Source organism: Carassius auratus, unplaced genomic scaffold, assembly GCF_003368295.1.
Source record: "Carassius auratus strain Wakin unplaced genomic scaffold, ASM336829v1 scaf_tig00215186, whole genome shotgun sequence".
Taxonomy (NCBI): domain Eukaryota; kingdom Metazoa; phylum Chordata; class Actinopteri; order Cypriniformes; family Cyprinidae; genus Carassius; species Carassius auratus.
Genome location: NW_020527971.1, coordinates 29,029 through 92,565, shown reverse-complemented (window position 1 = coordinate 92,565; position 63,537 = coordinate 29,029). Strand labels below are relative to the sequence as shown.

Below are 63,537 nucleotides of genomic sequence, written 5' to 3'. Positions count from 1 at the left end.
TTTAAAGTGAAAGATTTTTATTAAGCAGAAACACTTCTTAAAACTACATAACGTTACTGTTATAAATAAACAAATAACAAACAAACAAACATAACGAATCATTTATTTTTTGCGAAAAATATCAAAAGTGGTACCAAAAGTAGTTCAAATGATAATGAGTTCCAGTCGCAGTCCTCTATATGGAGGTAATAGTTTTTATAGGGTACAGAGCATAATTTAATTTATTAATCCATGAAATTATGTATCTGTCTTCTTCCGTGAAGGCGCACTGGCGCAGTATTCAAATGTCATAAAACTGAAACACAACATGTCGCAATCTGTGACGAATTGGATGAGGACCAATGAGTGTTCGATTCAGTGCCGTAAATCATGTCGTAACGTGGCGCACTGGCACTATTTTCAAATTCATAACGAGCGCGAGCTCAGCTTTGACTGTGACGGACGCTGTTGCTGAGAACGAATATGAAGATCCATTGATAAAGGCTGAATTTGGATATGTTCCTTGCAAACATCTGGATTCTAAAGATATGCAGTACAGCAAACAAATAAAATGGATGTGATTTGTAATTGTATGCTGTGCTTTTGTGTGTATCTATGGTTTGCAGCATGCACAGAAATGTTAGTTCCTATTAATAGACGAGTAAACTGCTTTCAATAAATTGAATAAAAACATGTATTTGTACGTTTTACTGCTATAAATACGTATAAATTGTACGTTTCTATGTGCATGAAAACGTATGTAAATATACGTGTGATAGAACCATATTTAACGTAAAAATACACACGTATTCTCATGAGATCACATTGAACACTCAAGTCATGGATTTCACAAGTAATTTACAATAAAAATTATCTGACACATACTGTACAGCCATATATTTCTGTGAGGAACTAGTGATATTCTACCAGACACATTGTAATCTGGAAGATGTTGTTTTGTGCTTAACACTATAAATGCAGTCAATGTTTTCATGAAGGATGCAAATATGTTTTGATAAGAGAACATCATTATTTATTGTCACTTCCTGAAGAGAAGCCCTCCCCAGCATGATATCACTAACGTTAAGTTATTAGAGTTGAGACATTGAACTTAGTGGAGCTCATTAAATATATCATATGGATAGGCTATATATATATATACGTTTCCATAAAGAAGCTAATTGTTCACTTTATAGACGTATGTTGTGATTAGTAATTAATTGGTTATTCTTCATTAGTTGGCCATAGTTCCAAAGTAGTTCTCAATGACGATATTTTTCTTTAGTAATTATCAATAATAATAGGAACTACCTTGTCCTAAATGAGCTATTACTTACTGCTTAGTTAATCTTGCTTCTATATTAGTTAATAGTATTAAGTTAAGTGTTATGTAGTACTACTATTACTCCTGCGTAGCTACTTATTACAACGGACCATTATTTTAAAGCGTTACCACCCATGGGAACACTTTCCTTTTATATCCGAATAAACTGTTGAGCAGGGGTCACAAAAATTGTCCCTTTAAGACACTCGATTGCATTTTTATGTCACATTCGATTTTGTTCATACTATCGGCTAGATTTAGGTGTAGTGTAGAAGGTATGTTATTTAAACCATCATGAAGCATTAGATTTAGTGCCATATACAGGTCCACTCAGTAAATTAGAATACCGTTGAAAAGTTCATTTATTTCATAACTCTAATTGTGAAACTTGTGTATTAAATAAATTCAATGCACACAGACTGAAGTAGTTTAAGTCTTTGGTTCTTTTAATTGTGATGATTTTGGCTCACATTTAACAAAAAAACCCAATTCGCTATCTCAACAAATTAGAATATGTTGACATGCCAATCAGCTAATCAACTCAAACACCCTGCAAGGTTTCCCCGAGCCTTCAAAATGGTCTCTCAGTCTCTGATCTGACAGTTGAACAGAAGATAATCATCGACACCATTCACAAGGAGGGTAGCCACAAGCATTCATCACCAAGGAAGCTTGGTTTTCACAGAGTGCTGTATCCAAGCATGTTTACAGAAAGATGAGTGGAAGAAAAAAGTGTGGAAGAAAATGCACAACCAACCAAGAGAACCGCAGCCTCATGAGGATTGTCAAGCAAAATTGATTCAAGAATTTGAGTGAACTTCACGAGGAATGGACTGAGGCTGGGGTCAAGCTATACAGACGTGTCAAGGAATTTGTCTACAGTTGTCGTATTCCTGTGCCCGAACCACAGACCATGTAAGAGGCATCTTACCTGGGCTAAGGAGAAGAAGAACTGGACTGTTGCCCAGTGGTATAATGTCTTGTTTTTTCCGATGAGAGAAAGTTTTGTATTTTATTAGAAAACCACGGACCTAGAGTCTAGAGGAAGGGTGGAGAAGTCCATTGTTAAGTTTCCACAGTGTGTGTTGATTTGGGGTGCAATATCATCTGCCGGTGTTGGTCAATGTTTTTTTTTTTTTTAAACCAAAGTCACCGCACCCGTTTACCAAGAAATCTTGGAGCACTTCATGCTTCCTTCTGCTGGCTAGCTTTTTCAAGATGCTGGTTTCATTTTTCAGCAGAATTTGGCACCTGCCCACACTGCCAAAAGCACCAAGCATTGGTTAAATGACCATGGTGTTGGTGTGCTTGACTGGCCAGCAAACTCACCAGACCTGAACCCCAGAGAGAATCTATGGGGTATTGTCAAGAGGAAAATGAGAAACAAGAGACCAAAAAAATGAGCTGATGAGCTGAAGGCCAGAATCAAAGAAACCTGGGCTTACATACCACCTCAGCAGTGCCACAAAACTGATCACCTCCATGCCAGGCTGAATTGAGGCAGTAATTAAAGCAAAAGGAGCTCCTACCAAGTATTGAGTGCATGAACAGCAAATTAACATACTTTACAGAAGGCCAACAATTCACTAAATTTTTTTGTATTATTGTTATTGGTCTTATGAAGTATTCTAATTTGTTGAGATAGTGAATTGGTGGGTTTTTGTTAAATGTGAGCCAAAAACATCACAATTAAAAGAACAAAAGTATTGAACTACTTCAGTGTGTGTGCAGTGAATTCATTTAATACAAGAGTTTCACAATTTGAGTTGAATTACTGAAATAAATGAATTTTCCCTGACCTTCTAATTTATTGAGATGCACATCTATAATGTGTTTCTCATAACTGCTTGCCTTTAATGAAATTGCCTTTGGAGAGCATCTTGCATTCTTTGCATCTCTTGCAATACAGCTCACAAACAGTGTTGGTTTGTTTGGATATTTTGTTTTGCTGGTATATCCAAAGGGACAAGCACTTCAATAAAAACGTTGAAACTGGCGTATTTTCCTCATGTGTTGTTACCTAGCTACAGTAAACGTCTGCCTTCAGGGAAATACTGTTGGAGGTGACGTAATTATACCATCATCCAGACCCACAGAAACAATGTGTAGAAACAAGAACCAAGCAATTCAACCAAATGTGAAAATAGCCTGAGAGGAAAAGCACATGCTGGCTTTTGACATGTGTAAACTGTTATCATTTCAGACAATTAGTATTGTCATATTATTAAAAAAAAAAAAAAAAATCCACTTATGCATGTGGTTTGGTGTTAATTATTAGATCATTAGAATGTGACAGATGGCTTAGGCAGATACGCAGTATTTTATAAATGATCTCCAAACTGGTTCCTGTGATTTGTTTATTTCTTATGTGTGATTGATACTAGAGTGTTAATAGCAACATGTCAGCAAGTTAAATTTATTTGTCTTATGTGCAGTGCCATTTAGGTCTGATTTATTTACTGTGACTTTTAGAAATTATTGGGGAACTTTTTACATTAGCAAGGGGGTAGAGTTTATTTTTATTTTTAAACATTAAATGTAGGCAACTCTAAAAATAGTGAAGCTCACTCTTAATGTGACCCGGTAATACAAGTAGCAAATCACTACTACCGTTGTGGTTACAAATGTGGTTGAAGTGGACAGTTAACCTAATGACTCTGTCATTAATTATCTGAAGGTAACCTTGAACATCCCAGTTCGCTCAAGTATCAGTGTTGTTTGCTAATGCTCACAAGCCTCTCATGTAGAAATTCAATAAAGCTGGAAATTGTGAATGAAGATGCCCTTCTCTCTTTTCCCTCTGTATTAAATGCGAATGCTGTCACATACATCAGAAGGCCTCCTGTTTATATTTGAAATGTACACTGTGGTTAACAAATAGTAACCATATTTCCTGCAATAACTTCCTTATCAGTCCACATTGTATGAAAAATCCATTAAGTACAAAGCACAAACAACATCCAGTATCAGACAAGAATGCATTTAATGGCAGAAAGGCCAGAAAAAAAATATTTCTTATAATTATTATTATGTTTAGTGGTCATATTATATATGAATCATATATCAAGGTTCATTCTGAGTCATTCCAGAGTTTTCCAACAATGTGAATCCATAAAGAAGACTGGCAACGGATGTAGCAAGCCTGCGTTTCAAATAGGGGAGGTGTGTTGGGCGAGGTTTGCAGGCTTGAGCCTGTTTTTCTGGCACGGGCACAGAGATAAGCAGTGACCCCATTAGCTTTCCCTCAACTCAGCCTGCTTCAATCATCATGAGTAATTCAGCTTATAGTACGAAGCTTTGTCCTGCTCTGCAAAAGCCAATCTCTTGTCAAAGCCAAAGGTTTAATTCACCGTAGCCCCACCCTTCCTGTACCTCCACCTCAGATTACGGCCAAAATTTTGCTCCGCCACACATTTAGACCAATCAGAAAACTAGTTGCTTGAGTGACAGATGGCACACGTGTAAGATAAAGCAAGAGGCCTGGGTTTCATAGCCATGATTTCATTTATGTAGTTCAGTTGCATAATTGATTCCAGGAAGATAATCTATTCACCGAGCCACAAAAGTCTTCGGAGCTGAATGAATGAGCTGTTACTCTGAACTAAATGCTCTCTCAGCTTTTGCAGGAATGTGAGTTTAAAATAACATGAATGAATAACAATGCAGAGCAATTATACTCCTTCCTTGGTATGCTATGTATATATATATATATATATATATAGCAAGTTTGTTTTAATTTTGGACAGACTGGACAAATGACTTGAAAGTCTTTGGAAAACAAAGAGAGAAAGCCGGAAATTTGATGCTTCATGGTAATCTCAATTAAAATCTCACCAATTATCCATCTTCTAGATATCCAAATCATTGTGTAATTCTATTTAAACCAAGACCAATTACTGATAGATTTACTGATTACTGATTTATTTTGCCACCATTTGTCTTTATAGACATTGTAATTCGTGAACAATTTAAAAGCATCAAAGTATACAGTATAACTTACTACAACTTTCATTGTATGGAAAGAGCAACTCATTATGTAAATGCTCAATTCTCATGAGTAAACGCTGACCAAGTTTTCATTTTTGGTTCAGCTATTACTTTTGAGCGTCTGGCTTAGAATTTGTTACACTTTTTGTTTTATTTTTCATCCTGTGACACTGTTGTATTTCATCCTTAGAGGCAAAATGACAGCTAACATTAAAATTTCCCATTTGTCTCTTTAATGGTGGAATACGGCATCCTTTAACCTTTAGAAATAGACTCGTTGAGAGACTGCCGTACTCTGCCTGGTCTGAATGAATGAATCATTTAACTCAGACTGACAAATATTTCAGGGACCAACATTTTGAAAGAATATTTAGACTTTGCTATGGCAATATGGCATAGGAAGCATCTATATCATACTTTTAAAGAAAGAAAGGAGCAGATAGTTATAATTTTCTTTAGAAGATAATCAGCATCAGATGTATTTGGGGTGTGTAAGCCATCCAATATCCAGTATGTGGACGTCTTTGGCCAGGACACTATTGATTTACTGTGCTGTGAATGTATTGTAAGTTTTGTTTTTCTCTCTGTTCTTTTTCCAGCAGGACGGGATCTCAGAGAGCTTACGGATCAAAGGTATGTACAAACCCTACTTCTCTCTCATTTCCTTTCACACAAACAAATATTAATAAACAAAAAGGTCCAATCAGGGTCTTATTGGGATGTTCCATGCTAGTGTTGTGGTATTTTTAAGTATTTTCTTTAGAGGATTTTTTTGAATTGATAATATTTCATGTAAACATGAGATATTTATTAACAATGTTAACAATATATGTTTGATGAACTCAGAATGTATGAGGCATAATGAACACATACTGGCTTTTATATTTTGCAAGATTGAGGAAGAACTGCGATTTTGTTGGTATTTTGAACCAGAGATTGTATATTAATTCACTCTAAATGAAAAAAAAATTTACTATTAGACTGTTCCTTATATAAAAAATATTACTCTTATTTTAATGAAATAATCTCGAATAGGGTGCCAAATGACTGCCACTGGTGCCTTTGAACAAAAGAAATGGTGCATGGTGGCAGTATTTATATTGAATGCATGTTTATTTTTGTGGAGCAATATTGCATACTCAAGCGGGACATATCTAGCCACATTAATTATCATGCTAGCAAACCGTCTGTGGTTTAAGGTGTAAATCACATGTTGGCTATTGCCCAGCAGTCATCTGTAATTAAGATGACACAAGATTTACCCAGATGATGCCAAGAACCTACAGAGAGCCCTGAGATGTGAAAAATCCATCTCTCTCCTCAGACTCCATGTGAGGTGATATCCTACCATAAATTTTTATCTCAGGTCAGCTCAAAGGTGCTTGTGTTAGCAGCTACTTTGGCTACAGGTAACATAATCAGACTTTAATAGAGAAACAGACTGTATTACTGCAGAAGGTCAAAGCTGAGCTGGCAATGTGATATAAAACAGGATCTTACTTTTCTACAACTGTTCAATCATGCTCTCTGTTTTTGTCTTCTTTGACTTTTAAATTAAAAATAAAACTGATCCCTTTTACTCTATTAAAGCATGTTTTTTGATATTATTGTGAGCGTTAATCTCTGCTTGTTATTTAAAATGTTCTTCATAATTTGAATCAAGTCTCTCTTCCTCTAAAACAACGTTAGGCCACTGTTGGATAATTGTCACTTGCCATGATTAATTTATTTGTAAACTTTACAGCAGCAGTATTGGGTATAGTTACTTTGGAAAGTAGTTAGTTAGGTTACAACGTTACCATCACTTAAAAGTAATCAGTTATGATACAGCGTTACCTATTCATAAAAGTAACGCGTTAGAGTACTCATGCGTTACCAAAAATTAAAAGCAGTTCTTAGCGGCTCACACATGACAGACACAGCCCCCGGCCCCTTTAAATGCACCTAAAAGTCGTGACTCCCGACAATGAATAACGTCAGTCATCCGACTAAATTAACACTGCAGGATAACAATAACAGGAAAGACAGTCAGCAATCGGCTATTCCACATGGCGTTTTATTTATTTATTATCACAGAACATATTATTAATCAAAATTCGCACCTACCCAGCCCGGGTAGCCTAGGCTACTGTATATTATGAGCACCACAAGATAACTCCTGATTTTTCTTTAACTTTAAATAATGCAGTTATCAAAGTACAAGTATGCTTACTTGTAAACACAACCTTAAACAGGATTGCAGATTTAAATCCATTTAGAAATGATGAACAACCAGCCAGCCAACGATCTAACAGAAATTAACAGCTGCCTGTCAAACAAAAATCATAACAAACCGACCGAATTAAATCCTTCACTGCCACACAGGCAAATAACAAATAGCTTAATTGCCGAACTAATTATTATTAAAGTGTCACTCACAGAGTGTGCATTTTACCGTTATGTTCTTTTCTTTTTCGTTGACAAATTGAAAATAATGTGCGTACTTCCATAAACCAAACGCTGTCCTCTCTGCCATCTAGACGGGAGTTCGAAAAAAAAAAAAAAACCCACACACACACACACAAGGTCAGGCGCAGGGCACAGACGCATCACAGCCATTGACTTTACGATCACAGAGCTTCGGCTCCGCTGATACTGTACATCCGCAGGTGGCACAGTAGACCTAGGCCTACTGTCTGACAAAAAGCAGGCTGCAGTCGGGATTTTCCTTTCCTTAAAATAACGGATTACTTTTTTTTTAAAAATAACGAAGTTACTGATTTCTTCCGCACGAAACTAACGCGTTAAGTTACACATTTCAGGAAAAAAGTAATTAGAGTACTCTACGCGTTACCCACAACACTGTACAGCAGTTTCTGAATTTACTAGAATTTTTTGAGTATAATTGTAAATGCTGCACCAATTTATTTTCCAATGTACATACGCTTTGGACTCATTAAAAATCTTCATAATCCAAACAAAAAGGGATTCTCATAATCCTAACAAAATGCACCAAATAGTCTTTTCTTTTTCACATTACTCAATTAAGAAAAGCAGTGTGGAAATGCTTGGGTGTCTTGTTCCGCACTCTACTTAAGATTCTGTCTGGAAATTATTTTTTGAAGGGCTGTTTCAATTATTTATTAATCATTTTAATTATTCAGTCTAATTACTCCACGTTTAAGTGGATTAAATTCTGACTTAGGTATATTACCTTAATGGAGGTTTTGGAAGATTCCTCCTTCTACTGCCTGAAAGGCATTTGATGAAGCTGATTCATTTTTTTTCTGATGAAGCTCATCTATTTAATAATTGTTTCACCTTTTGAAGTATATTAAGCCTTTGTGGTGAATACATTCAGTACATTCAAGACAAACCGCTTTCAGCTTAATTTGTGACATGGCAAATGTTGCCTGCTTTGTAAATTCAAAGTGCAGACAGCACATGAAATATAGCTGGAAAGAATGCGAAGCCAGCTGAAATTGGCTCTCAGAATTTGGAAAAGAGTAAAACTAAGACAGCATGTACAAGCGCATAGCAGAATGCCCTGTAATTGGAATCTTAAATGAAGTGGCTGGCATATCCACAGTTCCACTGTGTAGCTGAACACAAAATATCTTACTACTGAAGGTAAAATTACATCTTTTTTGGGTTGAAGAATAGCTTTTTGTGTAATAGTATGAAAATTGGAGGTAATGTGTTAGGACCACCAGCCACTCTACACTATTTCTCATGCCCAGCTCTCATAGCATGCAGGCAAGTTCTATACCTTATACACAAAAGCTTTCAAAGGCAAAAGCTTTCCAGATTTTTTTAAAATACGAACATGACAGGGTTTGCCCGTTGAGCTCTTAGCATGCACAAAAGCAAGCCGGTCCCCCGATTCTAGCTTTCTTTATACTGTTTCAACTTTGTCATTACGATTCAATTTAATAATGTGCACACAGGGATGCCTCTTTGGCCTGCAGTTGATGAAACATTTTGAAATGCTAAAGGCTTTAACTCTAAATTGTATGTTAATCCTGAAATCTCTTTAGCGTCTTTGGGATTCCTTTTCACTTTTTGAAAGGGAACATTGCATTGTGTCTGGTGAGAATAGAGACTGGTGCTAGACTTACTGCCTGGCTGCAGTAATTTTTCTTAGACAGATTTACTTTTGGGCAACTGCCCACCATTCGACTAGCTACTGAACATCCCCTGTCTATTTATTCATGTGCGATCACTAAATATAATTGAATTCTATTTATTTTAAATTTTTTCTAAATGCTGTTTTGTTTAATATGCCTAAAGGAGAGAGAAAGAATGTATTATCTAATTGAATGCATGATGGAAGATTCAGGAAAATTCTAAGCTCAGTACAAGTTAAGCTCAGTCAATAACATTTCTGTCAGGACCACTATCGTCAAAAATGATTGACACTTAGCTTGCAGTTTGGATTGGCAGTATGGTTCTGTTTTGGGCAAAAACTCCCTTCCCGTCCATGCAGGCTGTCATAAATGAGCAGGGAGAGCAATAAGCCCTCTAGGCTGAAGAGAATTGAACCAAATGTCGCAGATATCATTAATTTGGGGAACTGGGGAAAAGCAGAAAGCCAAGTACTGACTGTCATGAAAGGAGGAGCTGGGGATGGAGGAGGGTAATTTGTTCCTGAGCAAGCGATAAAGCAGATGAATAATACTGAACAGACCTTACATAGGAATGCCATGATAGGCATTGTATTATTGATAGGCGTGGATCAGCTGAGAGTCAGCTGATGCAAGCTTGACTCATGTGACCAGCCTGAACTAATGCTACGCTTGATCAGGGTCAGTATGTTAAAATACTTACTGTTAAATAACAGTACCTCTCATATAAAGAAGTTTTAATCAAAGAGTTACTAAGTACTTTTATAAATTAAGCTTTTTACCAGAATGTGATCTCATTCACTTCCATTGTAAGCTCCACACTGTAACCTCACATTTTGCTTCTTTTAAGAAAATAGAAATGAGTCAAAACTATATTTTGAGGCAAGTAATCTTCATTATGGCACAAATGCTGTTAAAAACTGCAGACAGTGTGGTAAAAGTCTGAGCACTACTACTTCTCAAATTGGTCTTTGACCATTAAGACCTTTAATTTAATTCCAGAATAGGCTCTCAACCCAGTAGGAAAAGTTAATATTGAATTTCATGAATATTCATAAACAGAAAAGCCAATGAAGCGGGAGGGTGTCTAATATCAACAACGGGTTTTGCACATGGAAGGTAATAAATCTGAAAAGGCTCATAAGGAAGATGAACACTTCCGTTTTTGCTCTTAACAGATGCTGTCTCGGCAACACTGAGAGAACAACAACATGCTGAGAGAGTTTCTAAAAGCCCCACTTTAGCAGTTCTTATCTACAATCCATTTCCCTAATGCTAATTAGTTATTTAATGCTTATTTAGCATTCAGCTAAAAACATAAATAATTCTCCTGAAAAGTTTAAATAAGACTATTTCAGACAAAGTGAAATTGTTTTGTTTTTTTATTAGTTTAATTAGTTTAATCTTATTATATTTGTTTTTAGATTTGTTTACACTGTTTTTCATTCATATACCCCCTAGAACTCCTTTGTGTCCCCGGCTCTTTTGAAATGCCCTAAAAGACAACTACAAGTTGATATGATGCGTATCGTGATAGCTGAATTGCTCAATGGCAAAGAAAGAACTTAATGCTATATAAATTAGCAGAGGGAGGTTTCTGTAGGGTGTACAATTACTGAAGCGTGGTGCTGCCTAATAAATAGTGTAACTCAGTGGGACTTAATGACAGCTGCATTTTAATGGGGTTTAACTCCCCTCACTGTACAGATCTTAAGGATTCCACCTCCTGAGCTTCAATTGATCTTGTAACCAATGATTTTGCCACTGTGCTGCTTCCTATTGAACACTGTAGCTATTGCTTTATGGGAACCAGTCTATAACTGCATCCACATCTGGCCACTCATTAGCTGTAGGGTGCCTTTACGCTTATGCTCAGTGTGTAATTTCTTAAAGTTCAGGCAAAAGTCGATTGCACTTAATTTGCATTTAAACAGTCATTAGATCTTTTTAGTTCCTTAGTAGAACAGATTTTTTATTCATAGCAGATCTTCTGAGACTGATTGGAGATAAACAATGTTGCCATCTAATGGTCATTCGTTTGCTCACTGATGGATCTAGATATTAATATGGAAGGTGTGATAAGAGGTAAAAAATCTCATACTGTACTTTGGAATCTTGCTATAGTTTGCTTTAATAGAAGACAAGTTACTGAAACTAAGCTATTTATTTATATGAGATATTTGGTAATATAATATAATTTTGCATAATAATTATTTTCATTTATTCATAAATTATGTATGTAAATATATTTATTTAAGATTTGTGTATATGTATGTAAAATGTACAAAATATAAGGGTGAGTATAATATAACATCTCTTATAGGATATAATTCCTGCGCTGTCCATACTTTCACATACACATTGAAACCTTCACTATGTTGACTTTGAGTTTAACTCAATCTCAAAATTAAAAAGATAAAAAAGAATTCAGCATTTGTTGCTTTGAAAAGCATATTCTTTTTGAGGCACAGAATGTTGCTTGCATTGGGTAAATGTGATTAAAGGCCTCTGCAAGGAAACTTTAAATGCTTCATTTCTACATGAAAAAGCTTCCTGTTGAATCACTAGAATATACCAGCATTATGACGTAAGCATTACAACACCATTTTTATATTGAAAATATTTTATTGTCTTAAGTAAATCACTTAAAAGCTCCTGAGTGCTTGCAAACAAATTGTGAAATGTGAATTTGAAATGCTTTACTTGGAGTATTTTTAGCAGTTTATTGACGGGCTAAAAGCAATTACCCCCGACTGATTTTTGAGTGTAGAACTGTGAATATTTCCTAGTAAATTCAGTATTGTACCATATATTTGTCCGGCCTGTGTTCCTGTCTTGTATTGTGTTTTTCTCCCTAACATGCTCCATGTTCATTGCATGCCGATGTTTGATGTCATTCCTGTTCCTGTCCTGATTAATTGTTAATTTGATCCCAGGTTTGTTTCCTTAACTACCGTGTGTATTAAAGTTTGAGTCTGTGCACTCTGTCTTTGTCCGGAACTGTGCGTCTACCCCTCATCCTACATGTTAGTGCCTGTTCCATGCAGTTCCTTAATTGGTGAAATAAAGACTACTGAATGTTAATCCTCTTCGTCTCCGCACTCCATCGTCTCCTTGTCTCCACCAGAGTAGGCAAAGGGTGACAGAATTCCAGACCTGAACAGAAAGTAAGCGGCGCCCCTTCTCCCCATTTTGTTTTCATTTTTTGAAAAGTCTTTTGTTTTCCCATTCCCAAACCCGCCGGATGCCGCAACTCAACCCCGCTGGCCACCCTATTCAACCATGACCAAAATGGAGGATGAGGCAAAAAGGATTGCTTTCAGCCCTCATCCCCTCATCCTCGCTCCAGTGTCAGCTCCAGCCCCAGAGCTTGCTCCAGTGTCAGCTCTTTACCCTAAACAGATTTAAGAGATGGCTCTAGTCATCAGGCTACTGTTCCTGAGTTTATCCCAAGAAGGGCACCCCTTGCTGAATTATGGCCGGAGAGTTTTGCAGTCTAGCCCACAGGGGTGTTATAGGGTTCGGGGTTGGGGCTGGGGCCATGACCTCAGAGTCTGCCCTGCCATGGCCTCCTGAACTGTCTGCTCCATCATGGCTGCCCAAGCTGCGTGCTCTACCATGGCTCGCTGAACTGCCAGATTCGCCAGGGGTCCCAGAACCCTTGGATGTTGTGAGGCACGAAAACGCCTTCCAGGAGGAGGGAGGAATGTCAGGCCAGTGTTCTAGCCTGTGTTGAGTTTTCCACTCCCGTGTGCTCCATGTTCATTTAATGCCCATATTTGGTTTCCTTCCTGTTCCTGTCCTAATTGATTGTTCATTTGATCCCAGGTGTTTTTCCCTAATTTCCCTATGTATTTAAGTTCTAGTTTCTACAGTCTGTCTTTGTCCGGAAATGTGCTTACGCTCCACAATAAGCAAAGCGTGACAATATTATTTGTCATAAATAATCAGAGATTAACATTTCCTTGAATATAGCTTTCAAGCTTTTCAGTTAAAATGACTATAAATAGTATTTGTGAACTTTAATTTAAAGGGATAGTTTCCCCCAAAATGTTTATTCTGTCAGTGTAAATTATTTCAAACCTGAATGAATGAGTTTCTTCTGCAGAACAAAAAAGAAGATATTTTGAACAATGTGTGTAACAACAGTTTATGGTCCCTACTAACTTATTCTTATTATGTTTCCACCCTGACTCTAGAAGTCAACAGAGACCATAAACCGTTCAGTTAGAAAGAAACTCAGGTTTAGAACTACATGAAGGTGAGTAAATGGTGACAGAATTTAAATTTTTTGGGTTAAAAAATCCCCTTTATGGGTCAGATTATTAGAGTCAAACTTTGAATAATACAGTGATATTTGCATTTATTAATAACTGAAATAAGTATTCATGAAGTAACACTCTTCCTGTGTTTATTGTCCAACTGAGGCTTCCCGTCGCAGTCTGTTGATGGTGTTCTGTAGCTGCTCTCGTTCCATTCGACAGATTTGTTAGAGCTGATCTGTGTCAGATAATAAAGGAAAATAAAATAATAAATGAGAAATAATGCCACAACTGATTCAAACTGACGCATCTCGGGAGAAGCAGTTCGCAGATCATTACGCCTGAGATGCTGCAGTGTCTCGCTTTAATTTAGCCAGTGCTGAGATGTGAATTGTTGTGCTTAGTGATTGTACAGCAGCATGTTTAATGAATGAAAACCTGGGAGCACATCAAACTTTCTGTTTTCCACCTCTCCCATAGCAAAGCTTTCTATAAATACGGCTCCCCTCAGCCAGGTGCTTGTTAATACAACCCCCAGAGTGATGAGAAGCCGTCGTCGTTTTGTGATATCTTCTTCTGCATTCCAACGACTCAGGGAGAGATTTGCTTTGTTTAAAGGAATGGCAGAGTAGTTGGTAAAGAGATGGCAGATGGATGAGTTATGCCAGACAGGTGAGATCAGCATGTCTCTATGTGATCTTTCATGAGGAGTTTGAAGCATTGTTTGAAGGCTGTTTATCCGGATGTGTTTCCTCTGTTTTGGAGCAGCAGGGTCCACAGAGGCTTCTTAAAGGGCTGCAGCGAGCCGAGCTGAAAGCAGCCGAGTGTTGTTTACTGCATTACCCAGAGTCCCTAAGGACCGGCTTCTATGCTGGAAAACATCAGATGGCATGGGACTCGCACCTTTGGTGGTGACAAGAGAATGAAACGATGACACAGTGTTAAGAGGAAAAAGACAAAACCCATGTGTTTAAACAAAGGCTATGAAAGTTTGGCGTGTCACCACTCATGCAAGCGCTGCGGTGTCAGTGCTTAGTTGAAAGACTTTACACAAAACACTTTACTAAAAACACTTCAATGCCAAATTCACTGAGAGAAACTTAAGTGAGTTTTTTGTTTGTTTGTTTTTTTTTTTTTTTTTGACCAACATGATTAATCTTAATGTTTAGGCTGTATTCAGGCTATATATAGTATTTAAAAAAGGTAAAAGTAATAAAAAAATAGGTGCCCAGTGGCTATATCCATTTTCTTTATTGTTTGAGCCTGTGAATGAAACAAATAAATTGCATTATTATTTTTGGTCCCTAAGGCACAAAACTAAAACACATCCCTGACAACAGTATACTGTATGTTGTCAGTGATATCTTGTGTACTTGTTACTTTGTACATTATTTTGAAGATTGAATGTGAAATTACTGCAAAATAGAAGTATATTTAAAAACTTTAAGTTTAGGTGGGATAAATCGCGATTAATTTCAGAAAAATGTGTGAATATTATTTTCTAGATTGATAGCACTAATATATGTATATACATTTTATGCATAATAAGCAAAGATCATTTTCCATGAAGAATTGTTGTGAATAACTTACTATAAATATATAAAAACTTTTGAATTAGTAAGTAGAAAAATGTTTGATTAGTAATATGCATTGCTAAGAATTTCATTTGGAATACTTTGAAGGCTATTTTTTAAGTATTTAGATTGTTTTGCACTTGCAGATTACAGATTTTCAAATAGTTGTATCTCAGTCAAATACTGTCCTATCCTAACAAACATACATCAATGAAAAGCTTTTTTCCGTTGTCGTGTTTCTGTATGCACCAGTCACGGTGAAGGCGACCCCCAAAGTGACATCTAGGGAACGCAGTGTCTCGTTCCCCTTCCCAGGGAACCATGGTTTCATGAGTAACCTGAGACATTTAGATAAAAAGAATGGGACTTTCTACTTCTGAAACCAGACAGCACTCTAATTATCATTACAAATGGCTTTGAGCAGACGGATATAAATTACAATAGCTCAGATATGACAAGCATTCATGATTCTTTTCCAATGCGTTGCTTTTTCTCACAGCTAATATAAAATCTTCACAAATACAGAGTAACTGATTTGCTCATCATTTTATTTTGTCTGAAAAATCTTCGAGTGAACGTCTGTATGAAGAGATATGACTGTATCTGACCCTGAAGCCCTGTGCTGAGCTCTTATTAGTTATCATGCATGTCATATGGATCTGCTATAATCAGCACCTAAGGGATGATGACACTCAGTTTGGAGACCAACTGGGTGAGTGGAGCTCAGTTATCACTCAGTCATGGCTTTTCTGTCTGTGTCAGTTATAGGAATCGTTCCCCGGTGCAGGCAGCTGCATTTCTTTTTCAGGTCATGAAATTTTTTTTTTTTTTTTTTTTTTTTTTTTTTTTTTTTGCTGTCAACTTTTTGTTGGCTCACATTTTTAAATATTACTTCTTTGTACTGTTACTTTAGTGCAGACTTTGATAATCTTGTATATACTACTCTGTTAAGGGTTTCATCTTTGCTTTTACTGGGATGAAAAGTCCATGTTTGATGGTGGGCAGATGAAAGCCGGACACTACACCACACCTTCACCCAAACCCTTCATCAGAATCAAGCGTTCCTTCTCTCCCTCTCAGCCTATCTCTTCTCTCTTTGAAAAGCTGACTCATCAATAACAAATCGTTAGGACTGAATTAGTCATTTGTCTTTGATGTCACCGTGGTCACTGTGAGGTACTGTGTGCATACCAATCAGACGCTATCTTGGCTTCTCTCCACCCTGCTGGCAAAAGCCAATTTTCTCATTTTACTACAACAACCTTCAGTGAGAAGGTCTTCATTATGTGCTACTTGATGAAGGGGTCATCATTTAAGTACACATATCTAAAAAAGTCTCTAACACCCTGTAAAGGCCACTGTTCGTAACACACGACTGCGTGTTTTTATGCTTCACAATCTTTGATTTTCTGTGATGTATTGAACATGATTGTTGTGAATTTGGCTAATTTTTGTGTCATCAATATTATCTTGCTGGCTTATAAAGCATAACGTTTTGAAATAACAGGAGCGACTTTTCAGTTAAAGTGGGTTGAAAAGACCTACTAATAATTCTCTGCTACGTTTTCCAGCAAAAGTGTGTGTACAGTATATGAATGCAAAACTGGATGAAATAATTTCATTTTAATTCTTTTTTTTTTCTTTTTTTTTTTGTAAAATCATTTTTTTATTGATCTCAGGGAATATTCTAATATTTTGAGATATTCTGAATATTTTACTTTCATAAGCTTTCATTAGCTCTAATCATCAAAATTAATACAAAATAACTGAAATGGTTTACTTTAGAAATGGTTTACTTTGAATGTAATGAATCTAAAATATGTTTCTAAAAGTCTAGAATCTGTCATTTTTTTATACAATTAAGAATATAGTTTATGTAAAGCTTATACAAACTTTACTTATTAAGTTCCCTTTCTCAAACTTAATTGCCATTGTTTAACAGGGGGACTGAGAGTTGAAACGTGACCGTGCATATTCAATTCTTAATCTCTATGAAATGATCATCTGAAGGAGGTGTGGAGCACACAACTTTGTAATTGATAATAAGGGAAATCGTGCTAGAGCTCAGGCTTTGTTTTATTACAGTCATACATATTTCATCTGAAGCCCATACGGCCCACATATCATCAGTGCAGTGGGATTGTTTCCTCCACAGGGTTTCTCAACTCCTGCCAACATTGTCAAAATACCACAAATACAAAACAACAGTCGTGAGACTGTTCATGACCTCTCGAGTTCTACTTTTTTTTATCATTGTTATTATTTATTTATTTATTTTTTACTGTGCTTTGTATTGAACAATAAGTGTAATGTTCAGTTGAGTGTGGGATGAAAAACAGTTATACCTTAAACCCTGTATAAAAGAACTCATTGACTTCTAATGATGAGTGTTTATGTAGTTGTTTAAGTGAATTAGCACAGCATGTGCATATGTCCATAATGTTACACATTAATATGATTTCCCCTTTCTTTGATGTGTCTTTGCAGGGTTCTTGGGTCAGAATGGTTTTCCTGGGCCCTGTGAACATAAGTACTGTGGTTTGGGGAAGCACTGTGTGGTTAATCGAGAAACAGGTGAAGGAGAATGTCAGTGTCTGGAGCGCTGTAAACCACATTACAAACCTGTGTGTGGATCTGACGGCAAACTCTACCAGAACCACTGTGAGCTTCACAGAGCCTCCTGCATGGCCCATCAGAGAATAACCATCATGCACAGCGAGGAATGCTTCTACAAAGGTATAGAACCAACATTATGTGTTATAGTATATTGTCCGTTGTTGTCTATGCCGCAAACTTTCACTGCAACTGATGCCTTTTTTTATTCAAGTGAGTTGTTGAAGCTGTTTTTGTGAACTACATACTTTTGAAAGGTTTTTTTTTTTTTTCACCAATGACACATTATATCGATTAAGTTAACAAAATAATAATAATAAATCTTAAATTAATGCTGTTTATCTTTATTTGTTTAAAGATGTGTTTTTGTAAGCTCTGAATGGATAAGTATTCTGAATCATAATAACAGCACATCCTAATGTGTGCGCTGAGGCAATGGAAATGTTTTTGACCAATAAATTTTCCAAGAAAGAGAGAAGCTGTTTTGTTCATCATATTAAGCAAGATATGATTCTCGGAAATGATGTCCAGCACTAATGGACTAATGGCCACTAATGAATGAAATGTCCACATTATGTTGTCCACGTAAAATCTGATTTAGAACTGCATTTCTTAAATCGTGATTCATTTTGAAACAGAAACAGTACAACGTGAATTGTTGCTCATTTGGATGATCATTACTGTTCTGCTGGCTGAAACATTAGGTTTAATTCCTGGATAAGGTAAAAAAAAATATGGATGCACCGGTGGACTGGCCATAAATCGGAACCGGACGGTTTTTGCTTAAAATACGCGATCGGCAATCGGACGGTTTTTGGTCTTTTTTTGGCCGATTTTTCCAGAAGTGCGCCCGTGTGCACAGACTACATTCTAATCGTTCGCTATGTCATTTGTGTGGAAGTATTTCGAAATCTGTGTGCAGGACACAGGCTGGAAGTGCAGAGCTAAATGTCTGAGGCACAAATAGCAGGAAACTTTCAGCCGTTGGTGTACTGGCGCACAAATAAAAGCCCCTTTTCTGCTCGCACTGTACCGGTCCACGCCCTGAACATGAGTAGATGGCGTGAAGAGATGTTCAGATCAACTTCTCACGTGTTGGATGAGAAACGAAGCGGACAACTGTGACAAAACTTTTTTTTTTAATTAGAACTTGCATACACATCTGAAAAGCCAGAAGTAAACGTCAGTTCTGTATAGGATGATTATTTTTATTTGACCTTGAAATTACATCGACTTAATTTGATTTAAAAATCAACTGCTGTAGCACACTGAAAAAAAAAAAGTGTTTCATTCATCCAATTAAAAAAATTAGGATAATGATTCAAATCTATATTTTTTTACTTGAGACAATAAGTTATTTATTTTTCATTGGTTCAAGTAAAAAAATATAGATGTGAATCATTATCCTATTTTTTATTTTTTATTGGATGAATGTACGGAAGTTCTAAGCGGCCATGCATTATAATATTTTTTCTTCTTGTTTTCTCGGTATAACGACTTAATTTTCTCATTATCTCGACATAACGAAGTTCGGTTTCTCGTTATAATGACTTCGTTTTCTCGTTTTCTCGACATAACGAAGTTCGTTTTCTCGACATAACGAAGTTTGTTTTCTCGACATAACGAAGTTCATTTTCTCATTATAACGAATTAATTTTCTCTAAGAAGTTACAAAACTGCGCCAACAGGTGGCACTATAGACCTGAATATAACTGATGGGGAGTTGTACACTATCCACTTTACTGTACGCGGACCTTCCTCGTGATCGCTATAATTTGTGAAGTCTTCATTACTGACATTTAATTAATTCATAAATGTTAAATGCTTGAATCAATATGAATATTTTGTGTATTAAGTTCCTGCCAGATGCATGAGTTTCACCAACGCGTTCTGTGTCATAAAATAACTGCTTATCAAAACCAAGGTTGACATCACTGTATTCTGTTTATCTACAGTAGGACGGGATTTAACGACGTAGGCTGATGTGCTTCTTTTCCTTATTACTAATCTTTATTGTTAACAATATTAATGAGAAATGTGATGTGCATGTAAAATCCATAGGCTGATTTAATTCAGTTTTGTTCTATAATGTTGTAATCGTTTTTTTCTACACACACACTACACGTAGTCCTACACATGGACGCTCTTTTCAAACAGAAGCTTGTAACACACATGATATCTGCCACATCATATAATGATTACTACAAATTACAAATTATATATAATTTTATTTTCAAATAAAGGGAAAATGAAAAGTGAGTTTAATCCAAGCAGCTCTAATTTCGCGGTGTTGCCATTTAAACATGTTAATTACAAAAACAAAACGTTCGTTGTACTGTCTCTGGAAAAATCAACAGTGATTGATCAGCCTTTATTTATATACAGTATTGTAGACCTTATTACCTAGGCGAAGCTAAATTTGCTGAAATATAGGCTACAGTTCGTTACTATAGCAACAGTAAAACTGTCATGTCGTTATAACGAGAAAACAAACTTTCGTTATGTCGAGATAACGAGAAAAATAAGTCGTTATAACGAGAAAACGAACTTCGTTATGTCGAGATAACGAGAAAAAATAAGTCGTAATAACGAGAAAACAAAAAGGAAAAAAAATTATAATGCATGGCCGCTTAGAACTTCCGTATGAATGAAACCATGTCACCAAATCATGATCGTGCATCCCTAAAAAAAAGAAAAAACACCAATCAACAGAGGGAGCTTTAGATTTCTAAAGATGACTTCAGATGAAACATGATAACAGTTTGAATGTGTTAGTTGAACTAATGGACTATCATATCACATTGTTTAAAACTAGTTGATATCATAGGAAAGATTATAAAACTTTGTTCACTTAAGTTGTATATCATCAAAGAGACTCTGTGTTGAATTTTGTCAAATTTACAAAGGCCTGGCAACCTTATGAATGCAGTACATCACCCTGACCACAGCATTCATGTGCAGAAAATCTCTTCAGGCTCTTCCTCTGTCATTTAGAAAGCATATAGGCAATCCTGACTGAGAAATCAAACCTCTAAATGTCCTCTCAAATAAAATCTCAGATGATGATATTGACCTGCTTGGGTCAATCAGTGTACAGTACAAAAGGCAGAGAGGTGTGTGGTTAGGATAGATGATTGTTCCACAAATCAACGTGTCACAGAAGACACCACAATGCTTGATTGCAAAATTATCCTCTGAATATTCATTAATCTTTGTTGTTTAAATAGTTTTAATGACATTAATGTGCATTTGTGTAACACGCCCTGCAGGGTATTTGTATAGTTTTATTTTTTATTTTTTTTATTTTTTTTACCATAAATCTTGTATGTAGCTTTAGACAATGATTGGTTTGTTCGCCTCAATTGAAACTCTGAAGATTAAACTGTAGAAAGTTGGTAATTGGTGAGATGATTGGATTGGGTTATTATGTGTTCTAATTATCAGCAGTGTATTAAATAGGCTCTAATGGTTTTCACAATGGCAGGTGCACTTACAACGTAATGTTTGTGCTTATTTTCAGGAGCTTTGAGAAAAATGAGCTTTGTGAATATGTTTACATTCGTTTCATACTGGGAGCCAAATAACAGTCTGACTACTGTTATCTGAGCTTTAGGCATTGCTTTTTAACACGTCAGAAAAAAAGGTAGAGAGAAAAAAGGTAGATGAGGAGACAAAAAAATTGATGAACTTTGAGAGATCTTTGACTGCCCTATCCTCTTATGCTTTCTCCAGTCTTTATTTCTTTTTACTCTCAAAACAAGAGTAGATCTACTCAAGCGAGAAGTGTAGATAAATAAATAATATTCAAATGAGATCCTACAAATATAAACATATAGCTTTCCACTGATGTATGGTTTGTTAGGATAGGACCGTATATGGCTGAAAATCTGGAATCTGAGAGTGCAAAAAAAAAAAATCTAAATACTGAGAAAATCATCTTTAAATTCGAAATGAAGTTCTTAGCCATGTATATAACTAATAAAAATGTATGTTTTGATATATTTACAGTAGTAAATTTACAAAATATCTTCATTAAACATCTTTACCTAATATCCTAATGATTTTTGGGATAAAGGAAAATCAATAATTCTGACCCATACAATGTATTTTTGGCTACTCCTAGAAATATACCTCTGCTACATAAGACTTTAGATGTTTTTCGACTACCAAATGGTAAATGCATGGATTGGACCACAGACCAATCTAATGTAAACAGTATATAGATCAGTGCATTCAGTCATGCCCATTCAAAGATTTTATGTGCTTTAAAATATTTGTACCTTTTCATAATTGAGTTGTGTGATTGTTGTAGGTACAAAACAGTTTTTGGATTGTTTTTTGTGTGTAGAAAACAGTCATGTCTGCACTCGGGACATGCAGCAGTGGCCAATTAAATGTCAAAGCCCTGCATACTACTCTTCTCTAATGCATCATTTATACTCCACCTTACCACTCCAATATTATTCCTGTCTCTCAGTGCATTTGATTGTGTGGCCAGGCGGTGTTTACAAATACTGATATTGTCAGAGTCTAGTGATTTGGGGCCTGTACATACGCCAGAGCAAATTATCCAAAAAACAGCAGGATGAAAGCTTACTGGAACATCAAGAGACTGCTGATTCTTCCCAAACTATGTGCTGACCAGGGCAAAGAAGAGACGTAGCAGGGTAGATGCCATAATACTAAGTAATAAAACATCACAGAGCATATGCTGTAGGCTACAGAACTTCCATGTCCCAGTGGGAAAGCTGTGAAGGAGTTCTCTCTAGCCAAAGATGAGGTTTCGGATTTTGCGTGCCTGTAGGGCTGTGTGGTTTGGCACGATGCAGTGGGTTTGGGTAACGATGGGATGCAAGCTGTTGAGTTGGCAAAGCAAACTGGAAATGCTTTTCTAATTGCTCACATACATTCAAGCCCAACAGAACATCTTGTGCAATTACAGGGCATTATATTCAGAGGAATCTCTTTTGTTCCGTATCGTTCGGGACACCCGTTAGTGGCAGGGGCCTGACCCATCACAGCATCTATCTGTCTGTCCAGTCAGTTTTTTCCCAGCAGATGACAATTTCTAAAGGACAGACATCTACAAAGTTGAATGGAAAATCAGCACAGAAAAAGATTAAAGGTTATCTTGTCATATAGTTTTAAGTTAGCCCCCCAAGATTTGTGGTACCCTGCTGCTCTTGTTTAATACATCAAACAAAAGGAAGAATATTACGCGTCAAAGTTTTAAACTTTCAAAGTACTTATGGTGAATAATCAGACGTCTCAAAAGACAGCTTTACTGTCAGCCAGAGCGAGAAAAAAGTTTCATTTCTTGCCGCGTTGACTGTTATGGGAAAATATCCTGCCATTAAGCTTTTCTCTGTCTGTTAAGCTTCAATTATGTCCCCTATTCCAGTGACTCACTCAACGTATGACTATTTGCACTGGGGAAATTAAATGGCTCTTTCAGAATTCTGCACTTTGCTCCACACACTGTGTAAGTTTGGGTTGTTTGAGTTGTTTTGAAGATGATATATTCATCGCATTCTTTTCTCCCCATTACTTCAATTTCTTTCATGAGAATGAAGAGTTAATGAAGCTTGTTGTCTGTCTGATGTAACTCCAGTCAGCCTTTCACATTTCTTTAGTTTTTTGTCTGTTGTTTTGGATGTTGCTGACAATTGAAAGGACTGACTTCAAATGTGGGTTACCTCCAATGTTATGGTTAAGTTATGAAAGAAGTGGAAAAGAAGCTCACGATCAATGTGTTGATGTCTTCAGATACAGTATACACTGCTGGTCAAATGTTTAATAGTAAGCATCAAATCAGCTTATTAGAATGAATTCTGAAGAATCATGTGACACTGAAGACTGGAATAATGATGCTGAAAATTCAACCTTGCATCATAGGATTAAATTACATTAAAAAAATATTAAAATATAATATGTTAATGCAGCCTTGGTGAACCTTGTATATTGTTTTATTGCTAAATAAAAGCCAGTTCACAGAATTAAAATATTTGAATTCAAACATGCAGCATCCCACATGGCTTGGTGCCCATGACCAGACATGTCTTTTTTTTTTTTTTTTTTTTTTTGCATGTCAGCCAAGTCCTGTATCTCAGAGTACTGAAAGCGTCTTCATCTCCTCTGCCGTGAGACATCTAATTAAAGCGCTTTCCCTGTGGAGACAGCTGTGGTGTCCTCTGAGAGAGACCCACCCGGGCCATCCCTCCTACTGCAGTCCGGACTGCTAATGAGCCTATTAGGAACTGCACTACCTGTTGGAAGTTGAGACATGGCTTAAAGGGATCAAAAAAAGCATTAAGGCCATGAGAAACAGAGAGGGAAACTTGATTTACTCTAATGAGTATGCACTGATTATACATGTTCCAGAGTCAAAAAAAAACTCCCTGTCCCCTTATATGTTCCTAGCAACTTCAGAAACAGACACCTTCATTCATTACCTCAACAGTGGATTTTCTCAGACATGTAAGGTTTTTTTTTTTTTTTTCTTTGAGGACACTCAGAAGTTGTGTGTGGCACTGTTGGCTCTCTCTCTCTTTGGATAAATAGGTCATCCAAGACAATTAACTTAACACTTTACAGCTGTAACTGTGTAATAAAAACAATACATGATTTATCAAATATAAATATACAATTTTAAAATGTGATATATAGATAATATTTGTTATTTATTTTTGCAAATAATAATATGAATAATGTTTATATTAATTTATGAATAATCTAAAATATATTAGATCAACAATTATTTTGCCTGTTCTTCATGTGACGCTATTTTATGACTTCAGAAGACAAAATATTGTTCACAGGTTATGCAGGGTTATGTATATATATATATGTGTGTGTGTGTGTATGTGTGTGAATAACTCAGTTTTGACAAAAATGTCAGATAGAAGCTTATAATTTCTAGGTAAAGAATTGTGTATTGTTTGAACCTTGATAGTCACAGTTACAACTGTGTGAACATTCTTCACCATTATTCTCCTTTACTTGGAAATAATAATGGTAAATAATATGGTGAACACGTACTACACTCTTAAAATTAAGGTTTCCAAAAGGGGGATTTCACAGCGATGCCATAGAAGAACCAGTGTGGTTCCCTAAAGAACCTTTTTAGGAGCCGTTCACATATCGCGCCTAAAAACGCATGGAAAACGCTAGGCGCGCCGCTTTCTCATTCTTTTCAAAGCGCTTGGGCAGTTGCGCCCCTGAGGCATCTGCCTTTGCTAAGTAACCATGACGTGCTCTTTCCATGAAGACATGGAAATTTCAGCGAAGGATAAATGGATTTGCAACTCTAAAAATCGCTTATATGGATTTGCAGCTCTAAAAATCGCTTGCAGTAGCTCTGCTACTAAATTTATTTCAAAATGGCAATCCATATACAACCATGATCAGCTGAGCTTTCAATGTTGTTACGGGAAGGATTAAGCTGATTGGTTAGTTCTTGTCACATGACCCGTGGTGCGCTTGTGGCATCCTGAAAAGTTGAAATGTTTCTAAGTCGACGGGGCACATACCGCGCGCCTACATTGGAAATAATGAATTTGAGCGCGCAAAAGACGTGATATGTGAACTTCTTAGTGTGAAGAAATTTTTAGAATCGTTTTCCATTTATCCAAATATTCTTATTTTGCAGATTCTAAAATAAATATGATTTAAAAAATTATCCACGTTCTGTCACAGTCCACACACTGTACATGTAACAATTTTTGTCATGGGGCCAGTCCGTAGACGTTGTGCACATATAGTTCAGTTTGTGTATCCGCAAAGAGTGTGCATTCAACAGTGTACATGCAAAGTTAAATGTTTACTGAAGAGTCAACTAGGTGTTAATGTGTCAAACAAATCCATCTGTACTAATCCCCACTTGAGTATACTTTGAAAGCTGTGTGCAAAATGGTGTGGAACATGGGAAATGGAGTATGCTTGGGCTTTTATGCTAATATTGATTTGCCCTTAAGGAAATGTTGGGTTCATATGTAGTTTATGTTGTACCAGCCAACATCTCAAACCTTCCAAATTCCAACTTTAACAAAAAACAGAACTTCTGTCAGTCCAAGTTCTGAACTGATGTCTACTGTCAAAAGAACTGACATCCTCCAGAAAACAATGACTGTTGCAAGATTCCATCCTTTTTTATGATGTAACCACATCCAGGTCTTACACCACTTTGATACAACTGTTTTCTGGTTTATAGAAAACTGTTTTCAATAAATAAGATTTAAAAATGAAAATATATCTGAAATACACAAAGCTTTGCTCAGATTTTAATTGCTTTGTAATTTGAGTGAATTTGTAGAGGTAAGGATGAGGTCATGCATGGCGAAGCTCCAGGAGGTGTGATTAAATGTTTCAACCCACCCCCACGGGAGTATGTGATCATCCGCATGCAGCGTGAGCAGGATTAGAGCAGCATCACCACAATCACATCTGCACCAAAAATGAGACACGGGAACCTTATTACGTCCCTAAAATCATCAACACAGACACAAATGCACAAGTTTGATGGACTATTTGGTGCAGCTTGATGAGGATGGAAGTTTTTTACACTGTTAGCTATTTAGTGAGGCTATAATAACAAATTAATCCAGATTGTGTGAGAGGAAATCAAGTTTTTTGGCACTGCAGTGTTGTTTGTGCAATTAACCAAAAAAAAAAAAAAAACTTAACAACACCAAGTTTGGGAACATTTATTTAAAAATATAACATTTATGTAATGTTTTTGGGTCATGGAAAAAAACCCACATTTTATTTCATTTTATAACATTACAAATTAATTGCATGCGTACAGTGACTGGGATACATTCTCTTTATGAAGAGTATATTTCTAGTACTCTAATAATATATGTTTTATTAGCAGTATTTTCTATAGTGTAGTGTGACTTCCTAATAACATGATGATAATTATTAATCAATAATTCATGATATTTGTTATAATATTTTTTTTAAACATTTTTGGAAATATAATTAAAAGGATGCTTAATTAAATGTACCAAAATATTTTTACATTTCTTTATCTATGACATCCTTTGCCATAGACCATTTTATTATATTATTCCTATTTGAAATAATGAAGGCAGACACAAAATGATTGATGGTTGCAGCTCAGGGAGGATTTGATTTTTTTATTTTTTTTGGTAAGCTATCTAAAAACTATTAGGTAGAATATAATATCAGAATAGATTATAATCAGAATAGATTATAATAGATGGTTTTTGACACTTCAGGGTTGTTGATGGATTATAATAGATCATTTTTGACACTTCAGGGTTGTTGGTGCATTTGACAGTTTTCCTTAAAAAGGGTTTCTGTGCATCTCCACAGGATTTCCTGAAATTTTAAATCCATCATCAGCTGAAGTGATTAATTATAATACCGCTTTTCGAAGTGCTCACCTCACATTTGATTTTGAAGGCTTCAAAGTCCTCACTCTTCCTTTTTAATAACAAAGTCAGGTGTAGTCGACAGGTGTAGTAGCCACTTTTAGACCAGAGAGAATCTGGAAACCTTGATGTTCCATTTAAGATGAAAAATATAGGAAAATGAAGAAAACTCTTAGGCCGTTCAACTTTTTAGTGATTTATTTAATAAGACAAAAGGAGAATAAAGAAGATGGATGGCACAGTTAGTAGAGACATAACATTCAAGATAATTTACTCATTGTATTGATGGAGAAGCTCTGTCCCAATTTAGATCTCCTAATTTGGTTAGCTGCCCAAGGAATATGATATTATTTCGTCATGGACATACTTTGGTCTATGGGTAGATGGATGGTTCATCTCACCTCTCTTATTGCTCTGGAATGAAGATGAATTCTGTGCATTTAGCCATAGTGATGTTCAGTTGAATTGGACTGCTTAAAGGAAAAAAGTCAATGGCCCATTTTGTGTTGAATTGCTGTCATATGGGGAATTGAGGTTCAGAATTGTCTCATGGATCTTTTCGTCTAGAACCCAACGGCTGCTTTCATCAATCTTAGCAAAGCAGCAAAATGAGCTAAGGGAGGCAATCGCTCTTGCCTAGCTAGAATGTGGTAACAGGCTGGCTAGCTCATCAGTAGGAAAGATAAACCTGGTCTGGGTGTTACACGTCATTAATGTCAGAAGCTAAACCTCTGGAGATCTTTGAGGTGGACTGCTGTCAGCAACTATGTTATTCTGTAGTAGTCTTGGTTGTGCTTTTAGATGCTCTCTGTGCTCAACCTATAAATCCAAAAGGGTCATTCATTATGCAAAATAAATATGTAGTCTAATTATTCTAATTAAATTGCAGATTTTCAGAAAATAAATGTAATATATATATATATATATATATATGTGTGTGTGTGTGTGTGTGTGTGTGTGTGCGTGTGCGTGCATGTGTGTGTTTTAAATCATTACATTTATTAAAGTTTTTATTCAATTTCAGAATTTTATTTAAGGTAGCAACAGGGTGAATTTGAAATTTAAGAAATGTTTTTCAATATATTTGCACAAAAATAATTAATGTTTTAGTTCAATGCATGAAGTATATTTTAATTCAATTTCAGAATTTGATTTGAGGTAGCAAACAGGATTTATTTGAATTAAAAATATATTAGCATACATGTAATTAATGCTTCAATTCACTACATGTATTATATTTTAACTGATTCAATTCCATAATTTGATTTAAGGTAGCAAACAGGATGCATCTGAATTTGAATTTAATGAATATATTAGCATACATATAATTATTGCAGTTCATATAAATTCAGCATTCTGGTATGCATTCATTTATTCATCCGTTCATTTTAATCTGTTTAATTTGGTGAAGTTGATTAGGCTATTATTATTATTATTATTATTATTATTTCCCTATAAAACCACAGTGGATAGGGACGTTTTGCAGCTCTAGACAGTTAGATAGAGGTCATGTTTTTCATTCCCCTGACTTCAGCGCTGTGTTAAGTGCTCGAAGGCATTTATTCACGGCTTAGATTGTGCAGGAAAGTTCAAGGAGAGAATGTATATATGAGACAGGGGAGCAAAATGTACCATTCTGTCATCCTTCCTATCTGTAGAATCACACATTTTCCTCCTACAGTATAGTGGAGGAGCTCAGATTGGATAAAACTTTCACTCTCTTTTGAAAGGGCAGGGGATTGTAGTTTTGTTATCAGTCGAGTCACTCAGCATTAAGTTTGCTGTGATAACAAAAATGCCATTGTAAGACTGTAGAAGATCTTCTGGTGGCTGTTTGCCTTTGTTCTTATATCATGGCCTCCACCGTCACTCTGTAATGGCAGCCATTCAATGTTCGCTCCCTTCCTTTATTCATCAAAGAAACAGCATTTGGCGCATTATGGGTAACTGAATATCAAATGTCTGCACAGCCAGCATGAAAATACTGTAGAGCCTTTAATGTTTGTGAGGTGATATCAAGCACTTTGACACGTGACATAGTTATTTAGATCCTCTGAGATAAAACACCTTTGCTCCCCTTTGATTGTCACAGCTTTTTCATGTTTCTGTGTAGGCCTTCAGGGCACATAAATGGTCATGTGTTCATTACTCAAGCCATATGGGTAATTATTTTTTAGAATGTTCACCATGGACCCTTGAATCAAAATAGCTGCATGACACAATATGGAATGTATAGTTTTACATAAACAGCACAGCTGTTTTCAACATTGATGATAATAAGGAGAATAAATCAGCATATATGACCTTGGACCACAAAACTTAAGTCGCATTTAAGTCACATTGTATGGGCCAAAATGATTGATTTTTATTTTATGCCAAAAATCATTAGGATATTAAGTAAAGATCTCCTACTATAAGATGTCCTACTATAAATATATCTAAACTTAATTTTTGGTTAGTATTATGCATTGCTAAGACCTTCATTTGGACAACCTTAAAGGCAATTTTTATTTTTTGCACCCTCAGATTGCAGATTTTCAAATAGTTGTATCTCAGCCAAATACTGTCCTATCCTAAAAAAAATAAAAATTAAAAAATTAAAAAAAAAACATACATCAGTAGAAAGCTTATTTATATAAGCCCAATCTCAATTTCAAAACATTGACCCTTATGACTGGTTTTGTGGTCCAGGGTCAAATATTAGGATGATTTCTGAAAGATGACACTGTAGACTGGAGTAATGATGTTGAAAAATCTACTTTGCCACCACGTTTAAATTACATTTTAAAATATATTACAACAGAAAACAATCCATTTCACAGTATCCTTTTTTCCGTATTTCTGATCAAATAATTGCCGCCTTGGTGAGTTGGAGACTTTCAAAAAAGAATCTAAAGAATAAAGAGTTAAGAATTTTTCCAAACCCAAACTTATGAATAAACTGTGTCTCAGCTTAACCTGGCCGTTGGACATTTCTCATGTTTCCCGTAAGACTGTTGTTAGGCACATTGTGAATTGCCCCTGAATGTCAAAGTCAAAGCGGCTGGTGTTTTGATCAAAACCCAGGACGTTTGTTGCGGTTCTCCCATAAGGCTGTTGTGAAGAGTGTCTGCTGGATAGCCCCATCAGTTTGACAGACAGTCCTTCCCAACCAGCCACAAAAAGAAAGCATGAGCGAATGGGTTGCCAATACTACAGATCACTTTGTTTATCACCAGCATTCTGATTACACACAGGCCCAATGCCACATTTGGCTGAGCCCATTTTTGGACACACATTAAATGAATGGGATGTCCTGTGATTGTCAAGAATGCTGAGGTACATAGTGGCTTTTCAGGTCAGCTTTAGATCTGAGGGCAAACCAAGGGCAACATACAACCATTGAAGTTTTGAATGGTATCTTTTGGACACATGTACTGTCATGTACTGTCCCACTGATAGAGGGTTTGACACACACACACACACACACACACACACACACGTACACACAGTGGGTAAAATAAGTATTGATTTTTTTTTTTTTTCATTAAATATATTTCTAAAGGTGCAGTTGACAAGACATGTTCACCAGATGTTGGTGACAACTCAAGTAATCCATACTACAATATAAATAAAACAAAACAAATAAGTAAAAAAAATTAAGTTCTGTGTAATAAAATGGAATGACCCAAGAAAAAAAAGTACTGAACACACTTACTGAAATTTATTTGATACTTTTGTACAAAAGCCTTTGTTGCTAATGACAGCTTCAAGACGCCTCCTCTATAGAGAAACTAGTCACACTATTCAGGTGTGATTTTGGCGCCATCGGATTCAAGTCAGGTTATTGGCTGGCCCATTCTTAAGTCAGTTACTTATAGTTTTCTTTGAAACAATTGTACATGCTAATTCCAGATCTTTCTGAAGCTCTCCACAAGTGGTCCTTGGCTCTTACCTGGTTTATGATAAAAAATAATGTTATTTCCACACCAGGATTATTGCCCCAACAGTGCTCACTGGAACATTCAGAAGTATAGATATGCTTCTGTAACCAATGTCATCCGTATGTTTTGCAACAATAAGGTTGCAAAGGTCTTAAGAGAGCTCTTTGCTTTAACCCATCATGAAATGTTTCTTGAGTAACACGCTGGTAATGAGACACGTTTTTATAGGCCGTCAGTTGGGACTAAACCAGCTAATATTACATTTCCACTGACTAAGGACATGACTGCTATCTAATTACTGATAGATTTCAGCTGTTGACTTGGCTTTCTATGCTTTCTTTTTTTTATCCACCTCCCTTTCTTCATGTGTTCAATATTTTTCAAAACTTAATTTCTGAGCTTGTTTTTGTTTTCTTTTAAGATTCAAGATTCAAGATCTTATGTATGGATTGTTTGAGCTTTTACCAACATCTGGTGAAAATTTCATGTCAGCAGTACCTTTAGAAATATACTTACTGAGAAAAATTGTGACATATGCAATACTTACAGTACTTTACAGTACTTTACCCACACACACACACACACAACACTAGTGTTAATTAATATCACAGTGAGATTAATTTATACCTACAGTACACATTACAGTTTGATAAATATTTCTACCTGTGTATTGTACTATATTACTATTTGTTTGTCTCCCTGATTGTTCATAATGGATGCCTACAAGACCAGGAAGCTTTTTGTTTCTACTTCCGTCAAAAATGTATCTGAATACAACAGATGGTCCTACGTTGGACTGTTTATCCTCTCTTCTGTTGATATTATCAGGTAATATATCTCTTCCTCTACCTGATGTTCCCTGCTCCTCAGTGGCAGCATTCGTCAGCAGCAACTCTTGACCACAACAGCAGCTCAGTCAAATGCATCTGATAACAGTGCCTAAAAACAGCCCCACAAAGAAGAAGATAGTGACAGCATTAAGAAATCTCTCTGCCCTCCTCTCATATCTAGTCTCTCTCTGTTCCCGACCCTCAGGGTGGCCGGCTCAGCCGTGCCATGCCAAAATATTGCTCTCCTTGACGAGATGGCCTTGTCAGCCTCACACTCATTTTGTCTGTCAAAGCCGGTTCCTCTGAGTGTGTATGAGACCTTCAGCAGTTAAACTGTGAATTTTGCTTCTATTGACCTTATTAAAACTGGCTAGAGTACAGTACTTGAGTCTGTACAACCAAATTATAATTGATATAGTGATGTAGCCTTGTGTTTTATTAACTGCAAACAGATGTGCTTTAATATGTAATATATACATTTAGTGCTTTAAGGTGGGCTCGATTTTCTCTCTCTCTCTCTCTCTCTCTCTCTCTATATATATATATATATATATATTTATATATATATATATATATATATATATATATATATATATATATACATATATATATATATATATATATATATATATATATACATATATATATATATATATATATATATATATATATATATATATATATATATACATATACATATATATATATATATATATATATATATATATATATATATATATATATATATATATATACATATTTCAGCAGGTGCAATGAGTTCACATTCTGTTGTACACATTTTTATCTTTACAAACAATTAAGCAATTTTTTTTAGACCCGACCCGCACCCGTATCCGACACAGTTGGATATTTTTCACCCGTTTCAGCCAAATTTGCGGGTCACTGAACTCGTGCAGGACTCTAATTTCAGCTGCTATTTCAGCAGATGCCAGTAGGTGGCAACAAGTGACTCTCTACAATGAGTGGATCATTTGAACCATTCACTCAACTGATTCATTAAAAAAAAAAATCTGTGTTATTCAGGAACAGATCAAGTGTTTATGAGTGAGTCGATGAATAATTAATTCAGTAGATTATTTATGAATCGCTCACTGATTAATCAAATAAATTATTATTTATTATTATTTATTTAAATAAAACTTTTATTTGCTTGTGTGTGTGTGTTGTTATATTTATATATGTTGTGTATTCATATCTAAAAAATAAATTATATAAAAAGTATTGAAATATTTAATTTAAATGCATATTTAAAATATATTTAAATACATAATTACAAACCCTGTTGAACATAAAAAGTTGCTGTTTCAATGTGACTTGTCGCCGTTGTTTAATGAGATGTTAAATATTTATCATTCTGCTTTTCAAATTGCAGTCACAATGTTTGATAAATTGTCACATTTTTGTACGCTTACTTGAGGCTTTACAAAATCTGATTTTTTTTCAATAACAAATTATATATATATATATATATATATATATATATATATATATATATATATATATATATATATATATATATGTATGTATTTCTTACCGCTCAAATACAGACAGAGTGAGAAGGAGAAATAAGTTGTTCTGTTGCAGTTTTAGAATAGTGATAATAAGACCCTGAGCTGTTTTACTGTCACTGTCACCTCCAGCCTGAAGAGAAGCCACATCCGCGTCTGCAGCAGGTAATGAGCTCCTCAAAGGTGCACCAGCGTCTGCGAAAGTGAGAAATCAAAGATAAAGGGAAAGGGGTAAGAGAGGAGAATAGAAAGAACCAGTGACAGGAGAAAAGAGAGTGTGGAAATCAAATTAGAGGTGAAACGAGAAGTAGACAGCTGGAGAAGATGACTTTATGTAGAATAAAGCAGCACTACTGAGACTGAGGGAGACAAAAACAATGAAGACGAGAAAGGGAGGGGAGAAACAGGAAAAGGACAAAACATAGGAAAATGCTAAGTTTTCCACTCACACATCACACTGGGAGAGCCAGAATAATCGTCTGCCACCGAGTTGTAAATTTGTCTTTGCAACAACTCATATGGCTATCCAGTGGCAGGTAGATTGTTATTGAATGCACTGCCTGTGAAATTCTCCAGTAAAATGTTAGGTGGTCAGGCGCAGCGAGAGAGAGAGAGAGAGAGAGAGAGAGAGAGAGAGAGAGAGAACAGACTTTACAGCATACTGCTTTCACACGTCCATTTCAGCAGTGCCAGAACTTGACAGCAATGGCACTGGCCCCGTGCCCTTAAAAAGCGGAGTCAGTGACCTCAGACCGAAGCAGAGACTGAAGCCGTGTGTGTGTGTGTGTGGGTGTGTGTGTGTGTGTGTTTGATGTATAGAGCATGTAGAGCGATGTAGACCCTCCTGCTGTTACACAAATCTAAGCAGCTCACATGGCATCAGTACAACAGAGCCATGAAAAATATCTCAGTTTTAGCAGTAGTGATGCACAAAATGTACAGAAAAATAAAGAGACCAAAATAAGCTGATTTCAGGGTTGATTTTGGCTGTGTTATCCCAAAAGAGGTTTAATATGCTATTCTTTCAAATATGTTTTGTTATATCCATATGCGTAACAATATTTTGCAAAGAGAAACATCTGGGCATAATTAAAAGTTAAAATCAGCACAACAAAAAAAAAAATCACATAAAATCAACACCTACTTCATTTTCATCACACTATGCAAACTGTAGCACCAGCAAAGAAAATTTTCACATCATTGTCTCATTTAAATGATATGCTGTCTACAGTCTTGTCAGCTTTGTTGAACAGTGGTCGCCGTGATTTTTCCAAGTACGACATGTTCCTGGATCAACATCTTTTGATGATCCTGGATCAACATTATTTTCCAAAACTATAGACTTAACCCAGTCCATACCCCTAAAGATAACCCTACCCAAAATAATTCCTGAAATCAGTGGATAGTTCTGATTAGTTGATTGGAATGTTGTTCCAGGATCAACAAGGACATTGATCCAGGAACGTTGTACTTGGTGAAATCACACTCACCTTTGAAAAATACAAAACATATATAAATGATGGATGGATGGCTGGATGGATGGATGGATGGATGGATAGTATTTTGTGTGGGTTCCTTTTAAATCAAGCTAGACTGATGAGCGATCTCAGCTGATTGATGGTATTTTATGTGATATTCACCCAAAATAATTACTTACAGCATACCCGTTTGTAATTATTTCTTAATGAGGTTATTATTCCCTCATAATTATCTTAATGATCAAAGTTGCTCATTAATGTTAATTAGCTGTCCCTCAAGCTGTTTTTATTAATGCCGCCATTCTAAACCCAACTTCGGACAGGACTGAATTTCATCTGATCTGACTAGATTTAATAGCATGGTATTCAAAGTGAATCAGTGTCCCATACGTCACATGCATAGATCAAACATACAAATATGAATGCAGGTGGCCATCTAAATCCATTTCAGATGTGGAAAGATCAATCTGCATTCCTCTAGGCTTCCTGGACATGTCAAAATACTTCAAAGTAAATCACGTAGGCTACTTGAAAATGGTTATATGGGTTGTACTAAATGTCTTTGTGCTCAGAAATCCATTATTGTAATGCTTGTCAAGGAATACAGATGCTCTGAACAGTTTTAAGAGGATCTGGTGCATAGTCAGATTGTGAAGTGTAGAGTTGCATGGCATTCAAAACTGAATTGAGAATACTTTTTAAATTCCAGTTTAAGGAATATGAATTGAGAAAGCAAACAGGATAGAATTTCATTGTAAGGATGTAGAATAAAAAAAAATAAAAAAAAAATATCAAGACCGTCTTTGAATGTAGGCTTGTCAAAGCTTGTTTAAAAAAATCATTCTATTATGCTGATTTGGTGCTCAAACATTTCTTCTTATTATGTCGAAAACAGTTGATCTGCATAATGTAACCGGGATACATTAGGATTACAGAAATTCAGTTGAAATATAAATATTTTGTAACATTATAAATATATTTACTGTAAATTTTGATCAATTTAATGAATCCTTCTAGAATGAAAGTACTTGTTTAAAAAAAAAAAAACACCTACTGAACTAGAGTTATATTAAAGTTAACTAAAACAATAAAAATATATATTTAACTGAAATAAAATGTAATAAAATTAATTCAGTTTAGCTTGATGTACTAAAATAACTAAAACTGAAACTTCAATAAAAATAAGTAAAAACAGATATATATACAGTGTATATAATGTATATAATGTATATATATATAATGTATATATATAGAGAGAGAGAGAGAGAGAGTATGTTCAAATGAAAGCTCATTAAACTTACAGTATAAATAACACCCACAATTATATTAAATATCCTATTGAATTTTAAATGAACGATTGTGGATATTGTAAGCATTGATACTATCATACATTGTTCATGATGATATGAATGTATATTGTTGTGAAGCGCTCCATCTTTTAAATGATTCCACCAGTTCTAATTAACAGCAGCCATCCACAGTCAGTTAGACACAGCATAACACTTTCATTGGCCTGTGTCTAGAATTGCCCATTACAAACTTGTTTGTCACAGCTCCTGACTTTTACAAAGTAATATGATGACCAGAATTCCCATCAGGATGGGCGACCAGCCGTGGCATGCTTTTAGCTGCTGCGCCACGGGTCACAACCATCAACTGCATGTGTGCTATGTGAGCAATGCTGTCATACCTTCATTAATGCAAGAAAACACAAGAGGCCAAATCTTGGTTCTTTTTAGAAATGGTCGGAGTCCTATTACTACCAGACGTGGTGAGCGCATGTTTACTGAGATGAGAAAACAGTTGCATGATGGATCCATTATCAGTGACCTTCTATAGCACTAGAGGTATCGGCTGTGTTTTACATTAGAGGACGAATATAGATTGAATAGCCCTCTAACATAAGAAACCCTCTGAGGGATGAAGACAGGAAGATCATTGTAGAACTTTGTAAATGTGCTCCTTAGTGCAAAAATTTGGATAATGCATAGACAGAGCACTTGGAAACAATGTTCCTTCTAATTTATTTAATGAAGTAAAAACCTATTTCTGTCAGGCAGGCGTTTTGAATGCCTTTGGTATAAGGACCCTACATAGTGTGAAATAGAGCATAAAGAAACATATGGCATAAAAAGATTCACATTCTCATGCGTAAAGTACTGAAATCATGTTGAATGTCATGACAACAGCACCTGTGTTTACCGGCCGCCCACGTTCACGTAAATGCAACTGTCGGTCTGACAGTTAACATGTACGCAAAAGGAGATACTAGTTATGATACTCCATTACATTATGTTGTCCTTTTTAATGCTGCTTTGAAACTCTTTATGCCGTGTCTTCTTCATGAAACTAAATTAATCATTAGTGATTGCATCCTGGATACATGAGCCATCTTGGAGAGATTATTGTTGATTCTCTTTCTTTATGTATGTATGCATGTATTTATTTATTTGTATATCTTGTACATAGTACATAGTTGGCTGCTAACCTGAATAATTCCAATGCATTTCTAAATATACACTGAACAAAATTATAAATGCAACACTTTTGTCTTTGCCCCCATTTTTCATGAGCTGAACTCAAAGATCTACTGTAAGACTTTTTTTATGTACACAAAAGGCCTGTTTCTCTCAAATATAGACCCTTTACAGTCCCAAATGATGTATTATTCTTACCTATATAAACAAAAATGACAGCGTGTTTAACTTGTTTCCACTGATGTCCTAAAGCTTGCTTCAGCTTCCACTCTCCACACGAAAGAGTGGATATGCGCCCAACAGCGCACTTTTAAACTAACATTGTGATATGCTAAAAGTATTTTATCTACAGATTTTATTTTTGGCAAGTCGTTCTTACACATCTTATGACACTGTCTCATATAATGCTCATAGGGTTCTTTATATTGCATTAGTGTCTGATAACACCAAATCAGTAAAAGAATAAAAAATGCTGTACGAAATATCTCCATGATTAGCCTGTTTTTGCACTTCCTGTTTTCCCTGCTTGAGAATTTCTGTCCAATCAATGGATGATCTTAGCACACGTGTGGTTTTGTTTACAATTTCTGGTTCACTTGCAAAAATGGCATGTGACAGTGAACCACACTTAACCAAAAAAGAAATAAAAAATAAAGTCCAGGGGAAAAAAAATCCATATTTCAAATGTAATAAACAGTTTTCTTTCACTTCCGTTACCATTCGCGGAAGCTGTTCCGGCAGATGATGTGTTACAGATGAGGTGTTGCATGATTGGCGACAAATTCAGAGAGAAAACAAAACAAAATGCCAGTCATGAATTAGAAGTACAATCCGAGGATCTGCAAAGAAAAATATTGGAAGATTTCGATTTAAACTTAGAGGAGACTGGTTTTCCTTTGCTAAAGTAAGGAAAATTTGCTTCCTTTGCTACTATATGCGAACTCATGAGACTAGCATACAACACACACACACACCAAGATAACTTTTAAATTAAGATCACAAGAAAAATAAGTGTTCCCAAGTAAACAAAAGACCAAAAAAAAAAAGTTGCTCTCTGGGTTTCTGTATTTTTGGAAGTCATTATTTTTTCAGCTCCCTGTTGTGTCACTATAATATCTCTGTACTAAAAAATTAATATTTGCTGCATATTTCCACAAACAAGATTCCAAGCTTCAGTCCCCACTGAAAATCAAAGCACAGGCAGATGGGCTCCTGATGAAACGCAGCTCATTCACATAGCTCTGATTCAAGAAATCTCCAGCTTTGCACACATTTTAGAGTTTTGCACGGTTGCAACATTGTTGAGAACTGTACAGCTGTCAAATCGCAGGTGGATGATGCGGAATGAATATTCCCCCGAACACACATCTGCAGTTCTGGACTATGATAGAAGATATGCAGTTCTTCATTTACCAACATGCCAAAAAATGTGAATACTAATGTGCCGTGTGTGCAAACGTGTACACACATACACACACCGGTTTGACGACACTGACCTTCATCTCCTCTGGGCAAGGTAGATGGTAGACAGCCATTTATCTTTTATTCATTCTGCCATTTCTAAGGAAGGAAGCTTTCCTGCCACGGTGGTTTGTCAAATAGAGGCCATTTTGTGATGTGTGGCACGCTATTCCTGATCAGCACACACACACACCAGATACATATATATTCATATATATATATTCATATATCTTAGTATATCACACACACATTGCAGTTAGTGGTGCAGTCATGTGGAGATGAGCTGTGACTGTCTTGACATCTGTCAGTGAAACTAGTATGACAGTCTTTAAAACCAGCTGCTTTTCCTCTTTTCCCCTCTCTAGCTTTCATTTCTGATTCTGCCTTTCATTATCCATCTCTTATGCTCCAGAAACAACATCAGTATTCTCACAAGAAGCCACACTGCACCACCTGAGCTACATATAATGACAAAAATATCTCAAATATTGTCAAATGCTTTTTGACAAGACTTCCCAGCCGTTGTTTCCAGCAACTTGTTTCAAGTCCCTAACACCTTTCCAGCACTTTCTCTGACACGGTTGCTAGAATAATCGAAAGAGTCTGTCCTCCTCTGCCATGTTTGCATAACACCGAGCAATTTTTTCTTTTTTTTCTGTAGCCCATTAGCATTGTCATGACAGCAGTGTAGTATTTGTCATTTTTGAGCGGCATAATGATTCAGCTGTTTGAACAAATCAAATAAACAGTTTTTAATCACCAAATTTATAAAGTTTGTTCATCTAAAATTAAACATGACTTAATCAAATAGCTTAGTTATGCCAGTAGGTTGCAGCTACTGTAGTAACTGTCTTCATGAGTGAGTCACTGAATATTTGCATTTGTGGAACAAAATCATACAAGATAACTGGCTTGAGGCTGAGCATCAGTATTGACACCTATTTAGAATTCATTGTAATTTTTCATTCAGTCTAGTAAAACATAATGCTAATACTGCCAAGTTCTAGGGTTTGACTCCTAGGGAATGCATAATGATAAAACACATACCTCGAATGCATTATAATATATTATTTGATGAAATTGCATGCCAAATGTGTAAATACCTCTTCTGATTCTTCTTGTGAGATCCACAAAATCAGCAAATTCGCATCATTTATTTACATGAAAGACCTTTTAGATTCCTCACATGGACATTTTTGAAAAGGGCTCCATATTGCCACAGTATTGATGAATTAGTAATGCAGCTGAACAGTGAATTCATCTCCATAATACACTGATCTGACCAGCATTTCTCTCCCACTCTTCACAGATGATAATTGTCATCTGGGAGACTATAAAAAATTGAAGACCAAGATGTTGGACTTACACGCTCAGAGGTACTTGACCCCCGGTAACCATGGCAGCCACGAGAATGATATGGAAGCTAGGAAGCATCTGGTGGACTTGATGTTCATGCGCTTTGACGCAGATGGTAATGGAAGAATTGACAGCAGTGAGCTCTCACAGGTAAGACTGAACAAGAGTGTGACTAAATAGATCTCTTTCTTTTCTTTCATCAGTTTAATTGACGTTGCAATTAGCTGACATTTCTTGAACTTCTTAACATGCGTCTGTCATGATGATTTTATCTAAATGACCATTTTCAAACCAACAGAAGAGGTCAATTTTCAGATAAAAAAAAATAATAAATTGAGATTTTGCAGGGTTAAACATGTTGAGTGAGCCTTTTATTGCCTTTGCTGCATTAATCTTTCATGCACATTTTTATAGCTTGCAAATGAATTATAGCTTGGTGTTTATGATATATTGAACATCAAGTGCTTTGCATACATGTTCTTAAACCAATTATGCTTAATAAGCCAACAATGCACGTGATCATGTAAACACATAAAATCATTTTAATTTAGAGAAGGACTCTGACTCTGACCTAAAAAAGTATTTTAAAAAAAAATGTAAAAAAATTTTGCTCATCTTGTGAAGTCATTCCATCTAGAAATGTTTGTGTTCTGGAAATGTTTCCAGCAGCAAGGTTTATTGTAGTTCCTAGAATGTTCTGCTAAAAGGTAGGATAACATTCTCTAAAAACATTGTAAAAATGTTTATTGATAACATTGTTAGGACAATTATCCTCTAACATTCTAATAAAGCTTCCCATCACAGCAGATGTGGACTTACATTGCTCAGAAGTCAAATTTTGATTGAAAGTGAAAACCCAACCTTTGTTTGATGTCAAGCTCCAGCATCATTAAATAACTCCAAAAACAGCATTACCAGCTTCACTTATAAACCAGATTGATTTTTTTTCTGTCATACATTTACAAAAGTTCGTATTGGGATTAACATAGGTTTAGATGTTGATGTCTGTTTAAAAGTAATAGGTTGGTTTTAATGTTTACTTTAGTAAGGCAATTGGACTCTTGACTTCTCAATGTTTTTCTCTAGCTGCTGCAACTATGTTAGTTATGGCAAAAACAACGAGACAAAAAAAAGAAGATGGCTACTTGCTAATGAAAAAGATATAATCACCATGTAGTGACATGATTAATTGATTAATTGTCCAGCAGTGTTCTAATTAGATAATCTGTATTTCTATCCGTAATTTTTAAAACACCACTGTTCACTAATCACTCTGAACTATGCTTAGACATACACAAATATCAAGAATCAGTTTTATGAATCTTAACAGTGCTGACATGCTTCATGCTGCAATGCATTTCTGGAAGCACTGCACAAGTTTTGTATGATGTACCCTGAATACACTGCAGTCCAATCAAAGCCATTGTTCAAATGCATGTTGTTCTGTTTACAGTTATATAGTTTTTGATTCTTGAATCTGATGTATTGAGAAAATGGCTGGGAATCACTTTAAGCCATGTTGCATTGCATTAATTTGAAAACAGTAATGAGCAGGCAAACTTGTCTCCTTTTTAATAACTGGCTCATAGACTGATCCCAGGTCAGCCGTGCTTTATCTTGTCCTGCGGCAGAAAGATTACACCTGTCCATAGAGATACGGTACACAGCAAAATGAGCAAAATATGAATTTATTCATATTTCTCCAGAGAGAAAACTCTGAACGCACTTTCACTCTTGGTTACAGGCGTGAGCCATTTCAATTTCATTGTGCAATATTTTCATGTCATTTGCATATTTCTTCATTCTCAGTGGAAGAAGAATACATCTCTTTTCATGCATGGCAGATCGAAGACAATGTAAAAAGTGAAAATTCTGACTGTCCCTGAATACAAAAGCTTGGCCTTTTGACATGAAGCTAGCGCAGGTCGAAGAGGTGATAGAGAAATGGGAACATGGTGAAATGCCTTCCAGCTAAATCAAAACATTCTGTTTTAATAAAGCAATTAAACTCCATTAGTATTCTGCTCAGGTATATCTTCTGGTACTCATGAAATGATCTTCATGCAGAAAGTCAGTCCACCAACACTGTCATCAGAATGAGAGTCCAAACAGCTAATAAAAACATCACAATAATCCACAAGTAATCTTCACAACTCCAATCTAACAATTAACATCTTGTGAAGTGAATTAGCTGCATATTTGTAAGGAACAATTTCATTATTGAGACAATTTTAAGAAATGTGCATTTTATATCAGTAAGTCTTTTGAATTATACTTAGTATGAAGTAAATGTATTTTATACGTTTTTTGCTAGTGCACATTTGGATGCTTAAAATGTGTGCATCACTGCATTATCAACTGCAAACAAAATGATGCTCAAACTTCACTTTTCCAAGCCAATTTCCTGAAGTGTAAGAATTAAGCACATGCCTAAAGCTGTTCTGAGGTTTTCATTTAGCACGGTGGATCAGTTGTGTAGAGTCATTCATTATGGCAAACTTTTTTGACACCCCCTGTAGCATGCAGATCAGAGTGGGACACTGACAAATTTCAGCATTTGAAAGTCTTCTTGCTTGCTTGATACATCTTCGAAATAAATGGTAAATCAAAACTGCAGATCAAACAGGTCAAAGTGAGGGTTGCCAGTCAGTTTCTGAGCTGGTTTCAAGTCTCTATAAATGGATTAGAATCTGCAACAGATAATAAAGGACAGGATTGAATCTGAACACACAATTCTGGTTTTAGTAATACTAAGGATAAGTTTGGGTCAAATCTTAGCAGTAGCTATGAAAAAGCTTTCAGGGGATGGTGTCTATATTATGTGGAGTCAAAATCATTTTCACAAATGTTTTGAATCCGTTGGACACCAATCAGCAAAGTTAAGTATGGTTGTTTATATGCATATGCTAAAGGCATTTTCAAAATCTTAACTGTAATTACCATCAGATACTTCTGGCATGGATGAATGTATTATAGAATGTTTTACAGTGATCCCAAATTTTTTCCAACATAAGGCTGTTATAAAATCTTGCTCAGTTCTGGATGTTTGCCAGCTGACAGAATTCATGATGTCTGATGCAGATAGGAATCACATCTTTAATTATTCACAATGGTACACTAGAGCAGTGCTTTTTCTTCAGGATGGAGATTTTACAGCCGTGACGTCATGTGTAAACAAAACATGCCCTTAAACACTTTTATTAGTATTACTGAGCTGCATTCAGTGCACAAAATGCATTTGCTTTGTTACAGCATCATACAGTAGATTCTGCTTTGAATTGAATGATCTTTTATCTTGTTGTCGTGCAGGTTATCAAGCAGGAAGGTCTCAGCAGGACGGCATCAGAGTGCACTCTATTCGATCTGTTTAAATATAACGATGTCAACGATGATGAACACCTAACCAGAGAGGAGTTCTACGTTGCTTTTGGTGAGTGTTTGGTTTTGATGAAGTGATGATAAAAGGGGTCATATGATTCAATAAAAAAAATTTAATTTCTCTTTGGAGTGTTACAAACTCTTTGTGCATAAAGAAGATCTGTAAAGTTACAAACTTTGTGGATTTGCCACTGATAATTCAAATGTGAGCAGTGTAGAGTGGCCCTTCTTGTTTGTTGTTTCTCTGATCACATTAGAGTCATTATAATCAGTAATTATGTCCCCACTGGACGCAACAAATGCCTCATTTTTAATGGGTTTTATTGATTTTCTCTTGTAACGCCGGGACACATGACATCACAGTATGTGAGGTGTGTAACATTTCCATCACACACTTGCCATTCGGCCAATCACAACACACTAGATAGCAGGCCTATCAGCACACACCTCGCTTTTTAAGAGCAATGAGCTTTGTAAAAATCTATGCGTTTCAGAAAGTGGGGCATAGAGGAGAAACATTAATGTACATTATGTGGAAAATAATGCTTTTTTGAAACCTTGAACCTCATAAACACATTTCATTACACCAAATCATCACACAAAATAATGTCCTTTGTAGACCCCTTTAAGACATGGAAGTGAAAAAGCTAGGAGAAATTGTCTGCTGTATAATTAGCACTATCAGGGCTGGATGTGCTTTTAGTAACTGTGACATGTACAGTATTTTCAGTGTTGTTTGTTAATAGCACATTGGATAATTGCAGCATTGTAATGAAGCATCTGTGAGCACAATTTCAGTCTCGGTTACAGGCGTAAGCGTTTTTTTATTTCATTGCGCACTATTTATTGTCATTTGGATATTTATTCAGTCTCAGTGGAAGCCCTTTTTTTTCATTAGGAATGGGACCTTTGGGGAAGTTAATGATTCTAGTTTTGCTTATGATTTGACATGATGAAAGTAATGACTTGCAGTTCAATGAGTAAGTTGAGAGCCACTGACTTATGGTTCACCCAAATATGAAATGTTGCTGTTAATTTACCCTCAGGTCATCTAAGATATAGGTGACTTTTTTTCTTTAGTAGAACACTAAAGGTGACTTTTAGCTGAATTCATGATCTTTGATGATTCATAAAATCCAAATCAATGGGCTCCATTACTTTGAGAGTCAAAAAAGTAGGTATAGGAAACGTAAAATGTATCTCCTGATGATATTGGGGTCTCATGAAGCACATTTTACAATTTTACATTTTTGGATGAACTATTCCTTTAATTTTTCACAATTCAAACTGCACTGGTCATAATGTATATTTGTTATTGCATGCAACATCTGAGGACTACTCTGTTTTTTGTGTTTGTACTGTTTTGCAGCACCCTGTCTTTTTCTCTAATTATATTTAATTAGTCAGTAGTGGCATAGTGGACAAGATTTGGCTGGTTAGCATACACTGTAAAAAGTTTAACTATTATTTACTCAATTTTTTTGGTGAAACATTTTTACACTCAAAAAAATTGAGTAAATTTTAAAGCTGTGAAATCAATGAAATATACGGTTTAAATTGAGTAATTGTCAGTAAAAAATTAAGTAAATCTGAGTAACTGAATTACTTTATATGAGAAATAAAATTAATTGGATATAATCAAAATTATAAAACACCACAACTGTAATTCTATGTAAAATAAACAAAAATATTGAGTAGATATAAACGTGAAATTTTACCAAAAAAAATGTGCTACATTTACTACATGTAAAAGTGAATTTAACTTAATATTGGACTATAAATTATCAAAATGCTGCATTCACTTTTTTTTTACACCATTTACCCTTTATAATTAATATAATAAAACCAAATAAAGAAAGAAACACATTTTTTATTGAAAATTTATTTGTCAATTAAACATAAGACAAAGTCTAAAATCAACCTTTGAAACATTGTATCCATTTTAATATTCCAGTAGATTGCAAAAATTAAAAACTGTAAAGTAGCCATAAGGGAAATGATTAAACCTTATGAAACATTTCATCCATCTTAGTATTCAAGTAGATTACATGTAAAATACGATAGCCGTAAGAGAAATGACATCTTTGTTCCTGGTGCATACCAGCCATTTGCAGTCACACTCAACATTAAATAATAAAAAAATATAAAAGCAACACTTACATCAATATTAAAGGGATAATTCACCCAAAAAGATGATGTTGTCATAATGTACTCGCCCCCCCGGGTTGTCCCAAATCTGTACGAATTTCTTTCTTCTGTTGAACACAAAATATATTTTAATGAATGTTGGTTAACAGATAGTTGAAAGTTGCCATTGACTTCCATGATAGAAAAAAAAGTATACTATGCAAAGTCAATGGCAACCTTTAACTGCGTTAACCAACACTCTTTAATACTTGGCTGAATGTCACGTCACTTCACTTAAAATATCTTTTGTGTTCAACAGAAGAAAGAAACTCGTACAGGTTTGGGACAAATTGAGGGAGAGTAAATTATGACAACATCATCTTTTGGGGTGAACTATGTCTTCAACAGAATTAATCAGATAACAGAAACACTTCCATCAGGAATACCCATTCTGTGGGATGACCATGAACCACTACTATGCAAGAAGATAATTTTTTAACCTCTGAACATTAACAGAGTTTTGGAGGATCCAGCTCAAGAAACAGTTTTTGGAACAACTCAAGTGAGTACAGGGTCCTTCTCAAAATATTAGCATATTGTGATGAAGTTCATTATTTTCCGTAATGTAATGATAAAAATTTAACTTTCATATATTCTAGATTCATTGCACACCAACTGAAATATTTCAGGTCTTTTATTGTTTTAATACTGATGATTTTGGCATACAGCTCATGAAAACCCAAAATTCCTATCTCAAAAAATTAACATATCATGAAAAGGTTCTCTAAACGAGCTATTAACCTAATCATCTGAATCAACTAATTAACTCTAAACACCTGCAAAAGATTCCTGAGGCTTGTAAAAACTCCCAGCCTGGTTCATTACTCAAAACCGCAATCATGGGTAAGACTGCCGACCTGACTGCTGTCCAGAAGGCAATCACTGACACCCTCAAGCGAGAGGGTAAGACACAGAAAGAAATTTCTGAACGAATAGGCACCTCAGTGGGAAGTCTGTGGGAAGGAAAAAGTGTGGCAAAAAACGCTTCACAACGAGAAGAGGTGACCGGACCCTGAAGAAGATTGTGGACTGAGTCTGGAGTATAAACATCCAGAGCCACCGTGCACAGGCGTGTTCAGGAAATGGGCTACAGAGAAGCAGCACTGAACTGTTGCTCAATGGTCCAAATAACTTTTTTCGGATGAAAGCTAATTTTGCATGTCATTTGGAAATCAAGGTGCCAGAGTCTGGAGGAAGACTGGGAGAAGGAAATGCCAAAATGCCTGAAGTCCAGTATCAAGTACTCACAGTCAGTGATGGTCTGGGGTGCCATGTCAGCTGCTGGTGTTGGTCCACTGTGTTTTATCAAGGGCAGGGTCAATGCAGCTAGTTATCAGGAGATTTGGGAGCACTTCATGTTTCCATCTGTTGAAAAGCTTTATGGAGATGAAGATTTTGCTTTTCAGCACGACCTGGCACCTGCTCACACTGGTAAATGGTTTACTGACCATGGTATTACTGTGCTCAATTGGCCTACCAACTCTCCTGACCTGAACCCCATAGAGAATCTGTGGGATATTGTGAAGAGAAAGTTAAGAGACGCAAGACAAAACACTCTGGATGAGCTTAAGGCCGCTATCGAAGCAGCGCCACAGGCTGATTGCCTCCATGCCACGCGCATTGAAGCAGTCATTTCTGCAAAAGGATTCCCCACCAAGTATTGAGTGCATAACTGAACAATTATTTGAAGGTTGACTTTTTTGTATTAAAAACACTTTTCTTTTATTGGTCAGATGAAATAAGCTATTTTTTTGAGATAGGAATTTATGGTTTTCATGAGCTGTATGCCAAAAGCATCAGTATTTAAACAATAAAAGACCTGAAATATTTCAGTTGGTGTGCAATGAATCTAAAATATATGAAAGTTTAATTTTTATCATTACATTATGGAAAATAATTAACTTTATCACAATATGCTAATTTTTGGAGAAGGACCTGTATTTGTGGGTCTTGGGATATCTCAAATCCAATGTGACTCCTGAAAGATGGCAGCAGGCTCTGCTGAGATTCCCAAGATTACGTCGCTGACTGCCCCATTATTGTTCCGAAGGATGTAGATTTTTATGACCTCCTCTGCCAACTCTGCTTGTACGAAGACGGGTAGATCAGCTGAACCCTACAGGCAAATTTTAAAGATAACTGGTTAGAGCTAACATTCAAAACTGAATGTTACAAGAAAGTGACAAATACACAAAACAAGGTAGCACCTGAAGAAGCAAACATTCTGTTGGACCATATGATAGGTAAAATCTCAAACAAAGTTTACTAGGGGGAGGAGTTGCAAAAATTAACAACATTCTTCTTAACAAGAGGACAGGTTAATTTTCTACATAGGGACATTTATTTTTAACAATAAACCTAAAAGAAAAACGAAAAGAGACCAACTGCGAGCTTCTATGCTGTAAATCAATGCTATAGGCTTTTATTGAGGTCTGCATTATTTCAACCAATTTCTTTATAAACATGTTTAATATTTAAGTAAAATGGCTAATGGTTTTGAAACAAAAAAACTTGTTTAATTGCACTACTTGAAAAAAATATGCATTGCATTAACCCTCACACTCAACCTTAACCCTCTAAATAATTCTGTGGCTTAGTAAATATTACAGTAATATTTAACTTTATTAACTTAATAAAATCTCTGAATATAGTTCACTTGATTATACAAAAGATGGCTTTCCTGTAGCTCAAACAGTAGAGCGTCGGCGCTAGCAAAAATTGATTAAATTGTAAATGTGTACCTTGAAATGCAATGTAAGTTACTTTGGATAAAAGTGTCTGCCAAATGCATAGATGTAAACATATTAACGGACTAAAAATACAACAGTTTATTTTATCTAAAATGTACAGTTATATTTTATTTTTTCCACTAAAACAATTTAGTATTAGACTAACAAATTGTTTATTTATAATACACACAATATATTTGTGAAATTTCTATCAATTTATTTAAGGATGGAAAATTAAACTGATCTGTTTCAGGGAACAAAAATATTACAAATAATTTCAAATCAAAATGAATATATTTAAACACACTCTTAAGAAATTTAGTAAGTTTACTCAATTAAAACAACGTACCCCTCCCCCAGCCTCCGCTGTCCTTCAATACCCACCAGGTCTGGATTTGTTACATTAAAAAGCTTACGGTTTTCAAACTTTTGACCGATATTGTATGTGATCTAGGTTTCAGTGCACTAGAATGATTTTACAATGGAGCAGGCCTTAAACTGTCCGACTCCCTATAGTGGGAGCTGATTAAAACGCACCAGTCTATGTTATGTCCACGCCATTTTAAATACTTTTGCATGGCGTATCTGTAGTGGTGATTTAAGAGCTCATACTTGAGTTCGTGTAGTAATTATGATGTTTTACAACAACGTGACAGCTTTTTACAAGAAAGAATGTTGTCATTTGAAAGTTCATAAATGATGTGTTCCCTTTTGACAAGCCACTGACCCCAAAGGGGAACCTGTACAAAATCGTTTTCCATTGGGCATGTATAGTTATAGTTGCTGGACCACGGTACACTTATCGTTAGACTTTCAAATGGCGGTTGAAATAAACGGTGATCCAAATAGTACGAACGTTAACCCACTCCAAAAAAAAAAAAAAAAAAAAAAAACCTAACATACATATGGCTGCCCTACTAACTAACTTCGAAAACTAACGTTACACTGTTATGTACACGTACACACGGTCAATGTTTAATCAACTTTTGAAAACATTTTTGCAAATATACATAGTTATAAAAGGACTACGTTACTTACAGGAAATTCGAGTAATGCTGTTCACGTTGTTGCTGAGAAAAGCAGTCCTTCAGTGACAGGTGCCTCTTGTTTGAGCCGCGAAACTTGTTAAACTTCTTAAGATAATGCAAAATACAAACACAATTGTTAGGAAATCCTTAATAATTAACTTCTGAATTAAACATTACAAACATAATTAGTATTAGCTGGCTAAATTACATAACGTACCACAATATGAGAGGAGTGCGGGTCTTGCCGTTGCTGAGGAAAGCCGTCCTTCAGGTGACTTCGATTAAGCTACGAAACTTGTTGAATATGACGTAAAATACAAAGACAATTGTTAGAAAATGCTTAATAATTATTAACTTTTTAATAAAGTGTTACAAACGTAAGTAGGGTTAGCTGACTAACGTTACTTACCAGGAGCTGTGAGGTGTATGGCTAGTCGTCGTCGCTGCTGAGGAAAGCAGATTTTTTTTTCCTGCGGAGCTGCACACGTGATCACTTTAGCCGCGAAATTTACTCAATTTATTTAAACTGTCATTTATTAAGATGGAACTTTATTTAGGAAAATTGGTTGGAAATACTTAATAATTTTAGTTTCTAAAACAGATCAGTACAAGTAAATAATTATCAAATATTTCTATTAGAATTCACCAGAAATATTGAAGGTATATAAAAAATATAACTAGTTAGTTAAATACTTATTTATTTTCATTACATAAACTTAAATAATATATGTAAATTTTAGAGAAATTATTTGTTGGATTTTTAATTATTCTTTTTAATCTGACCCACTCAAAATATCACTTAAATGATTTCAAAAGATTTTATTAAGTTAATATAGCTCTTTATTTTTGTGAAATTTACTAAGCCACTGAATTATTTTTTACAGTGTAGTCGACCAAACTGAGAGACCATATGAAGGCTCAGGAAACCTTTGCAGGTGTTTTGAGTTGATTAGCTGATAGGCATGTCACCATATTCTAATTTGCTTCAGCTTCCAATATTAGAATTTTAGTGTCAAATATATTTAGAATTCTCATGTATAATTTATTGGGCTGTGTATCACCAGCAAAGTCACAATATGATATGCATCAAGATAAAGAGGCCACAAAGACGATAGGTATCATGATACAGGACTGCACTGAATTTCACCTCAGAATAATTTAGTAAAAAAGCTGTTTATTAAACATTGCATACTATAGGGACATTGCTAACTATAGACAGAACAGTCACTTGACCTCTGCATTATGTAGGCCTCCATAACTCCATAAGCAGTACAAAACTCCAAAGCTAGTGGTTCCCTTTGTGATGAATGGCCATCGGGTTGACCACTCCTTCTTAAAGGAACACCTATAGGTGGTTGCTCTACTTAACCCTCTCTTTTTCCCTGTTTCCAGTGGGTTCACTGTCCACTGTTTCCTCAGTCTCTTCCATGGACCCATCCTCTACTGGCACCCTAATTGCCTCCTCCACTGTCTTCTCCACAGTCTCCTCCTCTGACCTAGCCACCTTTTTAGGGAGCTGATCTGAGCAAAGCATGAAAGAGCTCCTTTGCCTCTTCCCTGACATCTTTGAAAAAGATGAATGCAATAATCAATATTATACATTGGATAAAATATAATAGCTTAGGCAAAACGTTTTCAAAATGGGGACCAGGAAGTTGTGCAGTAAAAATAAAAGGAAAGAAAAAACTAAAAATAATCCAAACTACTGCCATACAAGTATTATGGATAGCCCTATTATAGAAGTCTCTTATATAAAAAATGTCAGAGTATCCCCGCATCCTCTTCAACGTATAACGTTAGCTATAAAAATAATAGTGGGTTAATAATAGGCGCAAAAGCTACGGCCGACCACGTACGATGGCCAAAATTGCGTGGGGGTCGGGGTCATAATAATCATCAGACCAAAACATATCTTAGATTGTCTTATTCCCCAGCAATGGTGACATAACTTACTGTACTCATAGGACGCTGCTTACTGTCCTCTTCTGTAACCGTTACGTTACCTACTTCAGCGAGAGTCTGAATCTGTTTTGAGCATGAGCCTGTGAAAATCTTACCCAGATACAGCAATGCTATTTTCTGATTGGCTGATCGGTAGCTATATACTTTTTTTATTTGATTAGCTGGTGCGTGTCAGGGCCTTCGGGAAACTCACTTGATTCCTCTACCTGTTTCGCTGTTTAAAAAATAGCGCCGCAACTTGGTGGGCATTATTATCCTCGTAATGTCTCTGCGTGAGAAATACAAGGTGTGGCGTGTGAGCGTGTGAACGAGTTGAAATGCGTGGGTCTCACGCCCAATGCGTGAGACTTGAGAGCCCTGTTGTACACACCCCACCAGGTAAAATATTCTGATTGTTTGCATCCTGTTTTTAAGGCCATAAATAGTAATGTATTTACTCTAATACATTTATATTGTAATTTAGTCATTCTAATATATTTAAACCATCTTAACATTGCTACCACGCTACCTCGATACCTCGCTTTGTTCTCAGGGAACTGGGGTTATGTAAGTAAACTAAAGTTTATCCACAGTGGAGAGAGCGTGTGCACACATGGTTGCCAGGTTGACAAAGATAAGTAACAAAACTTAGCAGATATTTCTGTATTGAGCAAGTGGGAAGCTCTGTTTCAGGGATTACGTCTCTTTACATTACATAACACTGGATGTTTTATTTGCGGCCAGATTAAACCTTGTTATAGCCCATATATTATGCTCTATTCATTATTTTTAAAAAGCGTGCACTTTTCTACTCCATTTCAAATGATGTTTTTGTATTCAAATTAAGCGTGGTCTACTGCACATGATATTGATACAGGGACAGCTGGGTAGATGCTTGTATTGTCAAACCTCGATAAAATGGCGTCATTAAAATCAAACAGCACTAGTCCTTTAGAAATCATTCTATGCTGGATTTGCTGGAAATGGATACTTTTTCTCAAGATTTTTTGATGAATAGAAAGTTCAACATTTGAAATTAACAACATTTGAAATTTAAATGGTTCATAGCAATGTATAAAGTCTGTTACCTTTGATAATTTTAATGTTAATGTTAATTACTTTGTGTAATAATTTTAAATAATAATAATACATATAAAAAATATTAATAGAGTAAGAAAGGACACATTTTCTTATTTCATTTAGCAGGTACTTTTGAACCATAATGCAGAAATATGTTTCACATTTGCAAACAATAAAATCACACATAGATGCTGCAGCTCCTTCACCACACACACTGGCCATCTGGCCTAGAAGGTGGAGCAGGAACCCCCTCCCCTACAGTGTCTCATCTCTGACACAACCTCAAATTGATTAGTTTCTCCTATTTCCATCCCCTTTAGCTCTAATTTTCAATTAGCAGGAGAATCAGTCTGAATAATGACCTTGAATGCTATTGGAACAAACCTGGGGTGTGCTTACAGATCTGCTTCTCATGTTTTATTTGGACCTTTGTTATCCATCTGTTCTTTCCTTGAGCCAGTATGGCAGCGATCCAACTGGGCAAATAAAGACTTGAATTTTATTTTAAAGGAAGTTGTCATGATTATAAACAAACTCATAGAATGCAGCCCTAAATATCTATGAGAAACTCATTAATGCATTGAAAAAAATTACAATAATCAGTTAAGATCACTGTTGGGAACGTTACTTTAAAAAAGTAATTAGTTATAGTTACTCACTACTTGTTCCAAAAAGTAACTGAGTTAGTAACTGAATTACTCTATAATAAAAGTAACTCGTTACCAGGGAAAGTAACTATTTGCATTACTGTAAAAAAAAAAGAAAAAATTGCTATATGCCAAATAATATTTTTTTTTTTTTAGCAGTCAGTTGAAATGAGTAGAACAGACAGGTGTTCGTACATAACTTTAGATATTTATTGCACGTCAACAGAAGCAAGAGATTTATTCAAGTATTATCTTTGTAAGAAAAGTGTTTTTGGCCACTAGCTTTGTAGATGCGTGTGTCACACATTACATGTACACATTACATTAAAATTTGTTAATGGCGTTGTAACGTCGGGAAAAGTAATTAGTTAGATTACCCCGTTACTGAAAAAATAACGTCATTACCTAACGCCGTTCTTTTAAAACCGTTATTCCAAACACTGGTTAAGATAGCGCCAAGTTGCAGTACATTCTTAACAAGTTGGAGCTAACATAATCACTTGTATTTGTGTAGATCAACATGCAAAGGGGGGGGGGGGGGGGGGTTTGGGGGCAGCACACTCCTGTCATACCTTATCTGGAACTGTACTGTCAGCAGTAATTAGCAAAGAGGTTGAGGATTTGATTAAAACAACACCGTGTTTAGAACCTAATGTCCTCTTGAGTGCGTGTGTGTGTCTCTCTCTATAACTCTATAATCATACTTCAGGTGATTGTCAGTCACTGGACTGCAGAGAAAGTAAATGAAGAGACAGACAATTATAGAAAAAAGATTGTAATGAGACTAAAAGGATGGAAAACATTAGCAAATTCTTTGACAGAGACTGTTATTGTGTGTCCAGGTTAATTTTTCCCTGCGGTCACACAGATGTAGTGTTTGATAATACAAGGTAAGGATTGTGTTTGATAATGGGCTTTAATTAGTCACCTTTATATGGGCACGTCTCTGCTTTATTGCGTGGCACATCTCTGCCATTTTCGTTTGTTTTTGTAGCTGAGAACTTAAAATAAAATTGACTTTGAAGAGTTACCCCTGTTGCCTCCCATCCTTACGTGTTATTCCCCACCAAGGGTGTAACACTAGTGAATGCTATCCAGCAATTTAAATTTCAGGCATTAACCTCATTGGCTGCATATGCAATTTAAACCAATCAGCTTGCTCCAAGTAGTTTAACGCTGTGAATATCATCAATTTGTGTTAACAACTCATCAGCCTGCACCATCTAGAGTTTCATGACAGAAATTGGCATTTGTACAAATGGAATCATAGAGAGCTATCTTTCCTTGTTGACTGAGTGAACCAGAGAAGCCAAACAGTTGGGAAGAAGACTGTCTTTTTTGTACTTTAGCTCTTTGTAGTGCTTAATAAACTCTCTCTTTCCACAAACAATCCTCCGGTGTAATAATGGCAAATGAAACTATAACTCAAGACCTCTGTAATTTATCCCTGAAGCTCTCTCTATCTCTCCTCATTCTTTCGACCAAGGTGGCGTGCTCTCGGAGAAGGACATTCCTCTAAGAGATTTCATAAGGATGCATTGGGTTTCAGAGGTGACTGGTTAAACCCTGGGGTAATGGAGAGTTTGGTAAGGAAGCTGGTCTTTTTAAGGAGATTTTGGATCAGAAAATATTAGTTACAGTTTGAGTAATTTTGCATAAATTAGCATTTGATGCCTTGGCTATGTGATTAGCCCGAGGGACTTAGAAGCAATGGACATTTTATTTTTGGGCATGTCGGATACTGTATCTCCACTTTTACCAAAATGGAAGTTTGTTTGAGAAGTTAACATCCCTCACACACATACGCACTCCCTGCAGCATTAGCATCACCATCCTGCCAGAACCCTCGACTGATGAGGATTCATGGCCCAGACTGCCTGCTCGATCCCGGTCCTGTACACAAACATGATCTGTGAGGCATTAATATGCACAACACCCCACCTCCCTCCCTCCCAGCCTGTCACAGAGATATACTGTCCTAGCCCCAGAGTACCAGTGCACTGAGAGACATCCGTTTCAGGGAAAGTTATACTATTGAGAATCATTAGACCTGCTGCTCTATTTGCATGAGTGCAAGAGATAGGATAGCTGTGATCTATTTCCCATGATTGGAAGTGATGAAATAGAGCATGCAAACAAATGCATGTTGCTGAATCATTGTTCAAAAAAATAACTTTTTACCATGTACAAATAAGAAATTGAAAGAATATAGAAAAAGTAATGATTTGTATTCATTGTTTAAGAAGGAAAATGTTTAGAATGTATGGTCTGTGACCCACACTGGTGAAGTCCAAATGTCTGTTGTCATAAATTATTTTTGGAATGAAAACAGTCACATTGTGAAATATTGTTACAATTTAAAATGAATATATTTTAAAATGCAGTTTATTCCAGTGTAGCTGAATTTTCCGAAATCATTCTAATATGCTGATTTGGTGCTAAAGAAATATTTTATATTATCAATGCTGAAAACTGTATAATATTTTGCGGAAACTGATACATTTTTTGAGGACTATTTGATAAATAGAAATATCTGTGAAACTAACATTTATTTGAAATGGAAATCTCTTGTAACTTAAGTCTTTTCTGTCATTTTTGTTCAATTAAATGCAGGATTGATGACTGATCAAAAAAAATATTTGTGACCCCAAATGTTTGAACAGTAATGTTTATTTATTTAAAAAAAATTAAAGGAAATAAAAATTATGCGAAAAAGTTATTTCAAAAAAGATTAATAGAATAATAATAATATGTTAAATGAGTAATATCTTCTCCCCTTGGTTTCATAAATTAAATGTAAAAAAATGCATACTACATATTTTAATAATAATATTGATATTTTCGGCCTATTTGATTGACCTCAACTTAACCAGTGTCAACAGAAAGAGACTGAGGACCATCTTAGCACAACAAAGCAAGAGATGCTGTTTGCAGAAACTAAAAAGCTGCAGGTCTCGATGAACATGGCTGAAAACAACATCATTACTGAGTTAGATTAGGCAGCTTGTGAAACAGTATTTCAGGTCCAGCCATGCTGCTTTCATGACTTAGAATAACTTTCCATTTCATTTGGAATTGATTAACTTTCCAAAGTGAGACAGAATGACCCTGGGTGGTAAAAAATTTGGTAAAAGAGCATCTATTGCCAGAGGCTTTAAGTGCAGTTTAAACCTCCACAGTGCAATCAGACTAAAGCAGCAGTGCTTGGCTCTGATTGGGCCATACATGTTACATCAAAACTGGCAGCACTGATAGAGGCCATCTGCTCTGGAGCTCAGAGAGCTGCATGGCTTACCAAACACCCTTAAAATGACAGCTAAAACTACTATTGAGACTTGTGAGGCATCAGACAGCTCCAGTAGTATGACATACGTCACAGCCATCACTACATTCTTTATCACACCGCCGACTGACTATATGTGTCAAAGGTCACGCTGAAGTGAAGAGACATCACCCAAATCCGTCAAGCAGTGCTACTCATGTGTGAATCCTCTAAGAGAGTGGGAAAGATGTGGGAGGGAAAATACTTTAACAGCAGTCACGTTCAAAAGGCGCCCACTGACTGAACTGCTCATAAAGGACCGAAAGAGTGAGAGATCACTCTGAGCTAATGCGGAAACCCAGTGGGAGTGGAATATCAGTGCGGCTATCTAAACTGCCAGTCATCTGCGTCTGCCGCACTTCTAAATCATACAAATACTGTGATATTTCTCTCTGCTCGCATTCAGTAACAAAAATACAGAGACTAGAGCCAGGGGCTTTGTAATGAGCAAGCAAAATATGGCTCTGAGGTGTAACAAACGGCAAGTTTTAACATGCTTTCTCACATCATTTCTCTCACACATACAAACACCCCTTAACTGATAGTGTGGAATGAATGCAATTCAGATTTACCATAATTTAAACAACTTTTCAAAAGTAGTCGGCTTTCTATTCGCGATTCAGGATGGCTGATCCACTAACTCAATAGTTTGACTAGTTTGTCTACAAGTTTTTTTTTAGAGTCAGTGTTTTCATAACATGCTTTGAGATTGTGAGAGACTTGGCCATTGCATTGCATCTCACACCATAAATGTTGTGTCAAAAAAATACCATAAAAATTGTGTCAGGTTAAAAATAGCTGCAATGGACAGAAGTAGTGAGAGATCTCCCATATTGTCATGTGCATCTGAGAGAACAGATAATGCCCCCCCCCCCCCCCCAAAAAAAAAAAACTTGGTACTTGGTTCAGTCCATTGAAGTCTGTTATATATATATATTTGGTTTAAAAGCAATGCATGGATGAATCGTTCACAGTAAAACTAAAAATATGCATTTTAAAAAGCACATCTCTGGACCTCAAGCATTTGGTTACATTCGTATGTGTATCTAGCTGATCATTAATGCATGAATGTGCTTTGTGTGGTGGACCCTAAATCAGCCCAATTATCCAGGGCTAAGACAGTCTAGTCAACTAGTTTTTCAGACAACCCACTGACTTGTTGATTATAAAAATATACAGTTTTATATATATTTCTTTGCCAAAATCTTGTTTGAAAATTAAGCATTATAAAAAAGTCTTGTGTTACTGCACAAAAATGATGAATGCCTCTTTTATATGAGATGATAATTATACATACTATATATAAATCAGTGCCCTACCACTTTAAATAACTATATAAGACACTAGTAGTTGGTGGTTCTCTGTGTTCAGCGGTGCAAAAGTCATCAGAGAATATAATCTTGCTTGTTCTCTCCACAGCTTTAAGAGTCCGTGGTCTATTATTATCTCCGTGATATTTCTCTCTGCCATCCTTGTCATCGCTCAATGTCAGCTGCCAATCAGAGGAAGCATGCAGAGGAAATGAACAGTCTGTTCTAAACGCTGAAAACTACAGCTTTCATTCAGTTTGAGAGGTTACGACAGGGATTTATACATCTGAAGGGATTTTCAGACACCCGAAATAAAGAACTCTCAAAGCAGGAAACATCTGATTGATATATATATCTCACAAAAGATGGTGGCATATAACAACTAAGAACAACACAACAATAATAGCTAGAATGTATTTTAACGAGAAAGACAAAAATAGTATTTCAGCTGAACTGTCCCAGAAAACGACTGGTAAATGACAGCTAAAGGAGTGCACTCATATATACAAACTGATTAAGTGATTAATGTAATGTGACTTAATAGCAGACGTTAAATCTACACAGTTCCAGGTTACAGTTTAAAAATGTACATTTTGCTGAAAAACAAACATTGTCTCCAGTCTATCAACCTTTATAATTGGGCTGAATTCACAGAGCATTGCAGTGATTGATGATACTAATTTTCTAAGCGCTGTCTTCAACACTTAAAGTGCATATGACCCAGTTCTCTTAGATGTTTTTAATTTAACATACACTCTGCCAAAGTAAGCCCTGAAGATGGATGACTACTGCTCTCCCAATTCTGACAGGTAAAGTTGAGGATCGCACAGCAAAAACCATTGTGAATAATGGGCAGGGACATGGGCAAATAGAAACAGAGAGCAACAGAGAGACCGATAGAGAATGAAGATACACAATAATAGTATAAGTATTCATGATATTTTGGTATATCAATATTTTTGATATATTTCATCAGCTTTTGGTCTTTTTTCATCAGGCACTACATGAACTTTTACAAGTTGTTTGAACTGAAATGTGTGATGACAGTGTGTGTACACAAGCACCCTATAATGAAAAAAATCCAACCAGTGTTTTTTTTTTCTCGTTAAATCTCAGATGCCTGTCTGTGTGAAGTCATGCAGACAGGCCCCTCCCACGATAGTTTGATTGACAGTGGTGTTTCAGCACAGACTGGACTGGTGTCTCACCTCAGACCCGCCCAGAGTGAGCTGTCATCAGTCCTCCATTGTTTCACCGCTGGAGCAGATGTAGTCAAGAATGACTCCTGAGACACTGAGGTGTTCTGTTGTTGGATGTAATAATGGACATAGCAGTCGTCATTTACTCCAGACATCTGAGCCGCTGAAGACGCAGTGGATTTTGTTTGTTTCCGAAGGATTCAGATTATGTATTAATCTCAATGTCGAAAAATGTACACTTAAGACTGGCTTTGTGGTCCAGGGTCACATGTAATATTGGCTATTGAATTTTTTTTTTTCCTATTTGATGATTGAAATTATTTTTGCCATCATTCTACACTCAAAATACATGGTAATCATGATCTCCACAAAAATTTTAAGTGGCATAACTGTTTTTCACATATTTCTTGAGCAGCAAAACAACATATCCAATACTGTAAGAATGATTTTTGATGCAAAATATATGCTGCCTAAAATTCAGCTTTGCCATTGCAGAATTTTATCTAATCATTTTTTTATACTTTTATACTTTAGCTAATCATATATTTTGTACTTTTCCCTATAGAAAAGAAAGAAAGAAAGAAAGAAAGAACGAAAGAAAGAAGTGCTTCACTGCTCTCATATCTAATTGGCGGAGATGTAGGGTCTCTGGAGAATCTGTCTCTCTGCCCTCAAAGAAACAGCAATGCTGCAAAGATATTTTTTCACATCAAACACATCAACATGTTCCTCTCTCCTGTATTTTGTTGCTTCTTTGAACGCTAAAAACTGCTGGTGCTTCATTCAATGTCACAGCTGCAGAAGTTTGAAAATTTTGTATCTTACTTAAAAAACACCACCACCAAAGTATAACAGACATGGATGGGGGAAGGAAACCGAAAGCAATGCAGATATGCACAACATCCTGGTTTTGATTATTCCCAAACTGCTCGCTTACACTAGTTGCGGGTATAGGAACCAGCCAATGAGCTCATTATTACCTAATGAGATTACCTAATGACTTCACAGGGGTTCCAGACCCAATAACTGCCAGATAACTTCCCCTGTAATTATTTGGAAACACCAGTGTACGCTGTCTCGACATTGAGCCAATATTTTAATCACATTGTCTGAGGGCTTCGTAGAGCACAGCAAGGCTGGTTTGTTGGAAATGCTCTTTTATTTGCTGGATTAGCGATGGTCATGATTTAAGCCACAAAACCATTACCATGCACCAGTACCACAGCTGTTTTTTGCCATATTAAATACTAGAAATGCAAGTCTAGGGTGCATATAACTTTTCACATGTATTATCCAAGCATAAGCTGATATTATTTTCCATTATGATTGAAGTAGATTGTAGATTGAAGTTTGTAGAAGCAACATGACTTTAACACTTGCATTTGAACTGGACTGTGCACACAAATCATTCACCTTGATTCCCATTTTTGTTTTTTAAGTTTGTATAGCGACACAAGGGATTGTACGTGATAACTCAAAATTCAAAATAACGACTGTGCACTTTTCCATTGCATTCCTTCCATCATCTCCATGAACGCATGGCACATAATTAATGGGGCTGCATGAGAAGTTAGAGGATGTAACAGTCGCCTGACTGGGTTTGTCGGGCCTCTGGCAGCATGCTTTACTGTGGTCAGGCCCGATATGCTTTATGACCTCTAATTAATACCCATTACTATGGAGGTCAGTCAGGACATGCTGGTGGGTTATCTACAGGACTATAAACCACAGCACAATGAGAATGACTACATCCATCACTCATATGGCTCGGACTATGATAGAGAGAGATGAAGAGATGGTGAAGGGACAGAGCAGGAAAAAAAAGAAACACAAGACATTCATAATAAACGAAGGGGAGAATCAATAGCTGGGGAAGATGTGATGTTGAAATCTTTCAGTGTGAGTGTTAGTGATGAAACCCAGACAGCCATAAATAAAGAATTAACAGTCTTGAGGAAAAAACTGAATCACAGTAGTTCCTATACTCATGCATTAATAGTTGAGGAAATGAACAATTTTACAATATTAAGTTCTGTAAAATAAAAGGTTCTAACACTATATGACTAATACAATTGCATGACTTTTTCATGACCTTCTCAATCATTCAGCAATTCTATTTAAAACATAATAAATGTATTTTTCCACAGAATTGCTGTGGCAGAAATCCACTTGGAATTAATAGATTTAAATGTTCATATTTATTAGTGTACAAATGTTCCCAAAGGGCAAAAACATATTATTTTAATAGATGATTTAGCTTTTTAAACCTCCATGCACACTTTGCCATCCGTGATGATCATAACATTTGCTGTCCAAAGAATCACACTGGAAAGGCATCACCTCAATGAAATATGACCTTTCATTGTTATTAATTTACATAATTTTAAACATTTTTATATTCCTTTGCATACATTACCATTCAAACGTATTTATGCTCACCAAGACTGCATTTAGTTGATCAAAGACACAGCAAAAACAGTACAACTGTGAAATAATATGAACATTTTTAAATATCTGAATACTGAGCAGCCATAATTCTAGTCTTTAAATTTCACATAATGCTTTAGAAATCATACTTATTTGCTGATCTGGTGCCTAAGAAACATTTATCAATGTTGAAATTAGTTGTGCTTCTTGGATTTTTTGGAGAAACAGTCATACTATTTTCAAGGTTTTCTGATGTATAGAAAGTTCAAAAGTTAAAATAGAAATCTCTTGTAACATTTAAACATTTTCTGACACATTTGATCAATTGAATGCATCCTTGCTAAATAATCCCTTATTATTACATGCATTTCCCTTTTTTTTTTTTTTTTTTGGCAAGGGAGAAAAATAGTACTGACAACACATTTTGGACCAGTAGTGTATCCAGCATAATAACTAAATACTAAATAAAGAAGGGCATTTTTCTGGCCACATAAATCTCTTATAAGATACCATGCATACAGAATCAAAACAGCTATAGAATACTATGAAATCCAACTATCCAGCACAAGACTGACTGCACAGCTCTGGTTATGGATGAAAAGTAGTAGTCATTCTCAAAGTTGAAAACATATACTGCACCAGGGATCACTGCTCATAGCTCAGACTGAGTCAGGGTGCCCTTTGCATTTGCCTGCTACTTCAAGAACCAGCTAAATGGAGCCTTAAGGAGTTAGAAAACTAAATAAACACAATGTCCTGCAAAGTTCTGTTGAAGAGCCGGTGGCTACTGCATCACTTATCAGCCAGCCCAGACGGAATATAGAGACATTTTAAAGCTTTTTCTCTGCTGAATATTTGGTTGAAATGAATTTAAACATGGTAAAATGTGTTAAATGAAGCTGAGATTGCCGTGCTCTTGTTAAGCATAATCAAATAAACCAACATATCTCAGACACACACACACACAATGGTAGAACTCGGGGAATAAAGGTAATTTCAGTTCTATGGAAATATGCAAATGCAAATTCTATGTGCTACTGCTCATCCGATCACTCTTTCCTATCAATTTAGACTGTATATCAGCAAGGTAGCCATTTTTTTAGTTTGGCTCCATTATAATCAAAAGAAACCAGTATTTTCCCCGAGGAAAAAGAACTGTCATTTGTCCTTTGATTGTGAAGAGGGAGGAGATCAGACATTTTAATATGGGTTATGAGTTTGGTATGAGCTTTTCTGACAGGCCTAACTTCAGTCTAAAGGAAATTGGATGACAGGAGATTAAAGTCACAGTCTGGACTCTGCAGCATTACAAGACAAGTGCCAGGACTTTGATTTGTACTTAGAGTTAAGTGCCTGAACCCTGTGATGTATATTTAAAGACCAGCAAAGTGCTTAGCAGTTGAAAGGGGAAATTTTAAAAAGAGGGAATTCTGGGGGCTTGAGTCTTGTTCTGTGTTGAGTGTGACTGGTGTGCGCTGGTGATTCTGCATTACTGCTGAGCCCTGACCTGCTGTAATGGACTGCGTGATGGAAGAAATGTCTAGTTCAGCAATCGCTTTGAGCCAGAACGCAAGAAATTGACTCATATGCCGATCAATAGTCTGGTAGTGTGCCGCTAAATGAACGTACCACTGGACACATTCAAAGATTTGTGTTCATCAAAGAACAAGTCCATTTTTGTGTTTCATGTAATAACTCCACTCCGGATAGAGAACAGAATTATTAGGCACAACTTAACATGTCATCCAACTCCCTTTCCAACTGACTGAAAAGGCCAATGCAGTGCCATATGAGCCATTCGCAAGAGCTTCCAGCAATAATTGATTCCAGAGCGCCATTGATGACTTGGAACATGGGCGCTCATATCATCTCCTCAGGGGTTTGGCGTCCTATGGGTTTTTGTTCCAGCTGTGTTCTACAACAGCTCATTCGACTAATTAGCAAGTTTTTCAACAACAGGGGATGGTTTATTAATAATGACAGTTTGGCTTGGAAAAT

At 35.9% G+C, this 63,537-nt stretch overlaps 1 protein-coding gene across 1 annotated transcript; it reads left to right on the top strand.

Moving 5' to 3' along the window:
* Positions 1 to 5,889: 5,889 nt before the first annotated feature.
* Positions 5,890 to 43,747, top strand: LOC113093851 (follistatin-related protein 5-like; the record flags this gene model as incomplete). Its single annotated transcript, XM_026259429.1, has 4 exons — positions 5,890 to 5,923; positions 17,717 to 17,965; positions 40,245 to 40,441; positions 43,601 to 43,747. Coding segments are annotated over 4 exons (627 nt in total), but the record flags the coding sequence as incomplete, so codon positions are not given.
* Positions 43,748 to 63,537: the final 19,790 nt, after the last annotated feature.